At 38.6% G+C, this 72,089-nt stretch overlaps 1 protein-coding gene across 1 annotated transcript; it reads right to left on the reverse strand.

The window, feature by feature from the left end:
• Positions 1-24,487: 24,487 nt before the first annotated feature.
• On the reverse strand, positions 24,488-33,723 carry LOC104227239 (agamous-like MADS-box protein AGL19). Its single transcript, XM_009779448.2, has 7 exons — positions 33,091-33,723; positions 29,981-30,068; positions 25,943-26,004; positions 25,618-25,717; positions 25,311-25,352; positions 25,178-25,219; positions 24,488-24,703 (listed from the first exon to the last, which is right to left on the reverse strand). The coding sequence occupies exons 1-7, from the start codon at positions 33,270-33,272 to the stop codon at positions 24,581-24,583; spliced, it is 639 nt and encodes a 212-aa protein (XP_009777750.1). The 5' UTR covers positions 33,273-33,723; the 3' UTR covers positions 24,488-24,580.
• Between the last annotated feature and the right edge of the window lie 38,366 nt (positions 33,724-72,089).

Here is a 72,089-nt window from a genome sequence, read left to right on the forward strand (position 1 = left end):
ACTTCAAACTTGCTTAGCATCTAGTATAGTTCAAGAATATGTACCTGATTGCAGCAATCAAACAAGGAAAAATGGGTGAGAAATCCAGAAGAAGCAACAACAGCAGAACCAATTTTCAAACAGAAAAATGATGTGCAACAGTCCAAAATCCAGTTTCAATCGAGCAATAACCACAGCGAACTTCAAACCAGACATTTAAAACCCAAATTCAGTCCATTTTTACCCCAGATGAGTCAGAAATTGAGAACCTCAGAAATCACAGAAGAATTTCAATGGAACAGTGATTTTTTATGAAATTTTAGCTGTTTTTTATTTTTCTGAATTTTTCTCCTCTTATCTCTGAACTCTCCCTTGAAATGAAAGATAGAGATGCCTTTATAGGCAAAGCATTAGGGCAGCCCTAAGAGAATCAGACTTGCACTTACCCCCTTTCCAATTTTCGTTTTAGCTAAAATACCCCTGATCAACTATCAGAATTTCAAACACAGTCCCTCATCCCATTTCCTGAAAGCTTCTTAAGGTTGTTACATAAGATTCCCCTACCCTAAATTTCCTAAACAAACCCTTAAACCCCTTGTTATTCACCTTCTAACCCTCAGACCAAAATGTAGGCCAAGTTGAACCTGGGCTGACCCCTTTCTTTTGGACTCAAGGTTAATTCACTAACTCAAACAACCAAATATATCAAACAGCCAAACATACTTCAATTCATAGAACTCAGGCTAAAAATCCCCTTCATCCCACAATTTTATAGTAAGGATAAAAAAACTAAAACTAAAGAATTCAAAAACAAACGAGAAATGGAGACTAGTTTCAAAACTAAACTAAGACGAGACATGAATAAATGGACGGACAGAAGGAAATAACAGAAGAGAACAGTGGGGAAAAGAAAAGAAAAGAGAAAAGAAAGCTGAAAGAAAATTACCTAAAGAGAGAGCATCAGACAGAAATAATAGAAAACTTCGAACTCTTTGATTTCGACCCAATCCGAAGTTAATCATGTGTCCTTAATATCAAAGACACACGAATAACCTCAATTTGGGCCTAAAATCTTTCATGGAACTTCGGTTTGCAACTTTGGGACTTTTATGATTCAACCTCTGATTTGAAATTTGAACGGCTCTAATGACGTTCGATGGAAACTGAGTGGATCTTTGGCAAGAGGAGAGTGGAGTGGTTGTTTGGTGTGAATCTGGTCGGGATTGGAGACGTTTAGGGTTTTGGTCATTCCTTTGATTCGAGATTTGAGAGGCTGGTTAGGATTTGAGGGTGGGGATTTGGAGGCTTGTAAAGAGGAGGAGGAGGGGAATCTATGGTGTTAATCTGACAGCGATTGGATAGACGCCGCCGGCGGAGACGATTTCCGGCGGGTGGTTCAGGGCGGAGGCGACGAGGGATTTTTTGGGGTGTGTTAGGACGATGAGACCGATGGGGTAGGGTAGCGTTTGGACATATATATATTAAACTTCCCCCAGTTCTGATCCGTTGGTTAGGCAACATCAACGGCCCAGATCAATCTTAATGAAACAGCGTCGTATGGTACTGGGGGGGAAAACCGATCGGGTTAAAACATGGGTTTGGGCTGGGTATTGGGTGATTATCCATTTGGGCTGGAACGGTTGGATTGGGCTTGAGCCGAGATTTAGGTCTTCTTATTTCTTTCTTTTCCTTTTTCATTTTCACAATTCTTTTTTCTTTTTTCCAAAATTAAAATAAATCCTAGCTTAATTAATAATAATTTTTAACTAAATTAGCCTGCCCAATTAGATTAGTCACTCATCATGGTATATACAATAATTAATTAAATCCTAAATTTAAAGAAAAATTATACAATTCAAAATTAAAAAGTAAAATGCAAAAGGAATTATTTTTGTGATTTTCATTTTTTTCTAAAACAAACTAATTTGATAATTAATCTAAAAATATAAAATTAAATCCTAAATGCGCATGCAACATATATTTTTGTATTTTTCATGAATTAAATAACATAAACGTGCACAGACAAATGCAAACAATTAACAGAAAATGCCATGAAATCCAACAAAATTGCAAACACTGAAAGAAATTATTTTGTTTTGAATTTGTTGGAGTAATACATATAGGACAAAAATCACGTGCTCACAGCTGCCCCTCTTTGCCCAAAAACACGAAGAATTTTCGTGCAAAGATAAGTGAGTGGATACGAGCGATTTTTGCCCGTTTGAATACTTCATGGGAAGCATTTTTGAAAGAGCTGACCGCACCCTGCTTCTGAGGTTCCCTACGTATACTTGGCTAAAAAGGAATCAGGTCAGTGTAGTTTAGGAATGTTTGGTAGCTGGGACTACCATGAAGCTGGGCTTTCACTGTTGCTGCTGTTACTGCTGCTTACTGAACCCCTTATTACACCATGTCAAAAATAAAAGAAGCTAGACTATGATCTATATTTTACAAAATCCTATCTAGGTCTTCAAACTTACTCTTGTGTTTCTTGTTGCCTTGTTGTCCTCTATTCTCTCGGTGATATCCATTTGTTGTCCCCTTGAATCGTAAGCTGAGATGTTTTCCCCTTCTTCAGGTGGGTGCCTGACCGCTGAACTTGATACGTATTCCCATGCTATCCAGGCGGGCTCCTGACTTCAAGATGTGAAAGTATTCCCACGCTATCCGGGTGGGATCCGAATATCAACAAGAACTTGAAAGCTAAAACTTGAATTGTACTCCCTTGTTCTCCAGGTGGGCTCCTGATTGCTGACTGGAAATGTGTTCCCTGCTCTCCAGGCGGGCTCCTGACTGCTGAACTTGAATGTATTCCCTGCTCTTCGGGCGGGCTCCTGACTGCTGACTTGAAATGTATTCCTTGCTCTCCAGGCGGGCTCCTGACTGCTAACTTGAAATGTATTCCCTGCTCTCCAGGCGGGCTCCTGACTTCAACTTGAAATGTATTCCCTTGTTCTCCAGGCGGGCTCCTGACTTTAAAATAAACAAAGCAAAGAATTTGAAAACTAAAACTTAAATTGTACTCCCTTGTTCTCCAGGCGGGCTCCTGACTGCTGCGCTTGAAAGTATTCCCTGCTCTTCAGGTCGGCTCCTGACTTCAACTTGAAATGTATTCTCTGCTCTCCAGGCGGGCTCCTGACTTAAACTTGACATGTATTCCCTGCTCTCCATGCGGGCTCCTGACTTCAACAAAACAGACAAAAACAAAGAAAATTTTATGCCCCAGTTTGGTGGCTGGGGACAGATGTGATTGTAAAACTAAATCATATTACCAAGTATTACAAAGGATTTGAAATCTAGGTCCCATCATTCAGGGGGGGTCCTGACAATTCTTAGCTAAACGACAATTTAAAATCTAAGTTATATCTTCTACAGGTGTAACTTTTGCTAAATCTTGCTATCTAAGAGGATCCTTAAACTACTCCCAATTATCCAGGAGGGTCCTGAAAATCAAAAGTCCAATTTCATCTTAAGAGTGACAACTTTTATGGCCGAATTATACTACCTTACAACAGACTTTACGCTAAATGTTGTTATCTAATTAAACTCTTAAACTAAGTCCCATTATTCAGAAGGGTCCTCGAAACTCCTAATTGAATCCTATCTCGAACATGCAAACTTCTAAGCTAACTTATATTCTTTTGAGATACATTTATGCTAGATTATGTTACTTCTGAACATTTAAACTAGGTCCCATTTTCCAGGAGGGTCCTGAAAATCAAAAATCAAACCTGTTTTGTGACTGCCTCTCTCCACGGAGAGTTCCTCTGAAACAAACGAACTTTTCTGCCCCTGTTTTAATCAAAGAAAATTTGTCAGTTTAAAATGGTGGTTAGCCGATGGCATTCTTGCTGAAGATCTTTCTGCTGCATTGTTTTGTTCTGACTGGCTTCCCCGAACTAGCCCTGAATCGCTTTGACTTTCTGACTGACTCTCACACCCCATGACCTTTGACGAACCGAGTATTCCATACCCATGTTGTTGTTTTACCTCTAACCTTTTTATCTGAACCTTTGCATCTCACATGACATTACCAAAACATTCCACTGATGAAGCTTCCGGTGATTCCTTGTACCCCTTCTTACATGATGTTATCCTTAGTATGCTTTGACCACTCCGTGCTTTGCAATTTTGGAAGTTGGTAGTGAGATTTGAAATCCTTTTCACTTGATTTGAACAGGACTGACAATGAAACATCTTTAGATAAATAGCCAAAAGAAAATGAAATGCAATGACTTTGGGGGTTAAGGATAAGAAGACTCCAAAACCAGATGACTGCTACAAAAGGAAAAAGAAAAAGAAACTTATCTGAGTGGAACAGCTGGTACCAATGCTCATGACATGAATTTGGATTAATCGGCCCAATCTGTCCAACCAATCAACTTTCAGTTGTCGTACTTCGTTGCCCCGGAATTTCCATGACCTGATTACTTTACCCAAACCTTGACCTTGTTCATTCTATGGCGCGTTGAAAGTTTTTCACCAGCAAACCTCTTTTATTCGTTCATCTCTCAACTCACTTTTGCCTTACGGTTCCCATGAGGGTTTTCACCAATAAGACTCTCTCATTTCATTTCTCTCAACTCCCGTCGCCTTACGGTACCTGTGAAGGTTTTCACCAATAAGACTCTTATTTTTATTTTTCTTGCTTGAACCAGAGTGTTGCCCCTGACATGAATTACATTTACCTACTCGACTTGGCATTTCTCAAAGACTGATCAAAAGATCTTTCTTTGGACCGTAATGCGGGCTTTTGGACAGGGTTAGGAAGAAAGGGTACAAAAGTCTCAAAACAAATACAAATGGGTTAAAATTACAACTTCCGAAATTAGGTCTCACAACAACCACAACTTCTGCCCCAGTTTCTTGCATGGGGATTTTTGGATTTTTGTTTTGATGAGACCGAACCATGAGGTTGTATACGTATCCTTAAAAGGAATCAGGTCGAACGTAGTTCATGACATAGGAATTACTTTGTTGTTGTAATTTTTCTTTTCTCTTTCTTCTTCTCTTCTTTTTTTTCTCTTGCTTTTCTCTTTCTCTTTTTCCCTCTTTTTTTTTCTTTCTTCTTTTCTTCTTTTTTATTCTTTTGCTTTCCTCTTTTTCTTTCCTTTTCTTTCTCTTTCATGCTTGTGTTTCTGATATTTTCTACTGATTCCGAAAGAGTGGTATGAAAGAAAATAAATAAGGCTCAAAAAGGGGGTAACAAAGGATAAAAGTGTTTAGATAGCAGAACAAAACGCCTTCGTCATTTCAATCTTCAAAATATGCCAAATACAAACAAGTATAATCAAAGGAAAAAATCATACATAGTATCTTTTGACTGCATCGGAATTGATCACCATTTCTACACATTTCCCTTCTACATCTGTCAAATATAACGTGCCATTGGACAACACTCTAGTTACAACAAATGGTCCCTGCCAGTTTGGGGCGAACTTTCCTTTTGCTCCAGCCTGATGAGGCAAAATACGTCTCAACACTAACTGACCCACTTCAAACTTTTGTGGACATACCTTCTTGTTATATGCCCTCGCCATTCTCTGTTGGCCGTGACATACTGCAGTCAATCTCTTTCATCAATCAGACTTAATTGCTCCAAGCGGGTTTTGACCCATTCAATGTCATCAATTTCTAGCTCAACGACAATCCGAAGGGATGGGATTTCAATTTCTGCGGGTATTACTTCCTCTGTGCCATACACCAACAAATAAGGAGTGGCTCTACTGAAGTACGGACAGTAGTGCGATAACCCAGCAATGCAAACGGCAGTTTCTCGTGCCACTGCCTAGAACCTGCCACCATTTTTCGAAGTATCTTCTTTATATTCTTGTTGGCTGCCTCGACTGCTCCATTCTCCTTAGAGCGATATGGAGTGGAATTGCAATGTATAATCTTAAATTGCTGACATGTCTCCGTCATCAGATGACTGTTGAGATTAGCACCATTGTCTGTGATGATTACCTTCGGAATCCCAAACTGATAGATAATCTGTGAATGCACAAAATCGACCACTGCTTTCTTGGTCACAGATTTAAAAGTTTTCGCTTCAACCCACTTGGTGAAATAATCAATGGTTACCAGAATAAACCTACGTCCGTTTGATGCTGCTGGCTCGATTGGCCCAATGACATTCATTCCCCAAGCAATAAAGGGCCATGGTGCAGACATTTTATGTAATTCAGATGGTGGAGAATGAATCAAATCTCCATGCACTTGGCACTGATAAAATTTACGCACAAAACTGATGCAATCTCGCTCAATAGTGAGCCAGTAATAACCTGCTGGGAGAATCTTCTTTGCCAGAACGTACCCACTCATATGCGGTCCAAAATTCCGGAGTGTACCTCAGTCATGATTGTTGTGGCCTGTCTTGCATCTATGCATCTTAGCAATCCCAGATCTGGAGTTCTTTTGTACAATACCCCTCTACTAAAGAAAAATCCACTTGCCAATCGTCGAATTGTTCTTTTCTGATCACCTGTGGCCTATACGGGATATACCCCCATCCGGAGGTATTCTTTGATATCGTGGAACCATGGCTCCTGATCAAGTTCTTCTTCTACCATATTACAGTAAACATGTTGATCGCGGACCTGAATCTACAGAGGGTCCACATAAGCCTTATCTGGATGATGTAATATTGACGCCAGAGTAGCCAAAGCATCATCAACTTCATTATGGATCCTTGGGATATGCCTGAATTCTATCAACTGAAACCGTTGACAAAGATCATGCAAACATTGTCTGTGCGGTATGAGTTTCAAATCCCGTGTTTCCCATTCTCCCTGAATTTGGTGCACCAGGAGGTACGAGTCCCCTAAGACCAAGACTTCCTGGACACCTATATCCACAGCTAACCTCAAACCCAGAATACATGCCTCGTACTCAGCCATATTGTTGGTACAGTAAAAACTAAGCTGAGCCATAACAGGGTAGTGCTGCCCTATTTCAGAAATAAGTACTGCTCCTATCCCTACGCCCTTCATGTTTGCGGCTCCATCAAAGAAAAGTTTCCATCCAAGCTTCTCGACTTGTTCCAACTCATCAATGTGCATCACCTCTTCATCGGGGAAATAAGTTTTCAAAGGTTCATAATCTTCATCAACTGGGTTCTCGGCCAAATGGTCCGCCAAGGCATGTGCTTTCATTGCAGTTCGAGTCACGTAGACAATGTCAAACTCTATGAGCAGGATCTGCCACTTCGCAAGCCTCCCTGTGGGCATAGGCTTCTGAAAGATATACTTCAACGGATCCAAGCGAGATATGAGATAGGTAGTGTAAGATGACAAATAATGTTTCAGCTTCTGTGCCACCCAAGTCAGGGCGCAACATATCCTCTCAAGATGAGTATACTTAACCTCGTACGACGTGAATTTTTTGCTGAGGTAATAGATGGCCTACTCGTTCCTTCCAGTTATATCATGTTGACCCAATACACAGCCGAATGAATTGTCCAATACTGTCAAATATAGAATCAAAGGTCGCCCTGGTTCTGGCGGGACCAACACGGGTGGATTTGACAAATACCCCTTTATCTTATCAAATGCCTCCTGACATTCATCTGTCCACTTGACCACAGTGTATTTCTTTAAAATCTTGAAGATAGGTTCACAAGTTGTCGTGAGCTAAGCGATGAACCTGCTGATATAATTCAATCTCCCCAACAAACTCATCACCTCGGTTTTGTTCTTTGGAGGTGGCAATTCCTGGATGGCCTTGATCTTAGATGGGTCCAATTCAATGCCCCGACGGCTGACTACGAACCCCAACAACTTTCCAGATGGCACCCCAAAAGCACACTTTGCAAGATTAAGCTTGAGATTGTACCTGCGAAGCCTTCGGAAGAACTTCTTCAGATCCCTGACATGGTCAGACTGCTTTCTAGACTTCACGATCAAATCATCCACATACACCTCGATTTCCTGAGTGTATCATATCATGGAATATTGTTGTCATTTCCCTCATGTAGGTTGCCCCAGCATTCTTCAAGCCAAATGGCATGACCCGATAGCAGTACGTTCCTCACGGCGTGATGAATGCCATCTTTTCTGCATCTTCCTCGTCCATCAAGATTTGATGATAACCCGCGTAACAATCCACAAAGAATCAATCTCATGTTTGGCACAATTGTCAATCAATATATGGATGTTTGGCAGGGGAATATTATCCTTCGGACTTGCTTTGTTGAGATCCCGATAATCAACGCACACCCTGGACTTGCTATCCTTCTTTGGCACAGGCACAACATTGGCTAACCAGGTGGGATACCGCGTGACCCGAATAACTTTCGTATCGAACTGCTTGGTGACCTCTTCTTTGATCTTTACACTCATATCCGTTTTGAACTTTCTCAGCTTCTGTTTGACATGAGGGAATGTCGGGTCAGTGGGCAACTTGTGAACCACTAAATCAGTGCTTAGACCCGGCATGTCGTCATAGGACCATGCAAAAACGTCTTTGTATTCGAACAGTGCTTTGATTATCTCCTCCCTGAGTTGAGGTTCCAGATGGACACTTATTTTAGTTTCACGGACACTTTCTTGGTCCCTTAGATTAACTGTTTCTGTATTGTTCAAATTAGGTTTGGGCTTTTCCTCAAAATGACTTAGTTCCTTACTAATTTCTTCATAGGCCTCATCATCATCAAATTCCAACTCGTCATCACACTCAATTTCTTGTATTATTATTTCAGAGTTAGATTGGCTTTTAAAACTGGGCCGAAGATTCCTCATGCATGTCATGTCATTGATATCAGCATAAAAAGAACTGTACAAAAGAAGAAAACAAAAATAAAATTAGAAGAAATGAAGGAAAAGGAACAATTGCATTTCATTGAATGTAAAGATAATAGGGTTTTAACACATCCAACTATACGGAACATAATATCTGAATTACAGACCCTGGAATAATCCAGACAACAAAAGAAACTAAAAACCCACTACCAAGACTCCCTTCGGGTAAGAAGAGGAGTAGCTTCTTAGTTGTTGATTCTTGCACGTGGTCCCACGAATTGCACATCTACCTTGCTTGACCCTTCCCCAGCCTTAACCATGTTGACCTCGGTGAATAACCTTTCGAACCCCTTCTCCAAGTTTCCATCGGCACCAATCAGTGGTCCAGGGACCTTTGACAACAGTTGCTTTCTGGTACCCAGCCTGACGAATGACCTAGACAGACGCGGGATTGGCTTTGGCAATGCTCATGCTTTCTTTTTCATATTTCTAGCTCTTCTCACGTCTGCAACGGTAGGCTTGAATCCAAGACCAAAAGTATCCAGATTCTTTGGAAGAGAAACTGGCTGCACAATACCTTGCAGAGATGCACCTAAACCCTTGCCCGGTACGAAACCATTTTTCAACATTTCAACAGCTACCATAACTGATGTCGCAGCCATCTTTGGAGTTGGAACGCATTTTCCTTCCGAAATTTTCTCTACCGATACTGTGTCGGAAACCTGATAAACCCATGGTCCCTTGTCATCATCAATCTCTATGAATGAAACAATGGCACCATTGAGCACACACAAATTATCTTCGCCGTGTACAACAATTTCCTGTCGATCCCATTCACACTTGACCATTTGATGCAGAGTAGACGGGACTGCTTTGGCCGCATGGATCCAGGGTCGTCCCAACAACAGATTGTACGAAATAGTCACATCGAGCACTTGGAATTCCATAGTAAATTCAACTGGCCCTATTATGAGCTCGAGCACTAGGTCCCTGACTGAATCTTTCCCTCCACCGTCGAATCCCTGAACGCAAATATTGTTCTTGTGAATTCTCTCATCCTCCACTTGCATCTTGCTCAATGTGGAGAGAGGACAGATGTTCGCTCTAGACCCATTGCAACTAGTACCCGAGTCACCACGGAATCTTCGCATTTCACCGTTAGATAGAGGGCTTTATTGTGCTCGGTACCCTCCATGGGTAATTCATCATCAGAAAAAGTGACTCGGTTTACCTCAAATATCTTGTTAGCTATCTTTTCCAAGTGGTTTACTGAGATTTTGTTAGGAATGTGGGCTTCGTTCAAGATCTTCATCAAATCACGACGGTGTTCGTCTGAATGGATCAATAATGACAAGAGCGATATTTGAGATGGTGTCTTTCTTAACTGCTCCACAATGGAATAGCCTTGCACTTTCATCTTTCTCAGAAATTCTTCTGCTTCTTCCTCAGTCACCGCTTTTTTCACCAACACTGGATTATCTTTTGAGGTCTTAGCTTTTCTCAACTCTTCGGGGGCAAAGCATCTCCCCGATCGAGTCAAACCATGAGTCTCACACACTTCTTCTTTAACCTCTTTCCCCTGGTAAGTTACTGTCACTCATTCATAATTCCATGGGACCGCCTTGCTGTTGATCACCGGAAGCTGAGTTACTTGTTTTATAATAACAAGTTCTGTGCTAGCACCCTTCACGACCACAACAAGTTTACTTGTAACCCCTGGTACCACCACTTTAGCTTTCTCTGATTTCACTGTGACAGCACTTGATGACCCTTTCCCGGCTACCACAGCTGGCTTATTGTCTACCCTTTTCAACTGGACCACTGATTTCCCACTGTTTACATTTTCCTTTGAACTAGTTTCACTGGAGCGGATCATCATTCCCGTCTTCAAGGGTTTCTTAGCCTCCACTCCATTGTGTATCAACTCAATCATATGGGTCTCATGGTTAGCTGGCAATGGATTCTGGTTGATATTTGGTGCTTCTGGAGCCTGAACCTCGATCCGATGAGTACCAATGAGCTCTTGTACAACTGTTTTCAGTTTCCAGTATTTCTCTGTATCATGGCCCGGGGCCCCTGAAAAATACTTATAACTCACCAAGCGATCAAGATTTCTGGGAAGGGGATTCGGCATTTTGGCCTCGATCGGATTCAACTTACACAACTATCTCAGTCTGTGGAATAGGCTGGTATATGATTCTCCCAATGGAGTGAAAGTCTTCTGCTTCTGCAACCTCTCATTCTTAAAAGCTTGATTGGGCCGAAAGCCTATTCCAGGAGGATTTCTGTAGGCTTTTGGGGGTGGATAGGTATTTTGTGGAGCTTGGTAGGGACTTTATGGAGCTGGCGCACGCCATTGTGCGTGAGCGGGGGTTTGGGTATAGGTTTGTGCGTGATGGACAGAAAAATGGGGATCTGGCGGTGTGTAATAGTGTTGTGGTGGGATATATGGTGTGTGGGGGTTAGTTTGGGGATAGAGTTGAGGCTGGTTGTAGTAACGGGGAAGGTTCCTGGATCCGGCCCAAGCTGCCGACTCGATTGTCGCAACATCCTCTTTCTTCTTCTTCCCTAGCACACCCCCAATACCGTTTTGAATGGCTTGGGTGGTTGCTTTGATTGCTGAATAACTCATGATCTTATTGGACTTGAGTCCCTCCTCAACCATGCCTCCCATTTTCACAACTTCATTAAAGGACTTGCCCACTGCTGACACCAAATGACCAAAATAAGTGGGCTCCAAAGCCTGCAAGAAATAATCAACCATCTCACTCTCTTTCATCGGGGGTCAACCCTCGCTGCTTGCTCACTCCAACGGAACCCATATTCTCGGAAGCTCTCACCGGGCTTCTTCTCGATCTTCGTCAATGACAGACGATCTGGGATGATTTCAAGATTATACTGAAAATGACAGGTGAAGGCTTGGGCCAAATCATCCCATATGTACCACCGGCTATGATCTTGTCTGGTGTACCATTCTAGCGCCGACCCACTCAAACTTTGGCTGAAATACGCCATCAGCAATTCATCTCTTCCGCCTGCTCCTCTCATCTTGCTACAGAACCCCCTTAAGTGTGCTACGAGGTCACCATGCCCATAGTACAGATCAAACTTGGGCATTTTGAACCCTGCTGGCAACTGAACATCTGGGAACAGACATAAATCCTTATAGGCCACACTCACTTGACCTCCCAGCCCCCTCATATCTCGGAACGATTGCTCTAAGTTTTTGACCTTTCTGATCATCTCTTCATGCTCGGGGTTTTTAGGCGGTTTCTCGGTCTCTGTCGGGATATCAAGATGAGGAGTGTAAGGATATGGCTCTGGAACTTTGAAGGTGGGTTTAGGGGGATAGTACTGGTTGTCGTGAGTTTGTAACAGGGGTTCACTAGAAGATCGGTGTAATGTAGCAGGTGGAGGTGCCACAAAAATAGGTGTAATTGGTGGAGGAGGGTATGGGACTTGTTTGAGTGGTGGAGCTTGAGAAGTATGGGAAGTGGTGCCATGGCATTGTTGGTAGAGGGGAAAGGCTGGAGTTGAGTTCATAGTGGGAGGCTCCGGAGGTTGGGCTGATGGTGGGATATAAGCAGGTTTGGCGGGATAAATCGGTGGTGGATGCCCCTTCGCCCAAGCTTGGTACATTTCAGCCATCTGCTGCTTCAGCTTATACATTTCTTCCCTCATCACATTAACGTCCATTTCTTCCACCTCTTTCGATAGGTCGACAATACTTGTTTCCGGTTCTTGGTCGACCATATTCAGCCTGTTTTTCGATCAGGTGTTGTAGGAGTGAGTTACCAGAATGCCAGTCAACTAACCACCTGCATGAACTTAATACATCAAACAACAACCTTGTTAGCGATTAGGCTTTAACATATTGATAACCGCAAATTGTGCATGAATGCACCTAAGCAGTTAACCATCTCTATTATGCATTTGATCGGTTGCATGCGTCATTCCGGCCTTTTCTTTCTTCCGATTGCAAACTTCCCTCTTTTATTTTCTTTTCGTTTCCTTCCTTTCACTCTTGCCTCTGTTCTCTCTTTGTTTTTACTCTCTCTTGATTTTTATTTTCTCTCTTTTCTTTCTTATTTTTCTGCTCTTTCTTTCTCTCTTTTATTTGGTTATGGTCGAATCCTATGGAGATTGCCTATGTATCATGACCCCGCATGAATCAGACCAAGTGTAGTTCTTGAGGATAAGTGTGAAGTAAAACATTTTGGGATTTTCAGTTTTCATATATATATAAAAAATGTTATTACAAAGACTGAAACTAACAGACTCGAAAGAAACTAACAGATTTGAGATATAGACTCAAAAACAAACAACCCACATACTCTGATAACAGAAATACAGACTCCAAAACAACTGGCAGACTTTAATGGAAAGAAAGCACAGACTCAAGAAATCATGAATACATCAATGCCTCAATTGTCCCTGGGACCCGCGGGGCGTCATTCGGCCTTGCTGCGGGCCGACTCGCTAAATCCCCCTGAAGGTGGTAGAGATCTTCCATTACCCGGCGAACGAAAATCGTCACAGTAGCGAAGAACATAGATCTTGTCATATCCTCATAGCTACTACACTTCATTGCGATATAGTTGGTGACCCTTTTGACTCGCTTTCTTATGACGCCCTTCTCTTGCAACAAACACCCAATTTGTTCGGTTCTAGCTTCCAAAGTTCGTTCGGCTACCTGGTTCTACTCTTGGAGTTGTTGCAAGTCCCTTTCTAGCCGTGCCATTAAGGCGTAACAATGTTCTTTTTCAGCCTTAAAATTTTTGGCTTGTTTAATCATTTCACCCTCGAGGTTGCCAATTGCCTTTTCCCAACCTGTGACCCCTCTTTCATATCTTTCTTTCATCTGTTGAACGAAAGCTGGACGTCCTTCGGTGCTTTTAGCCAACCTTGCCCGTGCTTTTGCTAGTTCGGACTCAGCTTTCTGTAGGTCATCTTCATAGTCACGTACCTTTTGAGTGAGGTTGTAAATAAGCCTCTCATCTTTCCTGCTTCGGCCTGGGTTCTCGACTTCAATTTTCAACTATCGAACCTGAGCTCTGAGGGCCTCATTTTCTCGCACCAATCTTCTCTTTTCACCTTCGGCCTCTTGTGCCTGCAAATAATTGTTGAAGGTGACATTTCTCAATTCTTCTCGCAGACCATGGATAATGGCCTTATATTCCTTTTCCTTCTCCCCCAAGCTAACCTCTCTTGAATTTTATCATCAAAGGCTTGAACATGAGGCCTTTTGGCGGGCCTCTCGGGCTCTGGCTCGTTGTTTACATAAGACATTTTCTCAAACCAAGCAGCATAATTTGGATCTACTTCCCCCTTGGCGATGTCTGGTACCTGGGTGTCGTTTTTTAGATACGGGCAGTTATTCCAATCCTGCTGAACTACAGCCTCAGGCAATGCGGCTTCTGGATGCAACTCTATGACCTGGGTGCTTAGATCTTCATCTTCAGGCACAATCTGAGACCTTCCCAATTGCCTCAAGACCCTCTGCAGTGCATATGGTTGAATACTCCTTACGCCCATTATCCTCAGGTATCCTTTGGTAGCAGTCATATAGATGGATTCTGTCATAGGGAGCTGTCCTATAGTCCACTCAACCTGACCTGCGTCAAGAGCTTTCAAATGAGAAAACCATGCTTCAAATCCTTCTGGTGTGTTGTAATCTTTTATCCTCTCCTCATAACTAATGATGAAGTTGTTTGGGCTCGAACCGTAACTCATGAATCTAGGATGATGGCGAAGATGCTCGATCAACCACATTTGCAGAATGATACTGCAACCTTCAAAAAACTGAGCCCTTGCTTTGCATACAGTGAATGCGCGATAGATATCTGCTAGCACCAATGGGGCAAGTGTATGATCTTCCTTGGTAGTGTGGATTTGTGCAATTCTAGCCATACGAATATCCACCGTTCCTTTCTCATTTCGAAAAACCATGATCCCCAAGAATGCCACAATAAATGCGAACCGCCGATGAATTTTCCAAAGGACCTTGTTTTGTTTGTTGCTCAGACCCTTTTCATGCGTTTCAAAACCAGCAGAATGCCCAAACCTGAAGTATAAGAAATGGAAAGCACAACACCTGTTGCTCACACGTTCCTTATTCGTCTGTTTAGTAATATACAGGAGGTCAAAGAACTTGTGCACCGATGGAGCCCTTGGAAATATAAGTTGTTGCTTCCTCAAATCCCGTCCGAATTCAATGTACCCGGCTATCTCCTCCAAAGTAGAGGTGATCTCGAAATCTGAGAAACGAAAGACATTGTGGACAGGATCCCAGAACGTTACCAAAGCTTTGATCAGATATTCCCGTGGTTTGATTTCAAAGATGTATATAAGAGCACCCAAGTGCCTTTTCACCCATTTCTGACCATCTTCGTCTAGATCATTCCACCACATACGCAAGTGTAGCCAAGCCTGTTCCCTGACCACTTCTGGCGGTTCTTGGATGGTACTTATTGTTCCTGTGGAAGATTAAGGTTAGGGTTTGACTCGAGTTGACCCTTTTGTAAACAGTTTTTTGAAGAAGAAAAGAAAAAAGGAGAAAATAAAAGAAGAAAAGAACCATAATCTCTTCCCATGTATGCCAACTTTAACCAAATGGTTGTTTTTGCAAATGCGGTCCCTTTCCAATTTCACGCAAATTTTGAGGCCGGGGGAATTATTTTATGACCCCTCACAAAAATAGCCTTTCGACAACTAAAAAATACTCTGAGGCTACCTCGGCAAGAACGGTTTAAGACATAGCCGAAGCTGGATCGGCTTATTTTGACCAAAATCAAGATTGCATTCACTCGACCACCGACTCTCTTTTCTTGTTTTTCTTTTCTCTTATTTTCAAAAATAAGGCCGAACCTTATGTAGGTTGCCTACGTATCCCACATCCGGTGAGAATTAGACCTGCATAGTTCGGTCAGTTTTGACACACTTGAAAGAACACAGTGTTTGACTTTTTTTTTTTTTTGAAAAATTTTGGGCAGAGTTTCAGGACGCTTTTCAAATCCCGGGATGTTTTAGAACCGGGTTTTATTTCCTTCCCTATATCACTCTTGGTTTTCCCCTTTTTCCGCTTTATTTTCCCTAGTCGGTCAGCATGTAAGCCAAAACAAATAAATGTTCATATAGCACATAGACTGCATCATGATGGTCTGTTACTTTAGGCACACCTGTCCTAGACGGACCCAACCCCTGTGTTGAGTCCCCTAAGTCAAATGCACATAATGCAAACAAACGTTCCTATTGGGGATCCGGCATGAAGCTGTGTTTTTCTAGGTTTAACTCCTGAGGTTTTGGTCTCGACTTGGGGTACCCGAGCGGACAACTGGGGCCGAAGAGGGGGCGACATATCGGGAGAACTAAAGTCTACCCGGCATTGTCGCTTGCCCAGCCTCGTTCTAATTGGCATAACTTCTACAGAAAAAGCGGGCCACATGAATGTGTGCGCCATTTTCAGAAGACTCAGATGGGTGGCGTAAGAAGACAGTTATATATAATTCAAACAATAATAAAGCAGTAAATAAATAACATTTGGCACAAAAGATTCACAGAATACAGTAATATTAACAATAAATGAAGCCAAGTAAAAATCATTAACAAGCTCTTATTCTTGAACCCTGGTCTGCGAAACGAGAGATTCTGGGTTCGATCCTCAGCAGAGTCGTCAGAGTTGTCACACCTCCTATTTACTCACACCCGGTAAAGGGCATAAATATAAGGGAGTTTTTCCAATTAAAGGACAATCGAAACGGGATTAATTATTTACAATTTAGAGTCGCCACTTGGGAGATTTATGGTGTCCCAAGTCACCGGTTCGAATCCTGAATCGAGGAAAAGGATTGACTCTGTTTAACAGTCCGCGAACCATAAATCCGAGTAAGGAATTCTGTTAATACGAGAGAAGGTGTTAGGCACTCCCGAGTTCTGTGGTTCTAGCACGGTCGCTTAGTAATTATTACTTGGCTCAAATTGTTTAATTACTAATTTTAGATCCTATGTGCATTTACTCGTTTACCGCTTTTTAATCAAGAAGATTATCTTGAAACGGGTCACGCGTACGTGTACCCATTTGTTTGGCGCATCAAAAATCATGTCACGCGAACGTGTTCACAATTAATAACGCATTATTATTATTAAGAAAGTTTAACCGAAGTTACGCGAACGTATACACAATCACAATAGTGTATTAAATGTGCCTAGAGCAAACTACCAACATTTGTCATTTTTTTTATCTAGGTTATTAACATGAGGGCCATGAATAATTAAATTGTAGATGCCACGCTTCAAAACTCTATAAACTTATAATTGATTAGTGGCTTATTAACAACTGTTTCTATTGTTAAAAGAAATTGTTCGAAGTTGCGCGAACGCATACTCCAATTTTATTTTTAAAAACCGTAATCATGTCATGTGAACGTGTCCACAACCATGATATTATTTTAAATGGTCCTAAAGGTTTCTCTATGAATATTTTCTATTTTACATCTAAATCATAAGAAATTAGTAGAGGGCCATGCATTTTAAGAACTTGAACTAACTATGGAAGGCCACTATTATAACTCGCATAGTATGACTCACCTCGAAATCATCTTAATAATCAAGTTAATTTATTAAAAGACTACTTGAACTTCCGATTTAATTTCAAACCAAACTACTTTGCAATTTGAAAGCTAAGGGATTATTAGAAGCGGAACCCACGTTTGATTGTTAAAAGAATTTAGGCTAGCTATGTGCCTACAACCAATTGCCAATAGTTTCAACATGACATGAGAATACAACTGGGCTCAACATAAAGCCCAAATCAAAAGAAGAGCCTGTCACTAAAAGAAAAGTTCAGTAACTAGACTAACAATATTAAGCTCATGCAATATATGATAAAATAACTCCCATTTACAAACAACCCTACACTCATGCTCAAGCGATTCTGATTTCCCAAATGAATTTAACAGTCCCAAGCTGAAAGTAAACAATATACTCACTGGGGAAATAGGCTCCCGATATCACAAAGTTAAATCACAAGTCTAAAGCAAATATCATTCATGCATTCAAATACTGATGACAGGGAGGCAGAATTCAAGTACTGACTTTAACAGGGGTAAATACAATCCAGAAATAGCTCTCAAGCAATTGCATTGAGCTTTAAAGTTTATCACAGAACTCCCAGCATCAGATACTTAATGCTTTCACCCCTGTTGCTCACAAGCCAAACAATAGACTTTGAAGCTATTTAAACCTAGAATATAAAAAATGACCATAAAATTAACCTGGAATCAAATGCTACCATACAACTCACGTATTGTTCAACTAAGTCAAATCCATATCTCAACGGCCCAAGGTTAAATACAATGGCAGGAATTCAAAGATTAAACTACGGAACGATTAAGAAATACTATGAATCTGGAAGTAACACTATGCAATTCAAAGAAAGATAACTAGATTATAAACAGAAAATTTGATGTCATGCTTTGAACATCCATTTTAATTTCATACTTCAAACTTGCTTGGCATCTAGTATAGTCCAAGAATATGTACCTGATTGCAGCAATCAAACAAGGAAAAATGGGTGAGAAATCCAGAAGAAGCAACAACAGCATAACCAATTTTCAAACAGAAAAATGATGTACAACAGTCCAAAATCCAGTTTCAATCGAGCAATAACCACAGTGAACTTCAAACCAGACTTTTAAAACCCAAATTCAGTCCATTTTTACCCCAGATGAGTCAGAAATTGTTTCAAAAATTGAGAACCTCAGAAATCACAGAAGAATTTCAATGGAACAGTGATTTTTTATGAAATTTTAGCTGTTTTGATTTTTCTGAATTTTTCTCCTCTTATCTCTGAACTCTCCCTTGAAATGCAAGATAGAGATGCCTTTATAGGCAAAGCATTAGGGCAGCCCTAAGAGAATCAGACTTGCACTTACCCCCTTTCCAATTTTTGTTTTAGCTAAAATACCCCTGATCAACTATCAGAATTTCAAACACAGTCCCTCATCCCATTTCCTGGAAGCTTCTTAAGGTTGTTACATAAGATTCCCCTACCCTAAATTTCCTAAACTAACCCTTAAACCCCTTGTTATTCACCTTCTAACCCTCAGACCAAAATGTAGGCCAAGTTGAACCTGGGCTGACCCCTTTCTTTTGGACTCAAGGTTAATTCACTAACTCAAACAACCAAATATATCAAACAGCCAAACATACTTCAATTCATAGAACTCAGGCTAAAAATCCCCTTCATCCCACAATTTTATAGTAAGGATAAAAAAAATAAAACTAAATAATTCAAAAACAAACGAGAAATGGAGACTAGTTTCAAAACTAAACTAAGACGAGACATGCAAAAACGGACGGACAGAAGGAAATAACAGAAGAGAACAGTGGGAGAAAGAAAAGAAAAGAGAAAAGAAAGCTGAAAGAAAATTACCTAAAGAGAGAGCATCGAACAAAAATAATAGAAAACTTCGAACTCTTTGATTTCGACCCAATCCGAAGTTAAACATGTGTCCTTAATATCAAAGACACACGAATAACCTCGATTTGGGCCTAAAATCTTTCATGGAACCTTGGTTTGCAACTTTGGGACTTTTATGATTCAACCTCTGATTTGAAATTCGAACGGCTCTAATGACGTTCGATGGAAACTGAGTGGAGCTTTGGCAAGAGGAGAGTGGAGTGGTTGTTTGGTGTGAATCTGGTCGGGATTGGAGATATTTAGGGTTTTGGTCATTCCTTTGATTAAAGATTTGAGAGGCTGGGTGGGGATTTGGAGGCTTGGAAATAGGAGGAGGAGGGGAATCTATAGTGTTAATCTGACAGCGATTGGACCGACGCCGCCGGCGGAGACGATTTCCGGCGGGTAGTTCAGGGCGAAGGCGACGAGGAATTTTCTAGGGTGTGTTAGGACGACCAGACCGGGGGGTAGGGTAGCGTTTGGACATGTATATATTAAACCTCCCCCCAGTTCTGATCCGTTGGATTAGGCAACATCAACGGCCCAGATCAATCTTAATGAAACGGCGTCGTATGGAACTGGGAGGAAAACTGACTGGGTCCAAACATGGGTTTGGGCCGGGTATTGGGTGATTATCCGTTTGGGCTGGGACGGTTGGATTGGGCTTGAGCCCAGATTTAGGTCTTCTTATTTCTTTCTTTTCCTTTTTCATTTTCACAATTCTTTTTTCTTTTTTCCAAAATTAAAATAAATCCTAGCTTAATTAATAATAATTTTTAACTAAATTAGCCTACCCAATTAGATTAATCACTCATCATGGTATTTACAATAATTAATTAAATCCTAAATTTAAAGAAAAATTATACAATTCAAAATTAAAAAGTAAAATGCAAAAGGAATTATTTTTGTGATTTTCAGTTTTTCTAAAACAAACTAATTTGCTAATTAATCTAAAAATATAAAATTAAATCCTAAATGCGGATGCAACATATATTTTTGTATTTTTCATGAATTAAATAGCATAAACGTGCACAGACAAATGCAAACAATTAACAGAAAATGCCACGAAATCCAACAAAATTGCAAACAGTGAATGAAATTATTTTGTTTTGAATTTGTTGGAGTAATACATATAGGGCAAAAATCACGTGCTCACAGGGGAAAGTTTGGAAAACCTAAATTTATGCATTGCAATTGATTCCTTTGACAATATTTAATGTTATTGAGTTAATTGTGGCTAAATACGAGTGGTTTGGACAGAAAATCTGCGAGAATCTTCCGGTTAGGACAGAAAATCTGCGAGAATATTATCCTTTCCTTTCAGGTGCTTAACTTGAAACTTGTTTGGAGAGAACCATTGAGCCCATCTGAGAATCTGAGAATTGGGAATAATTTTTGCACTTATTTGGATCATCTTTGGGAAAGCCTTCATATCCATCTCTATCAGAAATTCTGTATGAATAAGGAAAAAATTGAATTTCTTGATTCCATTCTTTACTGCAAGAATTTCCTTGAAAGTGGAGTGATAATGTTGTTCGGCATCTTTGAACTTTCCGCTGGCATATCCGCATATTTTCCTCTGGCCATCTTTTTCTTCAAATAGAACGGCACTCCAATATTTATTACTGGCATCAGTTTGCAGTATCTTCTTGAGAGGCGGATTCTAGGGGAAAGGTCCCGGTAGAGCTTTGAATTGACTGCGGAGTGAGGTAAGTGTTGTGTCTAACCTTGACTTGAGGGAATTAGGAACCCTAGGACTATGTGTTATGTGAATTCCACGAGTGCGGCGTATATGCAAGGTGACGAGTGCTTATACGCCGCCAAATCATTTGTTTTCACTTATTTACCGCTTCTATTTAATTGTTTCCTTCCCTGTCTTAACTATTAGATGCTCTAAATGCTTTCCATGTTTAACTGCTACCTGTTAATCAATATCTTCTTATGTTAATGATGTTAGTTCTTTTCATAGTTTCAAGAATCCCTGCTATTTGTTTAAATTAACTTGTTTGCACCTTCTAATTGTAAATTTCCAGATTGGTCTCGCTGTAAAGTATTATTTGTGTAGATTCTTATATTGTACAAGGTTTCTCTTTGGGCTCAGTTTGGTATTTACTTATCGTAAAGGCTTTGTGGTTTGAATTGTCGATTTAACTATGTACAATTAGTGTTTGGTACTGATATGGTGGGATTGGGTTAGACGCAGCAGTAGATATAATAAGGGTGGGTTGATATGGTAAAATAAGGGTGAATATATACTATATGGTAGGATCGGATTGCACACCGCAACCGGTGTAATAAGGGTGGATTGATATGGTGAAATAAGGGTGAATTAGGATACTGATATTGATATATGGTGGGATCGGGTTGCGCACCACAATAAATATATATTATTTACTGTTATTGATATTGTTATGGTGGAATAAGGAGGATTATGTGTTGACTGGTAGGATCGGGTTTCACGCCGCAACAAACTTTATATTTCTATTTCTTGAGTTGTGTTGGTTTTCTGGTATTTGCATTGAACTGTTAAAGATTGGAAATCTAGACTACGTTGGGTTATTCTTGAAACTCCGATTATCATTTTTAGTCGACTGTTTAATTTCGTTCAGTATTTTTATTATTCTGTCATTATTATATACACTGCGTACATGTTATAGTGTAGGCGACTCGCCTTAGCCTCGTCACTACTTCGTCGAGGTTAGGCTTGGCACTTACCAGTACATGGGGTCGGTTATACTAATACTACACTCTGCACATTGTGCAGATTTCGGAGTCGGTCCCGACGATGGCTACTAGAGAGCTCGGATTAGACAGCCTACGGAGACTTGAGGTACAGGTGTTCAGCGTCCGCAGCTCTTGAAGTCCCCTTTTTGTTTTATTTAGTTGTGTAACTTCTTTTCAGACAACTTTATATTATTTTAGACCCTTGTATGTACTATTCTAGTAGCTCGTGCACTTGTGACACCAGGTTCAGGGAATTGTAATAGATATTTGGCTGGTTTAGCTTCCGCGTTAACACTTTAGATTATTTCAATTATTTCAGTTCTTTCTTAATATTATCACTTAAACTTTTAAAATGAATAAAATTGTTCTAACGTTGACTTGCCTAGCAAGTGAAATGTTAGGCGTCATCGCGGCCCCGACAGTGAGAATTCCAGGTCGTGACACAAGGAAGTCAGTCAGTGGTTTTGTAGTGAAGCTGGGAGATTCTTTGATCTCTTGGAAATCAAAGAAGCAGAACACCATTTCAAGGAGCTCAGCAGAGGCAGAGTATAGAAGTATGGCAAATGTTGTGGCAGAGATAGTTTGGTTAGTAGGATTGTTCAAGGAGTTGAATTTTGATGTAGAAGTGTCAGTATAGCTATTCTGCGACAGTAAGGCAGCAATTCAAATAGCAACAAATTTCATATATCATGAGCGCACTAAGCACATAGAAATTGATTGTCACTTCGTTAGAGAGAAGGTGCAGGAGGGTCCCATTCAAACAGTTCATGTACCAGCAAACCTGCAACTAGCTGACATTCTCACAAAAGTACTTGGTAAATCACAACATGATTTCTTATTGTCCAAGCTGGGAGTGTTCAATCTCTTCGCACTACACAGCTTGAGGGGGAGTGTTAAGAGGAATAAGGACATGGGTTAGTTAGACAATTAGTTAGTTGTAGCTTCAGTTAATTATGTGGGTTGGTTATTAGTTACTGTGAGTTAGTTGTATATAAATGTATGTGTACGGTTCATAACATATATAGTGGAAAGAATGAATTTCTCTTCTTCTTTGTTTCTCTCTTCTCTCTCGATTTAGAAGCTTTCATGGCTGCATCTCAACACAAATATATTCAATTTACTTAAAAATAAATCAAGAAATGTTATCCAGATTAGACAATTAGTACAAAACATAATCCAAACTATCATGCATAAAAAAAATAGCTGGAAAGAACGAATGAATGAAAGAAAAAAAGGTATGGCATTAGAAAAACACTCCTAAAAGTAACAGAAAAGAAATAGTACCTGATCTTAGAGAGATTGCATGGAAGAAATTCTAAATGAAAGACTGTAATAGTACAACTTTATCAAGAAATTAAAAGGGTGCAGCAGTACAACTTTAAGATGATTTAGTCAGTTCATTGTACCTATCTTTACGGAATTGTCTTTTCATTTAGTTGGTTTATTGTAGACTGCAGTATCATACTATATTTTATAAGTGGGACGATCAAAATTGAAAGTTAAAATACGAAAATAACCCTATAAAGCTAAAGTACTATAATACACTTAAAAATAAATAAATTACCCATTAAAAGTTGAGTAACAATTTTTGCCCTTTTCTAAAACATTATCCCTATTATAGTTTTGTAATGTTACTTTTTGGCACAAAACTATAATAGGGATAGTGTTTTAGAAAAGGGCAAAAATTGTTACTCAACTTTTAATGGGTAATTTATTTATTTTTAAGGGTATTATAGTACTTTAGCTTATAGGGTTATTTTTGTCTTTCAACTTTTAATTTTGGTCTTCTCACTTATAATATAGTATATGATATGATGTGATTATAGACAATTATACACACATTATTCAAGAATTTTATATATATTACATTTGTTGACCCGTTTCATTTCCAGTTAAATTTTTTGTTAATGTTCAATACCTAACTAAAGTAAGACACAAATATCTCAGGCTTCTGGTCCATGATTTAGGTATAGAGTAGTCAAGACTTTTTTGGAGAGAAATGCAAAATGAAGAGAAAAAGACCTCATTAATTTTGACATCTCCAATTTATTAACTGGAAAGTTCATAGCAAAGACTAACTTATAACCAACTTGTAGCAATAAGTTATACTCCCTCCGTTCATTTAAAAAATAATAAATGAAGTGCATAATTTATCATGATATCCATATTAATTGATGCATATTTTATTGGATTTGAGAAAATAATTTGAAATGAGTAATAAATACTGTGGGTATAACAGGAAAAAAAATTGTCTTATCTTAATATACGTAAAGTGACAAGTAAAAATGAAAATTTACTTTTGATATACATGACAAGTACAAGTGAATGGAGGGAGTATAACTCATCACTTAACTAAAGGAAATACAGCAAAAAAGGAAATAAAATTAAATGTGTATATACATTTCTCTAGACAAAACTATCATTTGCATCATTTTGATGATTATTAATGCACAACTGATATCTCTACCTGCATTAGGTAGGGGTAAGGTCTGCGTACAGACTACCCTCCCCAGATCCCACCTATTGAGATCAAACTGGATTTGTTGTTATTGTAACTGATAAGAAAGAAAAGAAGAAAAAGATAACCATATTGACTGCAATTTATTTTTTACTTAACTCAAGAAACTAATTACAGTGGTAAAAAGCTTGAAGTAATGCAATTATTTTTCACAGTTGAGAAAAATTAATGGGATCTTTGTCTTTGAGGAAGTCCAATAAAGAGCTCTGTCTCTACTTCCATTGTTTGTCTTTCAGTGTCTTCCTTTTCCTGAGGAACTGTTGTCATAAGCTGTGGTAGCACCTCACACTGAAAAACAAATTTAATATTAAATTTTCTTCGAGTAATATGTACTAGTAAATAAAAATGCAGTAATATAGAAGAAATTGACCCATTAACCAATCAACTATACTTCAATTCAAAACTAATTGACATCAACAATAATAATCTATATGCATTTCATTCTTCAACATTAATTTTTATATATCGTGGTTAGATCATATTACTTAGATTTGCCAAAAATATTGCCGCACCCACATCAGGCACTCCAAAATTACATTACTTTTGGAGGATTTGGCGTACACCAGACAACAGTTTTGAAGTATCCGAGAAATATATCATACATATAATCTCAACAAATCAAAATATGTGGAACTATCTTTAGCTGTCCATTTAGACATAAATTATTATTTTGAGTATTTACAAATACCGAACTTCAGTATCTTCAAATTAATTGTTAGAATGGACTTGACATGTAGGCAAATATTTCGTGTAATATCTTACCCTTTTCTTCAAGTCTGCATTTTGCTTCATTAGGAATTTTTCCTGAGAGTACAAGAGAAACAGTGTACTTTATAAGCCAACTGGATTAACAGTTCTGAGTTTTATTAATATTAAATACTTCTAAGGTATTTACCTCTTCCTTTAGGTGAGCAATCTGTTCCCTGAATAACAGGTTCTGAGACAAAACAAAAAAGAAATTAAGTTATATATATAAATTCAGCAGTGTTAACATTCTTTTCAGTTTAACCTATTATAGCAAATTACTAATATTTTTTTCCAAGTTACAATTTCCTATGCTATATTGATAATTAGTGTATATCTCTTACGTAATAACCCGATTGTGTAAATATCTTTTAGAGTAAGGAAAAGATTATGCATCCAGCTGCAGCAGAAAAAAAAAGGAAAAATTGAAAACGAGAGAGAGAACATATTATGCACACCTTTCTTGCCCTAATGCAGCTTAAACTTCGTTCCAACTGTTCTTCTACCTGTTGAAGTTCATCATAGGAGGAAGAATCTAAACCTTCTCCTAAAAGCTTTCTGCAATATATAATGCATAAAGAATTAGCAGAACCATTTGTAGGTTTTATTCTGCGGCTAAGTTGCGGGGACTCTTCAAAATGCTGTCACACCCATGTCATATCCTCCAAAAATACATTATTTTTGGAGGATCCGACACGCACCCAACTATATTTTCTGAGAGTCCGAGCAACATAGTTCTGCAGTGTTCATATTGTGCTACAGTACAGAAAACTAGGAGAGAACCTTTTAGAATCTTCAAGAAACTCGAGCTTTCTAGTCATTGTTGCAATCTCCTCTTTCAAATGCTACATAAAATACATGAGTATAAAAATACCAAGAGACTCAGCAAAGCAGCAGTAATGAAAAAGCATGCATGGAAATGCATTAAACAAGATGCTATCAACACACAGATTATAAGCAAGCTGATTATAATGAGTTATATATCTAAATTAAGGACTGTGTTATTTTATATATGTTGGGTATGCGAACAAAGTTCCACATTGATCGCTGAAAAATTTGGAAGCCTACATATAAGGTGTAGAGATCTTTTAATAGTGTGGGGCCTTTTGGAAAAACTGTGCGGGCTTGGCCCAAAGCAGATAATAGCGGTGTTTAGAGTATCATTGGGGTTGCTTATATTAGGGTGATTAAGGACATGTATGATAGAGCTAAGACACAGGTTAGGACAGTTGGGGCGACAAGGAGCATTTTCCGGTTGTTATGGGTTTACACCAAGGATCGGCGCCAGCCCATTCTTATTTGCCCTGGCGATGGACACACTGACACACCATATCCAAGGGGAGGTGACATGGTGTATGTTATTCGCTGTTGATATTGTTCTGATCGATGAGACGCGAGACGGTATTAACGAGAGGTTGAAGGTTTGGAGATAGACCCTTGAATCTAAAGGTTTCAAGTTGAGCAGGACTAAGACAGAATACGTGGAGTGCAAGTTTAGCGGCGTTTCATGAGAAGTGGACATGGACGTGAGGCTTTACTCTCAAGTCATTCCCAAGAAAGGGAGCTTCAAGTACCTGGGGTCGTTTATCTAGGAGGATGGGGAGATTGATGAAGATGTTACGCGCCGTATAGGTGGGGTGGATGAAATGGAGACTAGCATCTAGTGTCTTATGCGACAGGAAGGTGCCCCCAGAGCTTAACGGTAAATTCTATAGAGCGGAGGTCAGACCGACCATGATCTATGGTGTTGAGTATTGGCCAGTCAAAAATTCTCATATCCAGAAGATAAAAGTTACAGAAATAAGGATGTTGAGATTGATGTGCGGGCACACTAGGCTGGATAATATTAGGAATGAAAATATCTGGGTGAAGGTGGGCATGGAACCCATAGAAGACAAGATGTGGGCAGCTAGACTTAGAAGGTTCGGACACGTGCGGAGGAGAAGCATGGATACCCCGGTTAGGAGATATGAACAGCTAGCCTTGACGGGTGTGAGAAAACTTAGAGGGCAGAATATTGGGAAGAGGTGATCAGGCAGGACCAGGTGCGGCTTCAGATTTCCGAGGACATGGCCCTTGATAAGAAGTTGTGGAGGGTGAACATTAAGGTTGTAGGTTAGGAAGTAGGAGGCTAGCATGGGTTCTGTCTTAGGCTGCTAGTGACTTCAATTGTGTCCATATTACTTCAATAGGGCTGCAGGTTTGGTCGTAGGAGACTAGTCCGATCCATTACTCTATTGTCTTAGGATGCTGGTGGCTCTTGTTGTATCCATATTACTCTATTGTGTATGTAGTACTGCGCTATTGTTACTGCTTATTGTTATTGCTTTTCTTTCTATTTTCTGGTTATTACGTTGATGATGTTATCTTTCTTTCTTTCTTGCTCCCTCTGATATACTTGCGCCACTGTCGCTTCCCATCTTCTTTAGCTAAGGGTCTATCGAAAATAGCCTCTCTACTCCTCCGGAGTAAAAGTCAGGCTTGCGTACACATTATCCTCCCCAGACCCTACTTGTGGGATTTCACTGGGTTATTTTTGTTATTGTTAAGAGTATCATTGGGTCGTTTTAGCCCAACAACTAGAATCAGAGCCCAGGTTCAGCGGGATAAGTATAACAATGATAGAGTGATAGTGGAGGGCTCGTTTTGCTTACCCTTACGAGGTTGGAGATGCGCACACAAAAAGAAGCTAGTAGCTGACTTTGGTTGCCATAAATACTCTAACGATGTGGATGACATACAATAAATTTCAAATTGACCCGTGGATTGTGGTAATGGCTATATGAAACTAGTTTGAGGAGAAGACTTGTGGATTGTGATAGTGGACCACGTGGAACTTAGTTCGAGGGGAAGATCGAAAGACAAAACTCGTAAAATAAGCAACATAAAGCACATCAATTACACCAACGTAATAACAAATGCAATATTTATCCAGATGGTATATAAATTTCTCTATGCAATATATAGTAGTTCTTAAATACTAACTACTGTTAGTTTTGTGAGACGAAGAGAAGAAATAAATCAGAAAAATAATTTTGAACAGATAGTATAACTTAAGCAGTTGAATTCTTCGCATGCTTTTGTTGTTTTTTTTGTCACAAGAAATCCTAGTTGGTTTGTCTTGCGTTTCACCAAAATCCTCTTAAATTCTTCTTAGAAAGCACCTTTTTTTGAATGGCTTATTCAAAGCTTGCTGGTTCAACCATGCAATAGTTGCATGATACATGAATTTCAGCAATGCATTTAATCTTTCGTGGAAACTACTTGGGCTTGCGTGTTAAAACTTTATCATGCTTGAAGACAATATTTGATCAAAATATCCTGAAGCTTTTTCAACATTATTTTCCTCTTTTTCAGATTCTTCTTCAGCTACTACTAGGAACGGAGCTAGAAGTTGGCATACGAGTTTGATCAAACTCAGTAACTTTAGTTTAAACCTTGTAGTTGTATTAAAAAATTTGTTGGGCTAAAACGATCTAAAAGACACTCTTAATTTTGTGTGATATTGTTCATTTCTAGCCAAGCCGACATAGTTTTCCTCAAAAAGATTTTACACTATTAAGAGATTCTTACACTTTATATGTAGGCTCCAAATCTTTTTAGCAAGTAATGTGGGACTCTGTTCACACACCCAACAATCTCTTTCCCTCGAAATAAATTTCTTATGACCCTCACCACGATCCATAGGTCAATTTTAGAGATTCATCGTTTGACGTCCACATCATTAGAGTATTTATAAACCGAAACCCGCAACTAGATTCTTCTTTTATGTGTCTTCTTACGTGCGTGTCTCCAAGCTCCTAAGGGGAGGTAAACCGAACCCACACCATCACTCTACCATTGTCACACTCATCCCGTCGAACTTGGGCCCTAATATAAGTTGTTAGATCAAAACGGTCCAAAGATACTCTTAATATGGTGTGATATTGTCTGTTTTGGATCAAGTTCGTACGATGTTCCCCAAAAGGTTTCACATCATTAAAAGATCTCTACATCTTATATGTAGGGTCCCAGTCTTTTCAGGTACCAATGTGGGACTTTGTTCGCACATTACACCCAACAAAATTTACTACATATATATAAAAATTAAAGTCAGAACCATATTAACATAATGTCATTGTCCTAAAATTTAGAATAGTATAAATTTAATTTCAGATCCTAGCTCAGCATACTTGTCTTTCAACCTTATTTTGCGCCAAATTCCAATGAGCTTCTTCGTCGAACAACACATCTTTCTTTATGATGATTGTCTTCTTCTTCTAACTATACAAACTATATAGTATACATAGCCTTTTAACTTTCAAGAAATAGCCAACAAAAAATACATTTCTTGCTTCTCTTACTCCAAGTTGCACTATATATTGTTTCAACAGCAATTGCATATCTTTTTCTTGTTCTTTACTCTTGACTTGCATACTTGCACATATATAAACACGAGGAAAACCTTATAGTTCCCTAAGAGACACACTGGACTCTTGTACCAAAATGTTAAAATAGTCTAGATATATGCATGTTAATTTTGATCCATCATTTTGAAACCCCAAGACTACTTTTAATTAATAAAAAAGACAACACATGAAATTTAACAACTATGTAAAACCCAATCCTTCCTCAGATACAACTAGAAGCTATTTATATATACCTGCAATGAGACAAGGAGGGTCATGAAAATGCATGCTGTTGAGACAACATGTAAGCTGGTAACATCAACTTATATTAATTAGTTTAAGTAAAACATTTTGATTAGATGACGTATTTGTGTCCTAACAGAATGCAAAAATGAAAAAAGAACAGAATGCAAAAATGAATAAGGATGCTAACCTCAGTAGTTTGTATATCAGCTATCTTTGATCTGTTGAGTCCAAGATACTTGTCATTCTTCTTATATCGTTCTATGGTCTTGTTAGTACTAAAATGAAAAAACGGAATAGGATAAGAATGTGCAAGTCTCCACCATGTTACCTTAATATAAGCGAGACAAAATGAGATTGTATAGTAATATAAGTTGGACAAATTGGATTTACACTTGCAAGAATATTCCATCATGTTGGGTAACGCCAACATCCTGCCTATGGCAAAGCCCACGAGTGGACTGGATTGGCCCCGATCAAAGTCATAGTCATGCATGGTGCTTGCTTGGTGGGTTTGGTTAAGAAATAAGGTTGTGCCTATGCATGCTATCAGTTATAGCTTTTGGCATGATGGTAAGCGATTGATCTTAACAAGTGATATCATATCTAAGGGCATGAGTTCGATTCCCAAGAGCAACATACTGCATGAGGCAAGTGTTGGGAGGAGAATTTTTGGGTAAAGCCAACATCCTATCTATGGCAAGGCACACGCTGAGGCTGGGGTGGCCCGGGTCAGAGTCATATGGTCGAATATGGCGCTTGTTTGGTGGACATGATTAAGAAATAAAGTTACGCCTTTGCTATTAGCTATAGCTTTCGGCATGATGATAAGCGCTTGATCCTAACACATCATGACATGTTAATTAAATATGTTTCATTGAATTGATTTTTCTTTACGCACTTTTGCTATCTTGAGAAGAATCAGACAATTTTTTCTGATTTTGCAAATAAAAGTTTTAAAAAGTTAAAATCTATATAGTCTCCACAAGTAAGATTTTCAATTTGCACAAACTTCCCGCTCTCCAAAGCATTAAGCCATATGTTAATATCTAGAATACTTAATAAGGTGAGTAATTTCAACTCCAAAGTGAAGATATGAAAAATACTCAATGATATACATGTGTAAAAATTAATTCATCCTTCTCTAAGTTTGTCCAACATTGGTTGAGGAAAATTCCAACCGTTTCATCAAAATTGATTGTTGTCTTTTTGTATAGTCTTGAGCAATTTTGAGTCAACTTTTGGGGTTTGATTTAGGTCGAAATTTTATTCTCTTAAAATGACCTCATAGCAGTTAGCACAAACTCATCCCCATTAATTTATTCAATGTTGGACGCCTATATTATGTTATCCATGCTCCAAAAATTCAGGTCTGAGAGGTGTTAGATTGTCTCATATTGATTGAGCTACTCCAATAATCGTTTCGAATTGAATGCTTAGATTTTTTACAATAGTTTAGACAAATTTGTCTTCAATGATAGATATTTTTTGTTGTAGATGAAAAGATAATCCTTTTATAAGGCTTCTCCTCCAAAAGAGCAAATGAAAATCACAAAGGAGAATCTTCAAGGTACAGTCCAAAAATTATACCACTATTTCATTTCATAGTCTGTATTAAGAGACTCTGATGTTAAATGGATCCGAAGAGAAATACGTACGGATTGGATGGAAATTAATTATAGAAGATAGGAAAAGAGAGACTTAGAGACAAGTAAAAAGTTAGTTGAGACACGGGATGATAGGGCAAGTAGCGTCAGTACCGTTTGCTAACTGGATTTCAATATTAAGTAAACTTCTCAACGCATAATAAGTAAAAAAGTTCAACTACAAAGTAAATAGAGAAAACGTTTGATATCCATTTGTTGTTTTAAAACACCATAAATTCAATATACATGCATAACTTATATAGAAATTTATATAGTATATTTTTATATGAGATATATGTGTAACAAGAATACGTATATTGATAATGTATCTCGACTTGACATTGTGATCTCAACATCACAATTCATGAATCATTATAATCAATGTAATAACTAGCTAGCATAATAGTTCATGGTATAATAAATCTTGTATAACTAGTCTGTAAACCAAACAAATTATTCTTTAGTACTACACATACTAATTATTAAGACTTTTTCTTAGGATGAACTTGTTGAACAATACACATAAATGAAGATCTCTAAGACCTTGGAGCATCATAAAAATTGATTAATAAGAAAATGAATAATTTTTAGTCATAAAATTTTAGAAAGCAGTCAAGAGAAAAACTGCTTTATACATAGTCTATGAACTTGATATATATACGGTCAGACCTTTCAATAACAGTATCCATATATATAATAACACTTTACTATAGAAGCCAAACTTTTTCGGAACCAATTTTCATGTTATATTATAATATATGTTCTATATAACAACACTTTGCTATAACATTCAAATATTCAGAACAAACGAGACTGTTATAGAGAGATTTGACTGTAATTGATTGTCTGATATCACTGATAAAAGATTGAGGAAAGTCATGAACATATATATAAACAGGCAAAAGTGGGTGGGGTATTGGGACTGACGATTGTAAGTACAACTTCATTTCAAGTTTAACCTCATTTTATTGTAAAAAAATAAAAAGGCCACCGGCCACTTCTCCCAAGTACTAACATTTTGCCACAACATACATCAAACTTTGTTTTCTTGTTTGATGAATTACTCCTTGTATTATACACATAATCATCTATAATTTGTACAAGATTCAGCTTTATCAAGATTATACCAATTCTAAATAATTGTTGGATATGTACGGATTACTTAAATCATTCAAAGATAATTAAAGATTGTATTGGCAATACTAAGTCTTTCTAATTCTTGTTCACTGTGAGTTTTTTCTCTTTTCTTGGTATAAAACTAAGGACAAAGAATACAACAACAACAAACTTAGCATAATCACACAAAGTAGGGTGTGGGGTAGAGTGTATGTAAACCATACTCCTACCTTGTGAAGGTAAAGTGGATGTTTACAATAGACCCCGAGAAGATGGAGAATCAAGAACTTAATAACAAAACAAATAGGCAGAAAACGAAGGGACCCTTTTGGACAGATAAAGCAGGTGATCATTGTACTTGCTACTTTGTTACATTTAATGTAATTGTCTGAATAATGGATATATAAATCCTAAAGAGTAAAGAGCTACTCTATTATAAGTTGTTTAAAAATAAAGATTCTAGCTATATATACACATACAATTATGATAAAATTGTGGTGAAAAAACAAGAAGATGTAGATATAATTAATGTGTGTACCTGGAACTTGAGAATTCATAAAGCTTTCCTTTTGGAGAGAAAATAATAAGAGCAACTTCTGCATCACATAGAACTGAAAGCTCAAATGCTTTTTTAAGAAGTCCGCTTCTTCTTTTTGAGAAGGTAACTTGCCTACTTGTTGCATTTTCAATTCTTTTCATCTCAGTTTTTCCTCTCACCATCTTTTTTTCTTACTTTTAATTACTTCTTCTTCTCAGAAAAAATGGCAGATATTGTAGAGGATCTCAATTACTTTCAGATTAAGATACAAAATAATATTCAAGAAATCCTAACATATATATCCATGACAAGTTTCTATAGAAAGAAAGTTCCTTTTTTTTTTGGAGAAGATAAGAATTGATTTATACAATAGGAAGAAAACAAGACAAAAACCTATTAATGGGTGTCTCAGATCTGAAAGATGGAAGAATAAAAAAAAAAGAAATTTTTTTGTAAGTAAGACAGAAATGGAAAGGATCTGAAACCCTAATTAAGAAGACCAAGATGAGGACATATTTTTTCTGTTTTTCTATTTTTATCTTATGCCTTTTTGAGTTCACAACAACCAGAGAGAGGATATAAATAGAGAAATGATTAAGGAAAGACTTGTAAGAACCAAAACCTCATCTATTTTCTTCTTTTAGCAAACTTGTAAGAAGCACTAAATTAGACAAACAGATGCGCCCCCCCCCCCCCCCGCCCACCCACAAAAAAAAATATTAATTTTAGTGTAGTACATATATGGTAGGCTAAGGCAAACAAGTGGGGGAATTATTAATTTTGCGTTTTTAATAGAAAACAGTATAGGGACCATTGACGGCACATTCATGGTAACCTATTAGTAAATGGGGTATTATCACTCTTAATTCGCGCCGGAAAGTATTTATATTCGGTCGCCAAAAAATATATAAAATTTGTATAATTTTTGAATATAACATACAAAATATGTATATATACAAAAAAAATATACATTTTTCGACTATTATTTTGAGAGTAGATATACATTATTATTTCCCGTTAGTAAATTGGCGTGTTATATGGATTGGGAATATTATTTTTGTGCATCGATAGTGTGCTAATATTGTTTTACACTATTAAGTTATATTTCTTTTATAACTATATCTGATATTTGAAATTTTGCTGGTCGATTATTTCACATTAGCATCATGTCTAAAGGGGAAACGACTCCCTAGTCCCTACTATGGGTTTTCAATTCGAAGGGTTCGAACCGGGACCTTTAATTAAAAAATTTATCCATCTCACCACCAGGGGCGTATGTAGCCCGTAGTTGATGAGTGCAATGAAATTCATAATTTTTTATGCGGAGCATAAATTTATGTGTAAAAATCTATTAAAATTGCAACAAATAGTAAACTACAGAAACCCTAATATAATGGGTTCAATGCTAATAATATTAAATGTTGAATCCATAAAGTTTACCTAGATCCGCCTCTACTCACCACACCTTTAATAGCTATTATTAAATTACTTACAATAACATTCAATTTGTTATTATAATTTTTTATTTTACAACACAAAAAATATAATAAAAAGGTCAGTCCGGTACACTAAGTTCATGTTATGCGCAGGTTCAGGGAAGCGCCTGACACTAGAGTCTGTTGTACGCAGTCTTATTCTGTATTTCTGCAAGAGATTATTTCCACGGGTCAAACTAGTGACCTCCTAGTTAAATAACAACAACTTTACCCGTTAACACGAAAAATATAATAAAGAAATTATTATATAACATATTCAATTGTGGTGTTAAAACATATCGTACAGGCTATCAGTATGTGTATTTGAGTCCATAGGAGAAAACCCCCTGAATTGGAGTTCCTTTTTTATTTCCTTTTTCCGATACGAATCGCTGATTCGACTTTCCAAATATCATCCACACACTTAAAAGGAAACTCCATATAGAACTTGCTTTATTGTTTCTTTTGTTCAAGACAATTCTTACAGAAAATTAAAAATATGATATTTAATCTCACTCATATATTGCACATCAAATTTTATACATGACACACTTTTCTTAATAGACCGTTCTAAAAAGAATGATACATTTCTACAACTGAAAATAATTCAATTTTAAACTCTTTATTTTACTTATTTTACTCTTAGTGAGAAGCGTTTATAATAACACAAATGTCATGGCCCCACAAAGCTTTCGCCTTAAACTTTTAAGAACACAAGTTTCAAAAATCTTTTTTTTTTTCTTAAACTTCGAGCCGGATCAAACTATCTCATCTAAATTGAGACAGAGGGAGTACTCGTAGTTCATAATCTAAATGCCATAAACTCTTTATTTTGCTTTAAAAGTTCCCTCAAAGAAGCAAGTTTGGGCATGGCAAAAATTTGTGCGATCAACTTTCTTTTTGCTTGGAATTACTCTTTACCATCTAACTTATGAAGTTGGTGATTCACAATCTATGTTTTTTTTTCAACGAATAAAATTAGGTGGTTGTATCATGTATTACCAAAATCCGGAAACTTTCTTTTTTACAAATTGAAGGGTTAAAAATAATGATTTTGTGGTAAAAATAGCACGGTATAGCCAGTTTTCGAACTGGTCATTCAAAAATAGTCAGCGTTTACCAAGTCAATGAAAATTAGCCATTATTTTGCTGCAACAGAGACTGGTCCAGCATAATATACTGGAGTTCGGTGCACGTTTGTATGAACCGATATACTTTGCTAGCTCCAGTATAATATACTGGAGACTGGAGCACCGGTGCTCCAAACTTCAGTATATTATGCTAGACTGATATACTTGTTGGAACTCCAGTATATTATGTTGGAGTTCTAGTGTACTTATGCTGGAACTCCATCATATTATACTGGAGTTCCAGCATACTTATCCTGGAACAACAACAACAACAACAACAACAACCCAGTAATAATCCCACTTAGTGGGGTCTGGGGAGGGTAGTGTGTACGCAAACCTTACCCCTACCCTAGGGTAGAGAGACTGTTTCCAAATAGACCCCCGGCATCCTTCCCTCCAAGAACTTCCCACCTTGCTCTTGGGGAGACTCGAACTCACAACCTCTCGGTTGGAAGTGGGGGTTGCTTACCATCAGAGCAACCCCTCGGTTCCAGCATACTTATCCTGGAACTCCAGTATAATATGTTGGAGTTCAAGTATACTTATGCCGGAAATCCAACATAATATAATGGCGTATTTTCTGGGGTTTGAACAGTGTTTTCGTTCAAATTTATCTTTACATGAAAAATGTCTAAATTTCGATTACTTTTGAAACTGGACTATTTTTGACGACCCGTTGTAAATCTGGCTATTTTTGAATTTCTCCCGATTTTGTGGTATTAGATCCTCCGAAGTTTATTTTCTATTTTTGCACACCTAGCACTTATATCTATTTTCGGCTAAGCACTGCAATATAAAATTTTAAGATATTAGGAAGAGATCATCTCAAGATCGTTTATTAAAAACACTAATATAGAGGAATAAATGTATAATCGTGTGGTTTCCTTTTAAAAAACAAGTTTTTGAAATATCTGAAACAAAAAAAAAGGTTTGAATTAGATTCTATGAGTTAAAAATTCAATATGTTTTGGTTCTTCATTGCCTGAAAATAAATAGTACATGAGAATTGTTGGTGCCAAGCAAGAACCAAATGGACCTGTCAGTAGAAATCATTATTTAGACACATCATTGTACTTCTCAAAATAGTTTGAATATCTCTGACGCCATTTTTTTTTAATTTTTTTTTCTTAACTTCCATTAAGGTCTCATATTTCAAATAAATTTCTCCCTCCAGTTTTATGTCCAAAAAAACAATCTCATGGATACCTTTGATAGCTTAAGGATCTATCAAACAACCCCTCTTTTGTTTTATATTCTTATTTTTGTATCTGCATTGGGACATTGTTCTCTAGAACGATTAAGCTACTTAAAAAGTTACTTCCTCCCTCCCATTTTATGTAATAATGTTTGACAAAATATACCAATAATAACAAATCCAGTGTAATCTTATAAATGGGTCTGATGAGGGTACAGTGTACGCAAACTTTACCCCTACCTTGTGAGTGTATAGAGGTTGTTTTCGATGGACCCTCGGATCATGGAATGTTTGACAAATTACGAAGTTTAAAAATAAAATAAAGACTTTTAAAAGTAGTAGTATAAAATAAGTATAGATATTTGTATGCTATAAAGCATATCATTAAGAGTAAAATAAAAAAAAAGTTAAAAATAAATTATTTTTAGATATAGAAAAATATCATTTGCTCAGGATGGACTAACAAGAAAGAGTATGGGCAGAAAAAATAATTTTATTAATAATATTTCTATGTCACCAAGAAAAAAAGGAAAATATCTTAGTATATAAAGTTAGAGGAGAAATCTGGTTTTTTAAAGTCAAAGTTAAAATGAGAAAAACGATTTGCACCTGAAAAAGGAAAGAATAATATGCATTAAACACATATCACACCTTTTTTAGGTGAGGGTTGCCTAAAAAAGATTTTTGCACACAGTCTAATGGTCTATGTTCACAGAAGAGTTCAATTTCCGTACAACTATTTTTAAAACGTCAACATCGGTCCGTACAAGGTCCAATGTCATTGGCCATTCAGAAAGCGTCACGTAGTATTCATTAACGCTGCTTCACGTGGCTCGTCCTTCTGTGTGGCGTCTTTGGCTGGTTACTATTAACTTTTTCCTCTTTTTAATTCTTTTCTTCTTTTGTTGGCCCTTGGCCGTCCTTTTTTCTATTTCTTTATTTCTAACATTTAATACAAAAAATTACAAGACCTACAACTCAGGAATGGATGCATGGTCGAAGATATTAGTTGGGCAAAATCTAATAGCTTTAACTAAATTTTATATATGTGTTAGACAAATTTATTAGATATTTATTTAAGAGGGTTTTCAGAAATCACTATTGTTTAGTGGTTGTTAATTTCCTATAGCTACCAATATACTTCCTCGTTTCAATTTATGTGAACATTTTTAACTGGGCATGGAGTTTAAGAAAAAATGAAGACTTTTGGAATGTGTGGTTCTAAACAAGTCAAAAAGGGGCTCAGAGTAGTATTTGTGTGGTTATATATAAACTTCTCACTAATGGTAAATTGTAAGTTTAAGCCAAATTATTACATAATTTAGAAAGAGGTCATTCTTTTTTGCAAACAAACCAAAAAAAAAATAGGTTCATATAAACTGGAACAGAGGGAGTACATAATTACTTCCTATAGCTACTATTTAGTTGTTACGGTGTGTATTCGCGATATCTGCTATATTCATGAATACAACAGCAAAAAGTGCCTAAAAATCAGGGTAGTCCACCTATACGCGCATGTATTCACATGTATTCGCGCCATTTATTCATGAATACAGCAGTAAAAAATGCCTAAAATCAGGGCAATCTAGTTGTACGCGTATGTATTCACACGTATTCGCGTCATGTATTCATGAATACACCAGCAAAAGGAGCCTAAAATCAGGGCAGTCCAGCTATACACGCATGTGCTCACATGTATTCATGAATACAATAGTAAAAAGCACCTAAAATCATGGCAGTCCAACTGTACGCGCATGTATTCATATCTATTCGCGCCATGTATTCATGAATACAGTAACGACAATCACCTTAAAAATAGGTATGTCCAGCTGTTTAAGAGAGAGGAAAAACATAAATAGCATATTTCATGCCTTATTTTATGCTTCAATGGTAGTATATTGTCACGACCCGGATTTTTTCACCTCGGGAGTCGTGATGGCGCCTACTAGTGAAAGTTAGGCAAGCCAACAATTCTAATTTAATTACTCTTTTCAAGTCTTTAAGTCCTTATAATTTCAAAATAACATATCAAAACAGCGGAAATAATAATATCAAAAACAAAGCGGAAGACAAAATCTAATAATTTAACTTAATACAAACTACGAAAGTCTAAATACATCTCTATCCATAATTTGGTGTCACAATTTCACAGACTGTCTAAGAGTACTACAAATAAAGTCTAACTAGAAATACATGGATCTTCCTCTAAATAAGAAAAAAAAAATAGAAACAAATAATAGAAGGAGACGCCAAGGCCCCCGGACGTCTGCAGGACTACCTCGGGTCGCATGTTGGACTGAAGGCAGCAACCTCACTGCGGTTCAAATGCTCTGGTACCAGTATCTGCACATAGTGCAGAGTGTCGTATCAGCACAACCGACCCCATGTGTTGGTAAGTTCCTAGCGTAACCTCGGTGAAGTAGTGACGAGGCTAGGACCAGACTACCAAATAAATATATGCAGATAAATCATATACAGTGGGAAATAAAAGCAGATATTCACAGTTAAAGATGGGGAGGGGAAAGCATGCTACAGAGAGTATTGGATAACAACAAAATACCAAAAAGGAATGTAAAGAAACCAGAATTTAATTGCCAACAATAATGAGTAAAAACAAACAGAGTATTTACTTTAATTTCTTTCTTGTTGCAGGCGTGCAACCCGATCCCATTTCATATACCTCGTTGCAGGCGTGCAACCCGCTCCCATTTTATATATCTCGTTACAGGCGTGCAACCCGCTCTCATTCCATATATCTTGTTGCAGGCGTGCAACCCGATCCCATTTCATATATCTCGTTGCAGACGTGCAACCCGCTCCCATTTTATATATCTTGTTGCAGGAGTGCAACCCGTTCCCATTTCACATACCTTGTTGCAGGCGTGCAACCTACTCCCATTTCACATATCTTGTTGCAGGCGTGCAATCCGATCCCATTTCAAATCAACATCAATCACAAAAGAATCTCGGCAAGGGAACAAGAGTATAACAACAACATACCGGCAAGGGAGACAATATCATAAACAATAACATCCCGGCAAGGGAACCAACAATGATAATCAACATATTAAGCATGAATAAATCTCAACGGAGTCACAACAATTACAACACTAGACCCACGGGCATGCTTGACACCGACGTATAGACACTCGTCACCATGCCTATACATCGTACTCCACAATTAACACATAGCAATTAAGACACAAGTCTTAATCCCTCAAGCTAAGGTTAAACCAAACACTTACCTCAAACTTCCACGGCCAACTCAAGCCTCAAACACCACTTTTCCTTTAGAATTCGCCTCAAAATTACTTGTATCTAGTCCAAATTAATTTAACAACATTAATAAATGCTAAAGAATTCGTACTCAATGCTTAATTATAGGTTTTCCATCATTTTTTCCAAAATGTCAAAAATTGACCCTCGGGCCCACTTGATCGAAACTCGAGGTTCGGACCAAAACCCAATCACCCACGAGCCCAAATATGCAATTAGTTTCAAAATCCGACCCCAAAATAAGGTCTAAATTCCAGTTATTCAAAAAGTCCTAACTCTACCCAAATTCCTAATTTCTACCATAAAAATCCTAAATTTTTGGATAAAAATTGATGAAATGCAATGGGAATTTGAAAGAAAAAGGTTTAGAATCATATACCAATGCTTGGGGGAAGAACTTGTTCTTTGAAAATCGCCTCAATGTTGTCTAATTTTGAAAATATGAAGCTATGGACTCAATCCCGATTTTGCTACTGTTTTTAATTCACTAGACAAGCCTTATTCGCGTTCGCGAAGGGCCTGTCGCGTTCGTAAAGGGTCAGGACCAATTGCCTTCGCGTTCATGTTTAGTGCCTCACGTTCGCGGAGCTTTAGCTCCTCAAGCCATCGCGTTCGCGGGCCAGTGTCCGCGTTCGCATAGAACAAAAACCCATTTCCCCTGTCCCGGCCAAAAGGCCTTCGCGTTCGCGATAGCAAGTTCGCATTCGCAAAGGGTAGCACTCCCAAGGTTTCCCGTTCACGTAGAAGGAATTGTCCTTCAGCCTGACTTACCATTCGCGTTCGCAAGAGTCCTTCCGCGAACGCGAAGAACAAAACTCTAGAATACCAGAAACTGACAACCTGCAACTTTTCTAAGAGTAAAAACATTCTGAAACCTATCTGAAACTCACCCGAGCCCTCGGGGCTCCAAACCAAACATGCATACTAACTCAAAAACATCATATAGACTTATTCGTGCGATCAAATCGCCAAATTAACCGCTTTAACAACGAATTTAGCAACAAAATCAAAGAAAAATTTCAAGAACACTTAGGTTTCAAATTTCACAACTGAGGGTCTGATTCACGTCATTTCAAGTTCGTTTCTTACCAAATTTTACAGGCTCAATCTAAACACCATATAAGACTTGTACCAGGCTCCGGAGCTAAGTTACGGGCCCGATACCATCAATTTCAAATACATTCAAATTTCCAAAAACTCTTGGAATTTCAATTAAACAATTTTCTTCAAAAATTTATTTCTCGGGTTTGGGACCTCGAAATTCAATTTCGGGCATACGCCCAAGTTCTATATTTTCCTACATACCCTCTAGGACCGTCAAATCATGGGTACGGGTCCGTTTGCCCAAAATATTGACCGAAGTGAACTTAAATTCATTTTAAAAGCAAAATTCATCATTTTTCGCAGATTTTCATATAATTGCTTTCCGGATACACGCCTAGACTGTGCACACAAATCGAGGTGAGGAAAAAGGGAGGTTTTAAGGCCTCGAAACATAGAATTTATTTCTAAAACAAGTGATGACCTTTTGGGTCATCGTTCTCTAACTCTAAAACAATCGTTCATCCTCGAACGGACATAAGAAGAAAGTACCTGAGTTGGAGAAAAGATGGGGATAACTACTCTGTATATCGGACTCGGACTCCCAGGTCGATGCCTCAACAGGCTGACCTCTCCATTGAACATGAATAGAAGGGAAACTCTTCGATCTCAACTGACGAACTTGCCGGTCTAGAATAGCTACCAGCTTCTCTTTATAGGACAAGTCCTTGTCCAACTGGACAGTGCTGAAATCTAACACGTGGGATGGATCACCGTGATGCTTCCGAAGCATGGAGACATGAAACACTGAACGCACGGTCGATAAGCTCGGCGACAATGCAAGTCTGTAAACCACCTCTCCCACTCAATCAAGAATCTTAAACGGGCCAATGAACCTAAGGCTATGCTTGCCCTTCTTTCCAAATCTCACTACGCCCTTCATAGGCGGCACCCGAAGCAACACCCGCTCGCCGACCAAGAATGCCACATCACGAACCTTACGGTCGACATAACTCTTTTACCTGGACTGAGCTGTACGAAGCCTATCTTGAATGATTCTGACCTTGTCCAAGGAATCCTGCATTAGATCCGTACTCAACAACCGAGCCTCTCCCGGCTCAAACCATCCAACTGACGATCGACACCGCCTACCATATAGAGCCTCATAAGGAGCCATTTGGAAGCTCGACATGTAGCTGTTGTTGTAGGCAAACTCCACTAAAGGCAAGAACTGATCCCATGAGCCTCCAAAGTCAATGACACAAGCTCGGAGCATATCCTCCAAAATCTGAATAGTGCGCTTGGACTGCCCATTCGTTCGAGGATGAAATGATGTGCTCAACTCAGTCCGTGTGCCAAACTCCCCCTAAACTGCTCGCCAAAAATGTGAGGTTAACTATGTACCTTGGTCCGATAGAATAAATGTAATACTAAGCCTTCATTAAAGATAGAATAATTCTTCAGTTCTAAGCTAAGAAGAACAAAGCAAAAAAAACAAAAACAAAAGAGGGATTAAGCTATGATTAACAGACTAAAATCAAATTCCAAAATCCATCTTTACTTCACCATTCAAACCAAACATTCACATGATTCAAGTTTCGAGCATGTACCTGATTACAGCAGTAACAAAGAAATTATGAGCTTAGATGACAGTAGCAGCAGTAAACCAAAGCAGTAAACTCAACAGCAGCGAGAAAACCCCCAGATTCAACCAAATGCTCAGTAAAATCAACTTGAACACCAATGAAACATACCCTTGACCCAGAAATCAGTACTCAAACTTCAAAAGAAACAAGTTAAGCCATTTCTCACAATTAATGAAACTCAGATTGCTTTGCCAAATTGAAATTCACACGAAACCAGAATCGAGATCAATAGAACCGTCGAATTTTTTTTGCCTTTTGGTATTTTCTGGACTTTTTATCTCTTCAACCCCTTGCCTTCTAAGGCAAGAAAGAGTCACTTTATATGCAAGCCAATAGGGCAACAGTAAAAGAAACAGATTTGCCACTTTAGTCCTCTTTGAATTATTGTTTTAGCTTAGAAAATGCCTAAAATTCTGACTTCTTTTCCAAGTTACACTATCAAAAGTCTGAAATATCAAAAAAAAACCTCCCTAGAAATTTCTATTTCTGTTATCAGAAAGATTCCCCCCTTTAAACTCCCCAAAATACCCTCCAACTCCCCTGGATTTACCTCTAGTCTACCAAACAAGAGTCTGGGCCAAACGACCCAATTCAATGGGTCTGAATAGACCCAAGTGAATTTATTACTAGGCCTGCTAATTTTAAGGATTTAATCCAAACCAGCACAAATCCCCAATTTGGAGGATAGGCTAAAACTCCCAACAAAAGACTTAGGGGAACCAAAATAAACCGAGGGAGATCCAATTGATTGACTAAATAAAACCTAAAAATTATATAAACTAACTTCCAAATTAATCTAGCTAATGTGACATGAAAAACAGAAGAATAAAAATGAACACACATAATAAGAAAACATGTGAAACAGAACCAAAAAAACAAAGAAAACAGATTAAACTAACAAAGAGAAATACAAGGAGAAGAAGAACTTTGAATTAGTACCTAACATTCGATGAAATAATCCAGAAAACACCCCCGAGCCCTTGACTCTTTGATTTCTGACCTACTACGATATTAATCGTGTGTTCTTAATAAGAATACACGAGTAAAATTGAGATAGACCCAAATCTTCAACAGGATCGACTCTGAGACCCTTTTGGGAATTAGGGCATTTCTTTGATACGAGATTCGAACAGTTCCGGGGAGATTTGAGGGAAAAGAGGTGCGGATTTGGAAAGAGGAGAAAGAGGAGAAGCTAGGATGTAATTTTGGTGGCGATTGGAGACTCGTCGCCGCCGTAGGCGATTTCCGGCGGCGGCAGACGGTGGCTCAGGGTGGGGAATCGGTCTCTAGGGTCTGATAGAGAAGAGAGATGAGGGAGTGGGGGGGGGGGGGTCGTTAGGACACTTTTATATTCACACACCCCAGCTTCTCAGCCATTCGATCAAGGAACCTCGGCGGCTGGGATTTGTTACAAGCAAAACGGGGTTGTTTGGTTAATTAATGGAGATGAACCGGGTCGGGGAGTTGCTCTTCTTTTCCTTCTTTCTTTCTTTCATTTTTTTCTCTTTTTCTTTTCTTCTTCTTTTTTTTTCAAAATTTAATCAACAATCAAAATTAATTTCTAGAACTTAAAAAAAACTAATTAAACCTAAAATGATAATTAACACAATTAATTAAAAACAAATTAACATAAAAGATACTCAAAATCAAAGCTAAAATTAAAAGTGCAAATTAAACTATTTTCTTTGTGATTTTTCCCATTTTATAAAACAAATAATTTTGTAATTAATCCTAAAATGTAAAATTAAACCCTAAATGCAAATGCCAAGTATTGTTTGTATTTTTCATTAATTGAATAAAATAAACATGCACAGCCAAATGCAAACAATTAACGAAAAATGCCACCAAATTCCACAAAATTGCAAATACTGAAAGTAATTATTTTGTGCTGAATTTATGGGAGTAATTCATATAAGGCAAAAATCGCGTGCTCACAGCTGCCCCTCTTTTCCCGGAAACACGAAGAGTTTTCGTGCAAAGATAAAGTGAGCGGATACGAGCGATTTTTGCCCATTGAATACTCCGTGGGAAGTATTTTTTGAAAGAGGTGACCGCACCCTGCTTCTAAGGTTGACTACATATCCTTGGCTGAAAAGGAATCAGGTCAGTGTAGTTCGGAAAGTTTTGGTAGCTGGGACTACTATGAAGCTGTAATTTTACTACTGTTGCTACTGCTGTTACTGCTTACTGAGCTCCTTATTACACCATGATAAAATAAAAGAAACTAGACTAGACTATGATATATGCATTACAAAATCTTATCTATATCTTCAAACTTGCTCTTGTGGTTCTTGTTGACTTGTATTCTCTCGGTGGATGCCTGGCTGCCAACTACACTTGAGATGTTTTCTTTTCTCCATGTGGATGCTTGACTGCTGAACTTGAATGTATTCCCTGCTCTCCAGGCGGGCTCCTGATTTCAACAAAATAGACAAAAACAAAGAAAATTTTCTGCCCCCGTTTGGGTATCTGGGAATACATGTAAGTGTAAAACGAATTATATTACCAAATATCAATAAGAACTTGAAAGCTAAAACTTGAATTGTACTCCTTTGTTCTCCAGGCGGGCTCCTGATTACTAACTTGAAATGTATTTCTTGCTCTTCAAGCAGGCTCCTGACTGCTGACTTGAAATGTATTCCTTGCTCTCCAAGCGGGCTCCTGACTGCTGTCTTGAAATATATTCCCTGCTCTCTAGGCGGGCTCCTGACTGCAAAACTTGAATGTATTCCCTGCTCTCCAGGCGGGCTCCTGACTGCTGTCTTGAAATGTATCATCTGCTCTCCAGGCGGGCTCCTGACTGCTAAACTTGAATGTATTCCTTGCTCTTCAGGCGGGCTCCTGACTGCTGACTTGAAATATATTCCCTGCTCTCCAGGCAGGCTCCTGACTTCAACAAAATAGACAAAAATAAAGAAAATCTTTCTGCCCCAATTTGGTGGTTGGGCACAGATGTGAGTGTAAAACTAAGTCATATTACCAAGTATTACTAAGAATTTGAAAGCTAGGTCCCATTATCCAGAGGGTCCTAACAACTCTTAATTAAATGACAATTTTAAATCTACGTTATATCTTCTAAAGGTGTGACTTCTGCTAAATCTTGTTATCTAAGAGGGTCTTTAAACTACTCCCCATTATCCAGGAGGGTCCTGAAAATTAGAAGTCAAATTTTATCTTACGAGTGACAACTTTTATGGCTGAATTATACTACCCTACAACAGAATTTACGCTAAATGTTATTATCTAATCGAAATCTTAAGGCTAAGTTCCATTATTCAGGAGGGTCCTGGAAACTCCTAATTGAATCCTATCTCGAACATGCAAACTTCTAAACCAGCTTATATTCCTTTGGGATACATTTATGCTAGATTACGCTATTTCTAAACTAGGTCCCATTTTCCAGGAGGGCCCTGAAAATCAAAAATCAAACCTGTTTCGTGACTGCCTTTCTCCACGGAGGGTTTCTCCGAAACAACCAAAATTTCCTGCCCCTGTTTAATCAAAGAAAAATTCGTCAGTTTAAAATGTGGTGGTTAGTTGATGGCATTCTTTGCTGAAGGTCTCTCCGCTGCATTGTTTTGTTTTAACTGGCTTCCCCGAACTGGCCCTGAACCGCTTGACTTTCCGACTGACTTTCAATTTCCCACGACTTTAGATGACCCAAGTGTTCTATACCTGAACCGTTGTTTCACACCTCTGACCCATTTAACTGAATTGTTGTATCTCTCATGAAATTACTAAATCATTCTACCGACGGAACTTTTGCTGGCACTTTATTCCACTTTACATTATGCTGTCTTTGGTATGCTCTAACAACCATGTGCTTTGCAATCTTGAAGCTAGTAATGAGCTTTTAAATTCCTTCTTATTTGCTTAAACAAAACTGACATCGAGAACATCTTAGAGAAATAAACCCAAAAGAAAAGAAATGCAATGACTTTCAGAGTTAAGGATAAGAAAATCCAAAACTGAAAGACTATCTGAAGAGGAGAAGGAAAAGATACTTATCTGAGTGGAGCAGCTGACACCAATGATCATGACATGCATTTCGGATTAATCGGCCCAATCTGTCCAACCAATCAACCTTCAGTTGCCATACTTTTTTGCCTCGGAATTTCCATAACCTGATTTCTTCACCCAAATCCTGACTTTGTTCATCCTGCGGTGCCTTGAAAGGTTTTCACCAGCAGACCTCTCTCATTCGTTCATCCGTCAACTCACTTTCGCCTTAAGGTGCCCGCGAGGGTTTTCACCAATAAGACTCTCTCATTTTTATTTCTCTCTGCTCCCGTCGCCTTACAGTCCCGTGAGGGTTTTCACCAATAAGACTCTCTCATTTTTTATTTCTTTTCCCGTTTGGACCAGAGTGTTGCCCCTGATATAAATCACCTCTACCTGCTCGACTTGGCATTTCTCGAAGACTAATCGGAAGGTCTTTCTTTGGACCGTAATGTGGGCTTTTGGATGGGATTAAAAAGAAAGGGTATAAAAGGCTCAAAACAATTTGAATGGGTTCAAAATTACAACTTTCAGAATCAGATTTCTTACAACAACCACAACTTCTGCCCCAGTTCTTGTTTGGAGACTTTTGGAATTTTATTTTTATGAGACCGAACCATGAGGCTATCTACGTATCCTTAAAAGGAATCAGGTCGAATGTAGTTCATGTCATAGAAATTACTTTGCTATTGTGGTTTTCTCTTTTCTGTTTCTTTTCTTCATCTTTTGATTTCTTTTCTATTTTTGTTGTTTTTCTTCTTTCTTTTTTTTTTTTTTTTTTTTCTTTTCTCTCTTTTTTTCATTCTTTTCTTTCTCTTTTGTTTTTCTTTCTCTTTTTCTCTTCTTTCTTTACTTATCTTTCACGCTTGTGTTTCCGATATTTGCTACTCATTCCGAAAGAGGGGTATGAAAGAAAATAAATAGGCTCAAAGGAGGATAACAAAGGATAAAGTGTTTTAGATAGCAGAACAAAATGCCTTCGTCATTCCAAATCTTCAGAAATATGCCAAGTACAAACAAATATAAATTAACCAAAGAAAATCATACATAGTATCTCTTGACCGCATCGGAATTGACGGCCATTTCTACACACTTGCCTTCTATATCTATTAAATACAAAGCGCTATTTGACAATACTCTAGTTACGGTGAATGGCCCCTGCCAATTTGGGGTGAACTTGCCTTTTGCTTCGGCCTGATGAGGAAGGATACGTTTCAATACTAACTGACCCACTTTAAACTTTTGTGGATGCACCTTCTTGTTACATGCTCTTTCCATTCTTCGTTGATACAATTGGCCATGACACACTGCTGCCAGTCTTTTATCGTCGATCAAACTCAATTGTTCCAAGCGTGTTTTGACCCACTCATCATCATCGATCTCAGCCTCCGCGACAATTCGAAGGGATGGAATTTCCACTTCTGCAGGTATCACTGCTTCGGTGCCATACACCAACAAATAGGGAGTCGCCCCCACTGAAGTACGGACAGTAGTGCGATAACCCAGCAATGCAAACGACAGCTTTTCACGCCACTGCCTAGAACCCTCCACCATTTTTTGAAGTATCTTCTTTATGTTCTTGTTAGCTGCCTCGACTGCTCCATTCGCATTGGGACGATATAGGGTGGAATTGCGATGCGCAATCTTAAACTGTTGACATACCTCTTTCATCAAATGACTTTTGAGATTAGTACCGTTATATATGATGATTACCTTCAGTATCCCGAATCGGCAAATGATATTTGCGTGCACAAAATCAACCACCGCCTTCTTGGTTACAGCGTTGAATGTTTTAGCCTCAACCCACTTGGTGAAATAATTGTCACACCTCCTTTTTCCGCGCCCGCGAGGGTGCAAGGGAGTTTTTTCCAATTAAAGGACAGTCGAAACGGGATTTATTTCTTTATTTCAGAGTCGCCACTTGGGAGATTTAGGGTGTCCCAAGTCACCTATTTTAATCCCGAATCGAGGAAAAGAATGACTCTGTATTACAGTCTGCGCACCAGAAATCCGGATAAGGAATTCTGTTAACCCGGGAGAAGGTGTTAGGCATTCCCGAGTTCCGTGGTTCTAGCACGGTCGCTCAACTGTTATATTTGGCTTGATTATCTGATTTTATACAAATATGGACTCATGTGCAAGTTTTATCTTTTTACCGCTTTCATTATTATATTTTTTAAAGAATGTGAACATCGTTTAAAAACATGTCTTTGGATTGGGTCACATAAAATGCATCCACGATCCGGAACGTATTTTTATTCAATGTTTTGGGATTTGGATTTGGGTCGCATAAATGCATACCCGTGTTTAAGAATGTATTATTATTATATCGCGCCTAAAGCAATTAGCGATTTATTACTTTGGGGTAGGGCCGTGAAATTTGCTAAACGACTCCTCCTTAATTCTAAGCAATTAAATGTACATTTATTGAGGGCCCCGCAATCTATACATTTTATTAAGCGAGGCTCATCTCATTTATTTTCCTAAATGGATAAATCTTAAAGCGACTACATTTTGCTATTTAAAATTAGTCTCTAAAATGAATAAAGAAAATCCTAATTAATTACGTTTTTTTATTATTATTATTATTTAAGAAAACATGACACGCTAATTGCTTGATTCATACAAATATTGATGAAAAAGGAATTTTATTCTTAATTTCGAAAATTATAAATTAAATAAAAATTCAACAACTAATATTCAAAATAAACAAATATAGCTAGATTAAAACTCAGCATTGTTATTTTTTTAAAAAAATATTATTGAGATTAATTATTCACAATCATTTGAAACTAAATTTAACCATAATTACTAAAGCTTATTAGAAAGTTTATTAGACTTAAACGTTCTTCTAATCTTGCTTAAGCTCAAGTCATGCCTTAATGCCTAATTTACGATGTTTAATTTAAATTCGTGTCTTAGCTAAATTTAGCTACTTGTTCATGATCAACCTATAATCTTGAAGCCTTCATAACTAGTGAATTAACCTATTTTGCCGAACCGATTTATTACAGACTAACTTATGATATTATTTTCTTATTCCAGTCATTATTTAGTAATTCATGAAATAGCTTAAATACAATCAACAAAAGGAACAAAGAAAAAAAACGAAATTAAAACTTCAAATTTTCATTCTTCATATGTATTCACGCTTCATATTTCGGATTACAATAACCAGCTTTTCAGTTGTGTACCTGATATTGGAAGCAAAAGAAAATGAATATGAGAATCAGCAGCAGCAGTAAAATCAATACAACACAGCAACAATAGCCCAGCAACAGTAACAACCCAGTAACAGACTGGTGGAGTAGTAATCCCAAAAAAACAAAAGCTTCCAGCTTTGATGAAACAACAATTAATTCTAATTTCAAACAACAAAAGAAAGCAGAATGTTTTTTCTTAGGTTTTTATTTTATTTGAAAGCTTAAATATTTTTCGGAATTTTCTATCTCTTAAATGTTCAGCCCTTTTCTCTCTCTTATTTTCAGATTTGTTTCTCTCTCTCGTATCTGTGTATTTTTCTCTATCTCTCTCTATTTTTTTCTCTCTGTATTCTCTTGTCTTGTGTTCAAGACTTCATATATATAATCCCATCCCATAAATCTTTTAATCAATTAAATCAATACTTTTTCTCTACCCAACCCATTATCTTTCCACTCATCCCCATTACATTAAATAAACATATCACACCACCCCATTATATTTTGTCCCCCATGCTTCATTTAAAATAATGCAAGATTCCCCTTTAAATTAAATCTTGTCCCCCCTTTATATTAAATAATCATATCACAACCCACCCCATTTCATTTTGTCCCCCATGCTTCAAATAAACAATTACAAAATGTACAATTCCTAAACTACCCCTTCTGAGGCAGCAGCTCGGAGAAGATGAAGCTTTGACCAAACGACGACGAACTCGACGGAACGGAGCAGCGGCTCGGAGCAGATGAAGCTCGGAGAAAATGAAGCTCGCAGAACAGGAGCAGCTGGCCGCGACGGGGTTGTTTGGACGTGACTGAGTTTGGACAACGCAGCAGCGGCTGCTCGAGTTCCGACGAGGGTGAGAAAAATGAAGCGACGGGTTTGAGCCAACATTTTCGTGCAACTGGAGCTGGTTTTACGACTGGTTTATGGAGCTAGGAGGAGGAGCAGCGTCGACGAGCCTCGACAAGCGTCGACTGACCATGGCGAGTTGTGCGACGAGGAGGACGAAGAAGCAACAGCCATGGATGGGCTGTTGCGTGTGTGCGTGTTGTGTATGGGGAGGCATCCATGGTTGGCCAAGGCTTGGGATGAAGGTTTGGGAGAGGGGCAGCCATGGAGGGAGTGTCCGGGAGGGAGTCGGACTGGTGGTTTCGCGGTGGTCTCGTGATGGGTGGTGGACGACAGGCGAAGCTATGGGAGGCAGCCATGGATGGGGTGTGAGGAAAGCTTGGAGAAGAAGAAGCAAAGGGAGGGGGGGCGGATGTGTTTTTTAGGTTTTTTAGGGTTTTTGGTTTTTTTCTTTTGTTTTGTTTTGTTTTTGTTTTGTAAAAATGAAAAAATGAAAATGAAGAGGGGGAGTTGGGTTATGGACTGGGTCGACCCAGTTCGAAATGGACTGGGTCGTAGGGAAGATTGGGCCATTTTTTGGGCCTATGGCTTGAAATTGAAGAAGAGGCCTAATTCCGACTTTCTTTATATTTTCGCTCTCTTTTCTTCTTTTATTTTTTCTAAAACTAAATTATAAAAATACTTAAACTATTATTAAGAACTAAATTAAGTTATAAAAGCACAAATTAACTCCCAATAACAATTAACGCACAATTAAGTATTAATTAAGCATAAAATTGTATATTTGGACATTAAATGCTAAAAATGCAAACGATGCCTATTTTTGTAATTTTTAATTTTTGTAAAACAAATTTAATTACTAACAATTGTAGAATTAAATCCTATATGCAAAATGCGACATATTTTTGTATTTTTTATTAATTTAGCAAATAAACATGCACAGATAAATACAAATAATTATTCAAAATATCACAAAATTGCACACCAAAGAAAAATCATTTTATTTTTGAATTTTTTGGGAGTAATTCTCATATAGGGCAAAAATCACGTGCTTACAGCTGCCCCTCTTTGCCCGGAGACACGAAGGGTTTTCGTGCAAAGATAAAGCGAGCGATTTTTGCCCATCCGAGTACTCCGTTGAAGCATTTTTTTGAAAAAGATTTGACCGAACCTTTGCTTCAAAGGTTTCCTACATATCCTGGGCTAAACAGGAATCAGGTCAATGTAGTTCGAGAAATTTTGGTAGCTGGGACTACCGTTGGACTGCAATGTTACTGTTGTTGCATGCTATTACTACTGCTTACCGATCTCCTTGTTACACCGTGCTTAAAAAAACAAGAAGCTAGGCTAGAGTACAATTTGTTTTTATTGCCTTGCTTCCTTGTCTGCTTGCATTTCTTTCGGTGCTTTACTTCTTTTGACACATGTACTTGAGTTTGTACTGTGACCTCTTGTTGCAACCTTCTGTTTTCCGGTGCTGGGGATTTTTATTGTTTCCTGCTGGGGATTCCTATTGTAACCCTCTGTTTTATTGTCCACTGACTTGATCTTGAAATGTATGCCTCTGTTATCTGGGCGGGCTCCCAACTTCAATACTTGAAAATTAAAGACTTGAAATGTATGCCTTTGTTATCTGGGCGGGCTCCCAACTTCAATGCTTGAAATGTAAAGACTGAAATGTATGCCTCTGTTATCTGGGCGGGCTCCCAACTTCAATGCTTGAAATTTAGAAATAAACGCCATTCCTCTCTTCAGGCGGGCTCCTGACTTCAACAACAACTTTGAAAATAATCGTCATTCCTCTCTTCAGGCGGGCTCCTGACTTCAACCAATACATCGCCATTCCTTTCTTTAGGTTGGCAAGATTTCAACAACTTTTAAAAATGCCTTTCCTCTCTTCAGGCGGGCTCCTGACAACAACTTTGAAAATAATCGCCATTCCTCTCTTCAGGCGGGCTCCTGACTTCAAACCATACATCGCCATTCCTTTCTTTAGGTTGGCAAGATTTCAACAACTTTTTAAAACGCCTTTCCTCTCTTCAGGCGGGCTCCTGACAACAACTTTGAAAATAATCGCCATTCCTCTCTTCAGGCGGGCTCCTGACTTCAAACCATACATCGCCATTCCTTTCTTTAGGTTGGCAAGATTTCAACAACTTTTTAAAACGCCTTTCCTCTCTTCAGGCGGGCTCCTGACTTCAACAACTTCTTCTTTTTTTCAAATTCAAACTTCTTCTTTTTTCAAATTATCCTAGGAGAAAATTCATCAAACTAGGATTTGATATCTTATCTTAGGAGAAAGATTCATCTGACTAAGATTTTATCTTGGGAGAAAAATTTCATCAGACCAAGATTTTGACTCTAGGAGATAAATCGTCAGACTAGGTCCATTTGTTGTGATCTTAGGAGAAAGATTCATCCGACTAAGATTTTATCTTGGGAGAACAATTTCATCAGACCAAGATTTTGACTCTAGGAGATAAATCGTCAGACTAGGTCCATTTTGTTGTGATCTTAGGAGAAAGATTCATCCGACTAAGATTTTATCTTGGGAGAACAATTTCATCAGACCAAGATTTTGACTCTAGGAGATAAATCGTCAGACTAGGTCCATTTGTTGTGATCTTAGGAGAAAGATTCATCCGACTAAGATTTTATCTTGGGAGAACAATTTCATCAGACCAAGATTTTGACTCTAGGAGATAAATCGTCAGACTAGGTCCATTTTGTTGTGATCTTAGGAGAAAGATTCATCCGACTAAGATTTTATCTTGGGAGAAAAATTTCATCAGACCAAGATTGTATCGGGAGGGAAATTCATCAGACTAGGACTTTTTATCCTAGGAAAAAAAATGTAAAGATCAATGATTTGAGAAACTTACCTTCGTAATTCCTTCTTTTCTTTTCTCCTTCCTTCGCGCTGCTTTGTTCTTGCTTGCTGGGGATAATACCACTGTGGGAGTCTCCTTTCTTCCCCTCCTTCAAATTTGTTTTTGGTTTTTTTTTTCAACACTGCTGGGGATAAAAGTGTTATCTTCTTGGGATAACGTTGTTGAGGATAACGCTGCTGGGGAATTTTATCCCTTCAAATCGATGCTTCATTCTTCTGGAAGCTCCTAGGGATGATAATGGCTTTTGTTTTTCTGAGCACAAATGTCATCCCTTTGTTCTGTCTGCTGGGGATCAATTTCCTCCATTGGAAACTTATTATAATGGGGCAACACTGGTTCAAAGACCACTTCCCTTGAGACTGGTGTTATTTTTTATTCTTCCTCAAATGGGTACCTGACTTCCAGAAAATTTTCCAAATGAAAGGAAAATTTTCTGCCCCAGTTTTACAGTCTCCCTTATGGCATGCATTTCTGTCATCAATGCCATTTCTTTTACCTGTTTCAAAACAAAATTTGTTAGTTTAAAACGCGGTGGTTGGTTGTGATACTCCTACTTGGGATGGCTTTCCCCTTTCTCCTTCCTTGCTCTGCATTCCACAAGGGACGATATTATTTGCTGAGGATAATCCTTTTCTGCTAGGGATATCCCTCTTCTTTCGTGGCATGGCTCGGAGACTTGCATTTTTCCGACCTTTTAGTCTCGCATGAATTTTCCAAGTCATGCTTATTGCTCTCCTTGTTTGTCCACGGGCCTTGGCCTTGAGGTTTTAATAACCTCTGATTTTGGCAAGGATATCCCTCTTGACACTCGTCAATCCTTTTGTCAATTCCCTTTTGCTGGGGATATCTTTCTTGACACTGGCCTTGTGCTCGTTCCTTGCTGACTATACCACTTGGATGTACTAGTCAGATCTTATCTTGGAAAGCTGATGGCCTATTTTGAAGTCATTTCTCACTGGTTCTGAACAAACAGACTCTACTGGGGAAATTTCTATGAAAAGAAGAGATAAAAGGAAACAGAATAAAAGACAACGGAAAAAGATGACTCTTTAACAAAAGAAACTATAAATAAAAACCTATCAAACACCGACTCTAATGGTCATGACATGCATATGTGGCCTATCCTTCGTCATCAATCGTCTTTCGAGGTCTTCCCTTGACTATCCCCCATCTAATTCCCAATCTTATTCGACTTGTAGTGCCCGAAAGGTTTTCACTATCAAGCCTCTCTCATTTTGGTTTTTCTCTCATCTTTCATCGCCTTATGGTGTCCGTGAAGATTTTCACCGATAAGACTCTCTCATTTATATCACTTTCCAGCTGGGGATTTGGAGTGTTGCCGGTATGACTCTCTCTGCTGGAGATTAGAGTCCTTTCTGTTGTGGAACAGAATGTTATGTTCACCGGTAAGACTCTCATTTGTCTGACTTGGCATCTTTTGCAGACTGATCAGAAGGTCTTTCTTTGGACCGTAATGTGGGTTTTTTGGATAGGCTTAGAAAGAAAGGGTATTAAAGGCTAAAAAACAAATCAATTTGGGGTTCAAAATTACAACCTTCGAAATCATATTTGTTTATAACAAGCGCAACCCTTGCCCCAGTTTCTTGCTTGGGGATTATTTATTTATTATTATATATTTTTTAATTTTTTTTTGTTACACTATGCATATTACGCACATTATGCGCACTATGCACCCTATGACCGAGCTGTGAAGCGCCTACGTATCCTCTTTGAGGAATCAGGTCAAACGTAGTTCCCAATTCCTCTTTTTTTCATTCGACTTTCATTTTTTTTTCTTTTTCTGTTATCATTTCTCTTTTCTTTTCTTTTTTTTTTCATTTTTCTTTTGTCGTTTTTCTATTCTCTTTTTCCTTTTTCCTTTTTTTTATCTTCCATGTTCTTATCTTCTAGTCGTTGCTACTGATTCCGAACGAGGGGTATGAAAGAAAAATAAACAAGGCTCAAAAGGGGTAACGAAGGATAAAGTGTTTAGGTAGCAGAACAAAATGCCTTCGTCATTCCAGTCTTCAAAACATGCCAAGTGCAAACAACACGATTAAACAATAGATTTATAGTCTCTTCTGATGGTGCTGGGCTTGACAATTATGTTAAACATTTGCTTTTTCCTTTGTCATTTCTAAAGCACCGTTGGGCGACACTCTCATTATCATGAATGACCCTCATGCCAATTTGGCGAATCTTGCTTTTAAACGGTTTTCTTTGTGTTTAACTTGCCCCAGTTCCACATGACTCGAGCTCTGAATAATCTCAAACCGTCCTTATTTTCTTTAAATGGTTTGATCGCCTTTCTGGGGTTTTATGATTAACTTTAAAGACTAGGCCCAAACTGTGTGCGCATGTCATGTCCCTAGAATCGGCATTGAATCAAAAATGATAAAAGGACTAAACAAAAAGATGAATGGAAATAATAAAAGACTGGATTTTGTGCTAGACTACCGGTGAAATGGTTTGAATAACAAAACAAACGAAATAAAATCCTAAACAACCTGGACAAAACTTAAACAAACCGCTATGACAAAACGGAAAGATAAGCGGAAACACATTGACACAAAACAACATCTGAATTACAATCTTAATAATCCGAACAACAGAAATGACAACAAAATAAGCCACCAAATGCCTCTTTCTTGCTAACCAAGGAACGGAGCGTCCTCCCACTTTATCAAAACTAGCATCTTAGCCACTGAACTTCGCATCAATACTGCCAAGACCATTACCAGCCACAATATCATCCCCAGCAGAGTCGCCAGAGCTGTCACACCTCCTTTTTCCGCGCCCGCGAGGGTGCAAGGGAGTTTTTTCCAATTAAAGGACAGTCGAAACGGGATTTATTTCTTTATTTTAGAGTCGCCACTTGGGAGATTTAGGGTGTCCCAAGTCACCTATTTTAATCCCGAATCGAGGAAAAGAATGACTCTGTATTACAGTCTGCGCACCAGAAATCCGGATAAGGAATTCTGTTAACCCGGGAGAAGGTGTTAGGCATTCCCGAGTTCCGTGGTTCTAGCACGGTCGCTCAACTGTTATATTTGGCTTGATTATCTGATTTTATACAAATATGGACTCATGTGCAAGTTTTATCTTTTTACCGCTTTCATTATTATATTTTTTAAAGAATGTGAACATCGTTTAAAAACATGTCTTTGGATTGGGTCACATAAAATGCATCCACGATCCGGAACGTATTTTTATTCAATGTTTTGGGATTTGGATTTGGGTCGCATAAATGCATACCCGTGTTTAAGAATGTATTATTATTATATCGCGCCTAAAGCAATTAGCGATTTATTACTTTGGGGTAGGGCCGTGAAATTTGCTAAACGACTCCTCCTTAATTCTAAGCAATTAAATGTACATTTATTGAGGGCCCCGCAATCTATACATTTTATTAAGCGAGGCTCATCTCATTTATTTTCCTAAATGGATAAATCTTAAAGCGACTACATTTTGCTATTTAAAATTAGTCTCTAAAATGAATAAAGAAAATCCTAATTAATTACGTTTTTTTATTATTATTATTATTTAAGAAAACATGACACGCTAATTGCTTGATTCATACAAATATTGATGAAAAAGGAATTTTATTCTTAATTTCGAAAATTATAAATTAAATAAAAATTCAACAACTAATATTCAAAATAAACAAATATAGCTAGATTAAAACTCAGCATTGTTATTTTTAAAAAAATATTATTGAGATTAATTATTCACAATCATTTGAAACTAAATTTAACCATAATTACTAAAGCTTATTAGAAAGTTTATTAGACTTAAACGTTCTTCTAATCTTGCTTAAGCTCAAGTCATGCCTTAATGCCTAATTTACGATGTTTAATTTAAATTCGTGTCTTAGCTAAATTTAGCTACTTGTTCATGATCAACCTATAATCTTGAAGCCTTCATAACTAGTGAATTAACCTATTTTGCCGAACTGATTTATTACAGACTAACTTATGATATTATTTTCTTATTCCAGTCATTATTTAGTAATTCATGAAATAGCTTAAATACAATCAACAAAAGGAACAAAGAAAAAAAACGAAATTAAAACTTCAAATTTTCATTCTTCATATGTATTCACGCTTCATATTTCGGATTACAATAACCAGCTTTTCAGTTGTGTACCTGATATTGGAAGCAAAAGAAAATGAATATGAGAATCAGCAGCAGCAGTAAAATCAATACAACACAGCAACAATAGCCCAGCAACAGTAACAACCCAGTAACAGACTGGTGGAGTAGTAATCCCAAAAAAACAAAAGCTTCCAGCTTTGATGAAACAACAATTAATTCTAATTTCAAACAACAAAAGAAAGCAGAATGTTTTTTCTTAGGTTTTTATTTTATTTGAAAGCTTAAATATTTTTCGGAATTTTCTATCTCTTAAATGTTCAGCCCTTTTCTTTCTCTTATTTTCAGATTTGTTTCTCTCTCTCGTATCTGTGTATTTTTCTCTATCTCTCTCTATTTTTTTCTCTATCTGTATTCTTGTTCTTTTTTCTTCAAGACTTCATATATATAACACATCTCATAAACCTTTTAATCAATTAAATCAATACTTTTTCTCTACCCAACCCATTATCTTTCCACTCATCCCCATTACATTAAATAAACATATCACACCACCCCATTATATTTTGTCCCCCATGCTTCATTTAAAATAATGCAAGATTCCCCTTTAAATTAAATCTTGTCCCCCCTTTATATTAAATAATCATATCACAACCCACCCCATTTCATTTTGTCCCCCATGCTTCAAATAAACAATTTCAAAATGTACAATTCCTAAACTACCCCTCACGACCTTACTGAAATTACCAAACTACCCCTGAACGTACTACAAATTACCAAACTACCCATCAGCTATAACACATCAATTAATCAAACTTAACCAAAATATAGACAATATGATCAATTTCTAACAATGTTCAAACAACAATATGAACACGGATGAACATCATAACAACAATATCACATGAACATGATTTTAACAATATTTTAACAACAAACAATCCTATTTTCTGATTCAACAACAACAACAAACAAAGTATGAAGATTTCTAAATTCAATCATATTGAACTTAAAATCAACTCTAACAACATTACAACAAACAATTCTTATATTAAACTTTAAACAAGATTATGAGAACAATTCAAAAAATAATCATAAATGGTAAACAAGAAATCAAACTATACAAAATTCGGATTCAAGATCATCCAAACAAAGTATGAACATGAATGAATCTATTTTAACACAACAAACATGACGGATTAAACGATTAAATCAATATATTCCTTTAACACAACTAAATTCTTTTTAGACAAATAACAAGATCGACGAATAAACAATTATGAACTTAAGCTTGAACTTAACAATATTAACAATTTCTAACAATACATAAACACATGAAACAAATTGAAGAAATAGTTAATTAAATTTCAATTTGAATCTAACAAATATTCACTTAAACAATAATACAAATGTGAAATGAATATGAAAACAACTAATTAAACTTCTATTTTGAAATCTGAAAATTAATTTAACAAAGCCCATGAACATGAACAAAACCAAAAAATCAAATATCTAAACATGAACAAAACAAACATTTGACGATTTTAAATTCGAACATATCAAAACAAAATACGGACAAAATAAAACTCAAAATCTACTAACCGTATCGACACGAATATGTACGGACTGTTTTGACGAGCCTCGACCAAAACTTGACCAAACGACGACGAACACATCTAAGAAGCAACGCCGACTTAAGGGTGCGGGCAGCAGCGAGCAGAACAAAAGCAGCTGGGTGCATTTGGTTTGTTTGCATGAAAAAGATGAAGTGAGGCAGCAGCTCGGAGAAGATGAAGCTTTGACCAAACGACGACGAACTCGACGGAACGGAGCAGCAGCTCGGAGCAGATGAAGCTCGGAGAAAATGAAGCTCGCAGAACAGGAGCAGCTGGCCGCGACGGGGTTGTTTGGACGTGACTGAGTTTGGACAACGCAGCAGCGGCTGCTCGAGTTCCGACGAGGGTGAGAAAAATGAAGCGACGGGTTTGAGCCAACATTTTCGTGCAACTGGAGCTGGTTTTACGACTGGTTTATGGAGCTAGGAGGAGGAGCAGCGTCGACGAGCCTCGACGAGCGTCGAATGACCATGGCGAGTTGTGCGACGAGGAGGACGAAGAAGCAGCAGCCATGGATGGGCTGCTGCGTGTGTGCGTGTTGTGTATGGGGAGGCATCCATGGTTGGCCAAGGCTTGGGATGAAGGTTTGGGAGAGGGGCAGCCATGGAGGGAGTGTCTGGGAGGGAGTCAGACTGGTGGTTTCGCGGTGGTCTTGTGATGGGTGGTGGACGACAGGCGAAGCTATGGGAGGCAGCCATGGATGGGGTGTGAGGAAAGCTTGGAGAAGAAGAAGCAAAGGGAGGGGGGGGGGCGGATGTGTTTTTTAGGTTTTTTAGGGTTTTTGTTTTTTGTCTTTTGTTTTGTTTTGTTTTTGTTTTGTAAAAATGAAAAAATGAAAATGAAGAGGGGGAGTTGGGTTATGGACTGGGTCGACCCAGTTCGAAATGGATTGGGTCGTAGGGAAGATTAGGCCATTTTTTGGGCCTATGGCTTGAAATTGAAGAAGAGGCCTAATTCCGACTTTCTTTATATTTTCGCTCTCTTTTCTTCTTTTATTTTTTCTAAAACTAAATTATAAAAATACTTAAACTATTATTAAGAACTAAATTAAGTTATAAAAGTGCAAATTAACTCCCAATAACAATTAACGCACAATTAAGTATTAATTAAGCATAAAATTGTATATTTGGACATTAAATGCTAAAAATGCAAACGATGCCTATTTTTGTAATTTTTAATTTTTGTAAAACAAATTTAATTACTAACAATTGTAGAATTAAATCCTACATGCAAAATGCGACATATTTTTGTATTTTTTATTAATTTAGCGAATAAACACGCACAGACAAATACAAATAATTCTTCAAAATATCACAAAATATCACAAAATTGCACACCAAAGAAAAATCATTTTATTTTTGAATTTTTTGGGAGTAATTCTCATATAGGGCAAAAAATCACGTGCTTACAATAATCAATGGCCACCAGAATAAACCTGTGCCCGTTGGATGTTGCTGGCTCGATTGGTCCAATGACATCCATTCCCCAAGCAACAAAAGGCCATGGTGCAGACATTGTATGTAATTCAGATGGTGGAGAATGAATCAAATCTCCATGCACTTGGCACTAATGACATTTACGCACGAAACTGATACAATCTCGCTCCATAGTGAGCCAATAATAACCTGCTCGGAGAATCTTCTTTCCCAACACATACCCACTCACATGCGGTCCACAGACTCCAGAATGCACTTTGGTCATAATAACTGTAGCCTGCCTAGCATCTATGCATCTCAGTAGTCCAAGATCTGGAGTCCTTTTGTATAGAACCCCTCCGCTGAAGAAAAACCGCTTTCCAACCGCCTAATTGTTCTTTTTTGATCACTTGTGGCTTGTACTGGATACACTCTTATCCTGATGTACTCCTTGATATCGTGAAACCAAGGCTCCCCATCGAGCTCTTCTTCCACCACATTACAATAATCATGCTGATCGTGGACTTGAATATGCAAAGGGTCCACATAAGCCTTATTTGGGTGATGTAACTTTGACGCCAGAGTAGCCAAGGCATCAGCGACCTCATTATGAATCCTCGAAATATGCCTGAACTCTATTGATTGGAATCACTAACAAAGATCATGTAAACATTGTCGATACGGTATGAGTTTTAAATCTCGTGTTTCCCACTCTCCCTGAATCTGGTGGACCAGAAGGTCCGAGTCACTCAAGACCAAAACTTCCTAGACACCCATATCCACATCCATTCTCAAACCCAAAATGCATGCCTCGTACTCAGCCATGTTGTTAGTACAGTAGAACCGAAGCTGAGCCGTAACATGGTAATGATGCCATGTTTCAGAAACAAGTACCGCTCCTATCCCAATGCCTTTCATATTGGCGGCCCATCAAAGAAAAGTTTCCATCCTGGCCTTTCACTTTATTCCAACTCTTCAATGTGTATTACCTCTTCATCAGGGAAATATGTCTTCAAAGGTTCGTATTCTTCATCCACCGGATTCTCAGCCATATGGTCGGCCAACGCTTATGCTTTCATCGCAGTCCGGGTCACGTAGACAATGTCAAATTCTGTGAGCAAGATCTGCCACTTTGTGAGCCTTCCTGTGGGCATAGGCTTCTGGAAGATATACTTCAACGGATCCAAGCGAGAGATAAGGTAAGTAGTATAAGATGACAAATAATGTTTTAATTTCTGGGCTACCCAAGTTAGGGCGCAACACGTCCTCTCAGAATGAGTGTACTTAAACCTCGTAAGATGTGAACTTCTTGATGAGATAATATATGGCTTGCTCCTTCCTGCCAGTGATGTCAGGCTGTCCCAACACATATCCAAATGAATTGTCCAAGACCGTCAAATATAGAATCAAAGGTCTCCCTGGTTCTGGCGGGACCAACACAGGCGGGTTTGACAAGTACCCCTTTATCTTATCAAATGCTTCCTGACATTCATCTGTCCACTTGACTGCAACATCTTTCTTTAACAGTATGAAAATAGGCTCACAAGTTGTCGTGAGCTGAGCAATAAACCGGCTGATGTAATTCAATCTCCCCAACAGACTCATCACCTTAGTATTATTCTTTGGGGTTGGCAATTCCTGGATAGCTTTGATCTTTGACGGGTCTAATTCAATACCTCGGCGGCTGACTATGAATACCAACAACTTTCCAGACGGAACGCCGAACGCGCATTTTACAGGATTAAGCTTGAGATTGTATTTGCGAAGTCTTTGGAAGAACTTTCTCAGATCTCTAACATGGTCAGACTGCTTTCTAGACTTTACAATTACATCATCCACATAAACCTCGATCTCCCTGTGTATCATGTCATAGAATATGGTTGTCATTGCCCTCATATAGGTTGCCCCAGCATTTTTCAAACCAAGTGGCTTGACCCGATAGCAGTACATTCCCCATGGCATGATGAATGCTGTCTTTTCTGCATCCTCCTCATCCATTAAGATCTGGTGGTAACCCGCATAACAATCCACAAAAGAACCAATTTCATGTTTGGCACAATTATCGATCAATATATGGATGTTCGGCAATAGGAAGTTATCCTTGGGACTTGCCTTGTTGAGATCTCGATAATCAACACACACCCTGGTCTTACCATTCTTCTTCGGCACATGCACAACATTGGCTAACCAGGTAGGATACCGGGTGACCCGAATGACTTTGGCCTCAATCTGTTTGGTAACCTCTTCCTTAATTTTCACACTCATATCAGTTTTAAATTTCCTCAGCTTCTGCTTGACAGGAGGGAACGCTGGGTCAGTGGGTAGTTTGTGAACCACCAAGTCAGTGCTTAGACCTGGCATGTCGTCATAGGACCATGCAAAAATATCTTTGAATTCAAACAATGCTTTGATTATCTCTTCCCTTATTTGTGGTTCCAGATGAACACTTATCTTAGTTTTTCGGATATTATCTTGGTCCCCTAAATTGACTGCTTCTGTATCACTCAGGTTAGGCTTAGTTTTTCTTCAAAATGGCTTAGTTCTTTACTAATCTCTTCAAAGGCTTCATCCTCATCATATTCCAATTCAACATCACATTCTATTTCTTGAATTACTATTTCAGAATTAGATTGGCTTTTAAGACTGGGCCGGAGATTCCTCATGCATGTTATATCATTGCAGCCAGCATAAAAAGAACTGAACAAGGAAGAAAAGAAAACAAAAATAAAACTATCAAAAAGGAAGACAAGGGAAATTGCATTTCATTGAACTTAAAGACAACAAGGTTTATACATCCAAATGGATGAAACATAGAATCTGAATTACAACCCTGGAATCCAGATAAACTGAAAGAAAATCAAAGAAAACTACCAAAACTCCTTCCTGGTGGGGAGATGAGTAGCTTCCCAATTTTTAATCTTTGCACTAGGCCCAATAAATTGCACATCCGCCTCGCTAGAACCCTCTCCAACTTCACCATGTTCACTTCGTCAAATATCCTCTCGAACATTTCCATCAAATCTCCATCCATATCAACCACCAAACTGGGAACCGTCGTCACTGGGCGCTTTCTGGTACCATGCCTGACAAATGATCTGGAAAAATGCGGGACTGGCTTTGGAAGGGCCCATGCTCTCTGTTTCATTTTTCTGGCTCTTCTCACGTCTGCGACTGTGGGCTTGAACCCCAGACCAATTGTATCCAAGTTTTTAGGAAGAGAAACCAGCTGTACGATACCTTGCAGCGATGCACCCAAACCCTTGCCCGGTACAAAACCATTTTTCAATATTTCAACGGCTACCATGACTGATGCAATAGCTACCCTCGGAGTTGGAACACACCTCCCTTCTGGAATTTTCTCTATCGATACTGTGTCAAAAACCTGATAAACCCATGACCCCTTGTCGTCTTCGAACTCTATGAATGGAACAATGGTATCATTGGGAACACACAAATTATCTTCGCCGTGCACAATAATTTCCTGTCGATCCCATTCGAACTTGACCATTTGATGCAGAGTAGACGGGACTGCTTTGGCAGCATGGATCTAGGGTCGTCCTAACAGCAGATTGTAAGAAACAGCCACATCGAGCACCTGGAATTCCATAGTAAATTCAACTGGCCCTATTGTAAGCTCAAGCACTATGTCCCCGACTGAATCTTTCCCTCCACCGTCGAATCCCCGAACGCAGATACTATTCTTGTGAATTCTTTCATCATCCACCTTCAACTTGTTCAGTGTGGAGAGGGGGCAAAATGTTCGCGCTGGAACCATTGTCAACCAATATCCGAGTAACCACAGAATCTTCGCATTTCACCGTCAGGTAGAGGGCTCTATTGTGCTCAGTACCTTCCACGGGCAACTCATCATCAGAAAAAGTGACTCTGTTTACCTTAAATATCTTGTTAGCTATCTTTTCCAAGTGGTTTACTAAGATTTTGTCAGGAACGTGGGCCTCATTCAAGATCTTCATCAAAGCCCGACGATGCTCGTCTGAATGGATCAATAATGACAATAGCGAGATTTGAGCCGGTGTCTTCCTTAACTGCTCCACAATGGAATAGTCCTGCACTTTCATCTTTCTCAAGAATTCCTCTACTTCTTCCTCGATCACAACTTTCTTCACCAACACTGGGTTATCTCTGGAGGTCTTAGTTTTCTCAACTCTTCGGGGGCAAAGCATCTCCCCGATTGAGTCAAACCATGGGTCTCATACACTTCTTCTTTAACCTCTTTCCCCTTGTAAGTCACTGTCACTCGTTCATAATTCCACGTGACTGCCTTGCTATTGACTATCGGTAATTGAGTTACCGATTTGATAATGACAGGATCTGTGCGGGCACCCTTCATAATTACTACAGGCTTGTTTGTCACTCCTGGCACAACCATTTTCGCTCTTTCATGTTTTCCTGCAACATCACTTGAGGACCTCTTCTTGACCCCCACAGATGATTCATTATTTGCCCCGTTCAACTTGATCACAGACTCTTCACTTGTTGACTTTTCAAACGGCTTGGCTGCACTAGCCCGAATCATCATGACATTTTGCGAAGTCTTCTTAGGCTCCCCTCCCTTATGAACTATCTCAATCATATTTGTCTCGTGATGGGCCGGCAACAAGTTCTAGTTGATATTGGGTGCCTCCTTGGCTTGGACCTCAATCCGATTAGTATCAATGAGCTCTTGAATAGTTGTTTTCAATTTCCAGCATTTCTCTGTGTAATGACCCGGGGCCCCTAAACAATACTCACAACTCACCGAGCGATCAAGATTTCTGGGAGATGGATTTGGCAGTTTAGCCTCGATCGGATTCAACATACCCAACTGTCTCAGTCTGTGGAATAGATTGGTATATGATTCTCCCAATGGAGTGAAAGTCTTCTGCTTTTGCAACATCTCATTCTTGAAGGCTTGATTTGGCCGAAAACCTGTTCCAGGGGGGGTTTCTGTAGGCTCTTGGGGGTGGATAGGTATTTTGTGAAGCTGGGTATGGGTTTTATGGAGCTGGAGCACGCCATTGTGCGTGAGCGGGAGGTTGGGTATAGGTTTGTGCGTGATGGACGGAAAAATGGGGATCTGGTGGTGGGTAGTAGTGTTGTGGTGGGCTATATGGAGTGTGGGAGTAAGTTTGGGGATAGGGTCGAGGCTGGTTGTAGTAACGTGAAGGGCCCATGGACCCGACCCAAGCTCCCGACTCGATTGTCACAACATCCTCTTTCTTCTTCTTCCCGAGTACACCTCTAATACCATTTTGAATGTCCTAGGTAGTCGCTTTGATTGCGGAATAACTCATGATCTTGTTGGACTTGAGTCCCTCCTCAACCATGCCTCCCATTTTTACAACCTCATTAAAGGACTTACCCACTGCTGATACCAAGTGACCAAAATAAGTGGGCTCCAAAGCTTGTAAGAAATAATCAACCATCTTACTTTCTTTCATCGGAGGGTCAACCCCTCGCTGCTTGCTCCCTCCAACGGAATCCATATTTCTTGAAACTCTCACCGGGCTTTTTCTCAATCCTTGTCAATGACAGACGGTCTGGAATAATTTCAAGATTGTACTGAAAATGGCAGGCGAATGCTTGGGCCAAATCGTCCCATATGTACCACCTGCTGTGATCTTGTCGGGTATACCACTCTAATGTCGATCCACTCAGACTTTGGCTGAAATATGCCATCAGTAATTCATCTCTTTCGCCTGCCCCTCTCATCTTGCTACAAAATCCTCTTACGTATGCTACTGGGTCACCATACCCGTCATACAGATCAAACTTAGGCATCTTGAACCCCGCTGGTAACTGAACATCTGGGAATAGACATAAATTATTATAGGCCACACTTACTTGACCTCCCAACCCCTTCATATCTCGGAATGATTGTTCTAAGCTTTTAAACTTTCTGATCATCTCCTCATGTTCGAGATTTTTAGGTGGCTTCTCGGTCTCTGCCGGGAGATCAAGATGAGGGGTGTAAGAATATGGTTCCGGAACCTTGAAGAAGGGTTCAGGGGATAATACTGGTTGTCGTGAGTCTGGAATAGAGGTTCACTGGAAGATCGGTGTAATACGGTAGGTGGAGGTGCCACAAAAACAATTGTGATTGGTGGAGGAGGGTGCAGGACTTGTCTGGGTGGAGGAGCTTGTGATGTATGGGAAGTGGTGCCATGGCATTGTTGGTAGGGGAAAGGCTGGAGATAAGTTCACAGTGGGGGGTTCCTGAGATTGAGCCAATGGTGGGATATAATCAGGGTTGGCAGGATAAACCGGTGGTTGATGCCCCTTTTCCTAGGCTTGGTACATTTCAGCTATCTGCTGCTTTAACTTATACATCTCTTCCTTCATCGCATTAACATCCAATTCTTCCACCTCTTTTGATGGGTCAACAATACTTGCCTCCAATTCTTGGTTGGCCATGTTTAGCTTGTCTTTTGATCGAGTGTTGTATGAGTGAGTTTCCAGAATGCCAATCAACTAACCACCTGCCTGGACTCGATACATCAACAACAACCTTGTTAGTGATTAGGGTTTTAACAGATGGGTAATCGCACATTTTGGGGAATGAATGCACCTAAGCAATTAACTGTTTCTATTATGCATTTGATCGGATGCTTGCATCATCCCGGATTGCTTTTCCTTCTTTTTTCTTTTCATCTTTTCACTCTTGCCCTTGCTTTCTCTTTGTTTTATCCTCTCATTTCCCTCCTGTTTTGCTATTGCTTCCTTCTCTTGGTTTACTTATTTTTTTCTCTCTTTTCTTTTCTTTTTCTCTCTTGTTTTTCCTCTCCTTTTCTTTTGGTTATGGTTGAATCCTATGGAGATTGCCTACGTATCATGGCCCCACATGAATCAGACCGAGCGTAGTTTTGGGAGATAAGTGGGAAAGTAAATAATAAAACATTTTGGGGATTTTCAATTTTTCATAAAGGGCGAATGCTTTGATTACAAAGACTCAAAACTAACAGACTCCAGAGGGAACTAAACAGACGCTGATGAAAAGACGAAATACAGACTCCTATCATATTCCAACAAAAGAAAATATAGACTCGAAAACAATTGACAGACTCCAGCAGAAAGAAAAATACAGACTCAAAACAACTGACAGACTCTAACGGAAAAGAAAATGCATACTCAAATGAAAAATCATGAATACATTAATGCTCCTGGTGCCTATGGGATCATTCGGTCTCGCCGCGGGCCTATATGCAAGATCCCTTTGAAGTCGGTCCAAGTCACTCATTATCTGTTTAACAAATGTCATCACTACCGCGAAGAAGGTGGTGCGAGCCATATCCTCACAGACTTGGCACTTCACAATAATGTAATCGGCGATGTTTCTAATTCTCTCTCTTATGACACCCTTTTCTTGTAACAAACGCCCGATCTGCTGGGCCCTGGCTTCCAATGTTTGCTCAGCCACATGATTCTGCTCCTGAAATTGTCGCAAATCTATTTCTAATTGTGCCAATGCTGTATAACAATGTTCCCTTTCAAACTTGAAGTCTTTCGCCTGTTGATCATTTTGTTTTTCATGGCAATGACCCTTTTCTTTAATCTCGCGACCTCATTGTCGTACTTTTCTTTCAACTGCTTAACCAGATGTGCCTGTTCATCTGCATTTTTAGCCAATTGTTTTCGAACTCTGGCTACTTCACTTTCTGTTTTGTTCAAATCAAAACTATAGTCACTCACTTTCTGACTCAGGTTATTTATGAGTTTTTCACCTTTGGCACTTCGGGCGGGGTTCTCTGCCTCTATTTTCATTTTTTGAATCTGGGCTCGAAGGGCCTCATTTTCTTTGGCTAGCTTTTTCTTTTCACCTTAGTTTGCCGCTGCTTTCAAGCTATTCTCGAATTAAAGTTCTTTGACTTGTTTTCCCAACCTTCCTATTGTGGCCCTGTACTCATTCTCCTTAGCCAACCAAGCCCATTGTTCTTGTGACGCCTCGACGAATTCCTGAAGATGGGGTCTTTTGGCCGGCCTCCCAAACTCAATTTCTCTCCTATACCAAGCAAGGTACCCTGGTGAAACCTCACCTTTGGATTGATCACGTACACAGGTATTGGCTGTTAAGTATTGACATTCGCTCCAAATTTGGCGGACTGCTGCTTCATGAAACTGACTGTTAAGTCCGATCTCGACTACTTGGGCACTAAGATCTTCATATCTCGGAACTATCTGGCATCTCCCTAACTGCCTCAAAACCCAATATGGTGCATAAGGCTGGATACTCCTGAGTCCCATCAAGAGGAAATGAGGCCCGGTGGCCGGCATGTATATGACCCCATCCACAGGCAGCCATCCAAATGTCCACTCTATTTGGTTTGCAGTGATGGAATGGAGGCGCGCTACCCACTTTGTGACCCCCTCTGGCAAGATGATCCCGTCAACCCTCGTGTAAAATTCTTCTATGCATGTTTTCTCTGTCGACCCATAACTCATAAATTGAGGACGATGGCATAAGTGTTCGATCATCCACATCTGCAACAACACGTTGCACCCCTCGAAAAAGTCTCCCCCGGCTTTGCAGGCTGTGAGAGTGCGGAAGATTTCAGCTACTATCATGGGTGCGAGGGTGCTGTTGGCCTGAGTGAGCAAAGTGCTGACAACCCCGACTACTAGTATGTCAGTATTCCCATCTTTTCTAGGAAACACCAAAAGTCCCAAAAAGACCACCATAAATGTAAAACACATGTGTTCTTCCCACTTAAGGCGGTTTCCTTTACTGCAGATTTTTTTGTTTTCCGGCTTGTTGAACCCCCCCCCTATATGACCATATCTGTTGTATATAAACTGCAAAGTACAAAAACCGGCTTCCAAGTCTGGGTTTTGGACCCCCTACTTATTTTCAAAGAGTCTAGGAACCTGTGTACGGCTACGACCCTTAGAGCAATCAGGTACTGGTGTCTCAGAGGAACTTTGGGACCCCTAATATATCCGGCTATTTCTTCCAATGTTGGGGTAAGTTCAAAATCTGAGAAGTGAAATACGTTGTGGGCCGGGTCCAGAATGTAATAAACGCCTTTATGATGTCTCCCCTAGGATTAATATTCATTAACCCAGTGAGGCCTCCCAGGTATAGATTGACCGTGTTTTGTCCCGATTTACCCAAATCATCCCACCACATATGCAATTCCAATGGGATCTTTTTCAAGACTGTTATTGGCAAATTCTGACTCGTGCTCATTCTGCACATTTATTAGGATGGTTAAGCAAAAAATCACGATTCAATTGACTCAAAAACAAAGATGACACTTTTCAGAATTTTTATTTCAAAAGTAAAAACCCAGCTTTGCAAATACGGCCTTCCAGCACTTCCAGGAAAAGATTTTAAGGTTGTGTTCGCTAATCGGCTAAAAATTTGAAAAGGACCGAAGGCGGCTATTTTTTGCAAAAATAGCCTTCCGGTGTCATTTTGGGGACATTCGGCTATTTTTGACAAGAATGATATCACCCTACTTATTTTTCTAATAAAAATAAATAAAATAATATTTTTGTTCTTTTCGGGCTAATTTGCAAAAGGAAAGTTGGACCCGATGGGGGTTGCCTACGTATCTCACATCCGGTGAGAATCAAACTGGCGTACTTCGAGCAAATTTGTCAAAATAAAACCAACTATTTTTCCTTTCTGAAACACAAAGATTTTCCTCTTTTTTTTTTCTTTGAAAACTACAAAATTCTTTTTTTTCTTCAAAAATTCGGTAGAGTTTCGGTATGTTTTGGGACATTGGTTTTTCAAAACAGGCACTTATCCCTCTCAACCATCTAAGTTTTCCTTGTAAGCCGGTCAACATGCAAATCCGAAGCAAATGAATGCGCAAGTAGCAAGTAAGATGCATTATAATGGTCTTTACATTTCGGGTACACCTGTCCTAGACAGACTCAACCCCTGTGTTGAGTCTCCAAAGTCAAATGCACATGATACAAACAAACGTGCCTACTAGGGATCCGGTATGAGGTTGAGTTATTCTAAGTTCAAAACCTGGGTATGTGTACTAGGCTGTGTACCCGAGCGGACAACTCGAGCTAAGGAGGGGCTACGTACCGGGAACCAAAAGGCCATCCGGCTTAGTAACTTGTCCGAGCCTCTTTCTTATTTCAAGGTATGACACTAACAGAATAGGGAGTCTCGACCAGCGAGCACATCCCCGAAGATGAGAAGAGAAGGGTTTCGTAGCAGTTTATATACAGTTCGGATAATATCAAAGCGGTAAAAGCAACATTTAGCACATTAGGCCCAAAACATGTAATAAAATCAGATAATGGATAAAACCAAATACAATAATTCATGTAAGCTCGAATTCTGAACCCCGAACCGGAGATTCTGGGTTCGATCCCCAGCAGAGTCGCCAGAGTTGTCACACCTCCTTTTTACCTACATCCCCGGAAGGGAGTATATAGGGACTTTTTTTCAATTTAAGTGACAATCGAAACGGGATTGTTTTATTTAAAATTAGAGTCGCCACTTGGGAGATTTATGGTGTCCCAAGTCACTAGTTCCAATCCCGAGTCGAGGAAAAGATTGACTCTGTTTAACAGTCCGCGAACACAGAAATCTGGGTAAGGAATTCTGTTAACCCGGGAGAAGGTATTAGGCATTCCCGAGTTACGTGGTTCTAGCACGGTCGCTCAACTGTTATATTCGGCTTAATTATCTGATTTAAACAATTATGAACCTATGTGCAAATTCTAACTTTTAACTGCCTTTTATTCATTTTTTAAGGAAGACCACAACATCATCAAAACACATCTCGAGCCACGTCACATAAATGCACTCGTGGCTTTGGACATATTTTAACATCGTTGAGATTTAGATTTGGGTCACATAAATGCGCGCCCGAATTTAGGAATGTGATATTATTAAACTAACGCGCCTAAATCAAATTTACTAAATGGCATGCCTCGAGCTCTAAGGATCAATTCCATATTAAGTAAAGTGAGGGTCATGCAAATGTCACTTTTGTTTGGCGTGGCGCACCTCGAATATCCTAATCAAAGTGTTTTTAAACTAACTCATGAGGGTCATAAGTTGTTATTGGTTTTGAATGGCACACCTCATGTCAAATGAATCTATGAACCAAAAACAATTGTGAGCTTCTACTTGCCTAAACGAAATTGGGTTCCCGCTAATTAGCCACCACAAATTGAAAGGCCATAACTGTTAATTAACGAA

Source organism: Nicotiana sylvestris, chromosome 8 (genome assembly GCF_000393655.2).
Source record: "Nicotiana sylvestris chromosome 8, ASM39365v2, whole genome shotgun sequence".
Taxonomy (NCBI): Eukaryota; Viridiplantae; Streptophyta; class Magnoliopsida; order Solanales; family Solanaceae; genus Nicotiana; species Nicotiana sylvestris.

What these genes read in the sequence shown, in the direction of transcription:
- LOC104227239 (XM_009779448.2), bottom strand. Translation starts at nt 33,272, where the DNA reads ATGGTGAGAGGAAAAACTGAGATGAAAAGAATTGAAAATGCAACAAGT. An exon ending in CTGATATACAAACTACTGAG is followed by an intron (nt 26,005 to 29,980) that starts GTTAGCATCCTT and finishes TATTTTATGTAG; the next exon opens with CATTTGAAAGAGGAGATTGC. An exon ending in ATGCAGACTTGAAGAAAAGG is followed by an intron (nt 24,704 to 25,177) that starts GTAAGATATTAC and finishes TTTGTTTTTCAG; the next exon opens with TGTGAGGTGCTACCACAGCT.